Below are 52,611 nucleotides of genomic sequence, written 5' to 3' on the forward strand. Positions count from 1 at the left end.
CCTTCATCTACCAGCAGCAGTGAAGATGAGGATGGTACAGACTGTGTCACTTTGGGTCCAAGTACTGGCAGCCAAAGGATTGAACATTGGTGGTGCACGTTGAGAAATAAATGCACCCAGTTTTGGATGGACCGTTCTGACCACCTGAAAGCAGATGGCAATTTTGCTGACAATGTCATTGATGAATCACTGGTCCAGTTTTGCTTCATGAATACAGTACAGGTACTGTATTCTAAAAGCCTGCTGCTTATCAATACACATGAGCAAACAAGCAGATTATTTTCTAATAAATGTTTCTACTCTTTTTCTGTCATATAGAAGATGAGCTTGATGGAGTTGTAACTGCCTGGAATGACTATCGCACAAGATCATTCCACATTACCTGGGCTCATCCTTCCATGATGTTTGCTATTCCCAGACTTTATGAGACTAGAAATTACTTGCAGACAGCTGATGAAATGAAAATAGAAATATGCCAAGAGGACTGCTGTTTTAAGGACTATCCTTGTGATGAGGATGTGTTTTTTTGGTGCATGGCAGAACACAACCTGGCAATGTCTGACAATGTCTATGAAATCACTGACCTCTATCTCAAACTTCGTGAAAGGTCAAGGTAGTTGTTTTAATTGATATTGTGAACATGTTGAGTGAATATTCTGTATGACTAAAGCAAATGATTTGTATCATAGTACTGTAGAACAGCTAATTTTCATGAACACATGATGTTTAGACCATGACTCTAAGCATGCTAAGCTAAGCTAAAAAATAATAATGGCCTATCAGCTATGGATTTCTGTTTTTTTATTCTGTTTTTAAATTATTATAATCTGAAGTGACATTATCTAATGTCCACCAAATTGTTACTTTGGTAGTATGAACTAACAAATGATGTGAAACCTCCAGAGCAGCCTGAGGGCGATGGTGGCAAGGAAAAATTCCCTTTTAACAGGAGGAAACCTTCAGCAGAACCCAGCTCATATGGAGGGGCCAATCTGCCGAAGGCCAGCTGGGTAGAAACAGAGAAGATAACAATCATACACGCACACACACGCATGCATATTTAATGCCTGGTCTACATCAAATTAGGTCCATTACCCATATGTTAGAATTCAATACCTTGTTCATCTCCGAACTGAAAATCAGGGCAGCTATCATAATGAAGTGACAGCTTCAGCACACAGCCACACATATGGGCCACAAGCCTTCTTGGAAAACCTTGAATCTAATTAAATTCAAGAACAATGTTTTTGCCTAAGAACAGGTCAGAGCCTGTGCAGAACCTGAGTAACATAGATGCTGCATATCCGCATTCCTCAAGTACGTGCTTAGGTACTTCTGAATTTCCTTCTGCTGTATGTCTGGCTGTGTCTGGAAGTGCTGAGTATTGGTGCCCATTGTTCAGTCACATAGCCAGGCTCTTGGACAAGTGTTTTGTGGGTCAGCTCCTGGAGGATTTCATTGGTACTGCTGGCGGTTGGTATCCTTCTGCAGCTATGGTTATCTAAAATGACAATCAGTACTTCTTGGTCAACACTGCTGAAATCTGATCGCGATAATTCAAATACTCTACGCTCAGACTGAGGCATGTATTTGAGGAACTTGTCCACCAGATCACTCTTCACATATCCCAACGCAGCTTGCTCTAATATGACTCCCTTGCCCATTCAAAAGCAATTTCTGGCTACACTCTCCCACTGCTGCTGTCCAAAATCATGTCTTTGGAAAGGCACTTTAAAAGCATTTCTTGTTGTGCATTGCTCATATAATTAATTCCAGAATTCTGACTCTGACAATCCCTCACAATTCCTCCATCATCAAAGCCATTCTCAGGTGTCCCATCTTGTAGTACAAGCTGGATTCTGACATCAGCCTCTTTTAGTACATCATCACAGAAATGCGCCATGAGCTTTCGCAGTACATGTCCTCTATGAATAACCAATATTCTCTTCACTCTCTCAGTGGAAGGCATGGTTTTTGGTGAAACAGACAGTGTATCATCCAAAAACTGTGGCTTGTTTTCAGAAAAGTCTCCTACAAAAACAACATTGCTGCTTTCAAAAACATTCCCTCTGTGGGCTATAGTGAAAACTCCATATTTTAAGTAAGTAACGTAACAATACTAGGACTTTAATAGTTTGAAGGAACCATCATTTAAAGCAATAAAAAGTCTATGAAAAGTACAGTTGTTTGATTTCATTATTCTGTTTTTGCTGTCAAGTACCTTCTCCTGCTCCAAAGTCTCTATTGTTTCCTCAGGAACAATAGCGATTCTTTGTCTCAAGAAGTCACTTAGGTCACCCATCCTGTGAGCATGTATTACAGGAAGCGTGGTTGTAGGCCATTATCATGGTCTTGGCCTACAGATGAGATACTATTCTGTAAGGGAAGTGGCCATTGCAGTTTTACATATATACTATAGATACTATATTGAAACTCTAGTCAATGTCTACATGAATGCTATAGTTTTCAAATATGAGACAAGACATGAGTAATACTGTGTTGGGCAATCTATTGCTGACTTAATCACTTTTTATGATTCATATAAACAAAATCAAAATATATAGGGGTGTCTATCATAGTCAATAGAACTGATATTTTTCTAATGACTGTTAAAGCCCCTTTTTAAAATCACATATTAAATCATTTTAATCTTTCTAACTATTAATACCTCATCTTTTTAATGCTTTACAAATCCATTATGGGATGCTACTGACAATTTTTGAAAGTCATTAAAACATATGGGTAACCTACTGTATATTATTGTTTTGAATGAACGATTTTGAAATTGAAATTTTGAATGAAATGAATGAAATTTTGAAGGAACAATTTTGAAATTGTTTTGAATGCTGGCCAATACTAATACATTTTACTTACTTAAGTACTTAAGTAAAAGTTGCAATACCACAGTGTAAAAATAGGCAACTTTTTTAAAAACAGTCTAAGAAATTTGTTCATTGCTCAAGTTCCAAACATTAACCAATAACTTTAGCAGTGAAATTGAATTTCACTTTGGTATGGTACCTGCAACAGAATCTGGGTGCTATTTTCTTTCCTAACAGCAGGAGGCAGAAACGAATAATAGCGGTTTAAAATCTATCGAGAGAACGTCGAAGAAGACTGTCAGCCTCGCCATGGCGGAAACTGATCAGCAGTCAGGTAAAGCAGAGCTGGATGCAGTTACAGCAGTAGTATGATTTAGCAACTCATATATTGCATTTGCGTACACGACTTCAAATGGCTGTAACATTAGCAGTTGTATTGATCTACTGTACAGGAATTAACCGTTCGTTTGTTAGACAAGCGAAGAGCTTTTCCTCTGACATGGCTGCCCTCATACTGTCCACATTTGTTGTTATTTTTTTGACTGTCTTTGTTTATTACCTAAATAAACAACAAACATTCTCAAAATGTTGCTTTGTTAGCACTCTGAGATACACACAAGTGCTAGCTTTGCTTTCTTTAAAGCATTTTCTGGATCTTAAAGTGAAATTTCAAAATGCACTTGTCAGTGTTGCCCCATTTAACCCATTTATTTTGAAATATAATAAACATAGACTTAATTTAAATGTTTGTTGTTTAAATGATGTCTTGCTTACGCTTTACAAATGCACCCCATCTATGCACGACTCAGAATGGGCACTGAGCATTCACCTTAGTCAAGCCTCTGATTAGTGTTATGTAATGTGATGTAATAAGGGCTGCTTTTACTATTTACAATTGTATTGTATACACAATTGATTGATTGAACAAGGGTTTTGACCGGTTAAATTTAAAGCTGACTGGTTGTGCTAAGTTCTACATGTCTAACAAAGCAACTCCAAGGCTTTTCAAAGCTTTTTAAAACCACCTACTTACAATTATTTGGTAGACCTAATAGAAGATCCCACAAAATGAAAACATAGCGCTATTGCTTGGATTAATATGTGATTGTTACTTAACACTCAGGATCAACTCTTGAAGAGGAAGCACCTGAATATGCAGCAGCTGCCCCCTTCATGATACCCAAGAAGGAAATCAGCATGGTGCCCGACATGGGAAAGTGGAAGAGATCACAAGTAGGTTCCTAGACTGTGGCAGGTTATTGACCAACTTTGCATGAACAAAATTCATAAAACTACACAAAGGGGCAATATAAAACAAATCATATAACCAGTGTAGTATTATGACTGGGTTCAACACATAACTGTGAAATCAGATTTAAAATTTTTAAATTTAAAATCTGATTTAAAAATCCACTGGTTCCTCATGGCATAAAATCATTGGCCTTATGTTTTGTTTTTTTTTTATACCGGAAGACTTGGTCATGGATGGAGGTTGTTCATTGAGGTTGAAGTAAATTACAATTAAATTCCAGGAAAGTTACTGTTCTTGAAGTTCTTGTCTGAAGAGTTTTGTCTATTACAGTTTCTCACAGTGAAAAAAAATGGTATAGTTTGTGGCATTAGACATCACTGATTAATCTACATGCAGAATTTCTTTACATCCTTTTCTCTCATCTTTCTTCATATCAAGTATGTATATTCTAATATTATTTTCTAGGAGTTTGTGTGTCAGATACTTTACAGTTTTCAACCTCTCCTTCTCATAGGCCTATGCTGACTACATAGGGTTCATTCTGACGCTGAATGAAGGTGTAAAAGGCAAGAAGCTCACCTGTGAATACAAAGTTTCTGAGGTAGGTTGACATCTTTAAGGCTCTGCTTTCAATGTTTTTGCACATACTGTGTCAGGATTCATATCATTGGAGGTTAAAGAATTTGCTGATAGCGTGCAGTTTCACAGCTTGACATTAACAGTTTTAGAGCATGTATCATTAGAGCAGCAATAGTCTATGAGGATTGGTGGTTTAAGAACTTTGGTTAGAATGCTGATCAGATATTTTTAATTTAGACATGTTTATTATTTTATGATAAACTGGAGCAATTTTTAAAACGAGATTTCCCGTTTAAATCCACCTGCTGTATTTCCATATTTTACATGACTCAGGTTCAAGGTTTGCTATACTCTGAATGAAAATAAATACAAACAGGAGATCAACAGTCCCAAGCAATTCAGACCTAAATTCATACCAACTCAGGCACATCCCTTTACATCTTCTTTCTTTACATATATCCCAAGGAAATTGCTGCCGCATCTGTCTGTTACAACAATATAAAATGCACAGTGGCATTACCATCTAAAATATAGGAACGTTTAGGAAACTAAGAGCATGAATAGATGGATGAATAGATAGATTTTCTTGATCTGATTTATGTTTGATGCAGAGATAAAAGATGACTATTTTAAATCTATATTGCATGTGTGCAGAAAAAGCACTACAACACTGAAAAGAAGTATATACACCTAAAACCATAAGAAAAAAGCGAAATAACACTGAATAGAATTATGTACGCCTGAAACCATAAGAAAAGAGTAAAATAAAATATGTAAATATGATGAGCAGGGACAGCTGGTGTAAATGGGGTAACAGGGCTAAGCCCTCCCAAGCTAAGCTCGTCATTGGTCAAAAGTGCTGTTGGTGCCAGAGTGGGAGGAGGGAGAAGAAGTTCGACTATGGTGGTATTAGCATGAACAAGGTGTATTACTTGATTTCTTGATTTGACGTTGGAAAAGTTGGAATTTAAGAGACTAGGATCACGTCAGCCCAACGTTGTTTGGATTGAAAGAAATGACTGGCTAATGACAAGTGTAGCCAGTCATGCTCATTGGTATCTCCTGGTGTGATTGCCCTCATTAGTTTCACCTGTGTCTCGTCATCCCTCTGCTTGTGTATATAAAGTCCTGCCTTTCCCTTTGTTCTCTGACGCATCTATTTTTTGTCCTCATGTGCAATTGTTAATGTTTAGGTAGTTTTACGCACAGAAATGGCATGGTTATCAATCATTAAAGACCATGGTTTAAAGTAAGTATATTATAAAGATTATGGGATAATATGTCACCCACCTTTGTAATGTTTTGTCCACCCATCCATCCACCCTGAGCTTGTCTCTACAGTTTATGTATCTATAACTCCCTCAGCTAACTTCCTCCTTTGATCCTGTGATAATTACTATGGTCACTAGATGGCAGGCTCATATTAATTATTGTTACTATGTTACAGACAGTGGAGAAACTAATGGATCTTTTGGGGATTCTGGATCAATGGATCGATGAGACCCCTCCAGTTGACCAGCCATCACGCTTTGGGAATAAGGCCTACAGAACGTGGTATGCAAAACTAGATCAGGTTGGTATGCTCTCTTATTTAGATGCATTCTTGCATATGCAAAATTGATGTGCAACTAGCAGGTCATGTGTTTGTGTAGGAAGCAGAGGCCTTGGTGTCAGCAGTGCTTCCTACTAGCAGATGTGCAGCAGCTCCAGAGATAGCCGTCTATTTGAAAGAATCAGTGGGGAACCCCACCAGGATAGACTACGGAACAGGTAACAGTACTGTTTGTCCTGAGTTTGTTCCACAACCACCCACAGTTTGTTTAAAATGGGAAAAATAGTAAGCCAGAGTAAGTTGGATAAGTAACTTTAATCTGATCACTGGTTTGGAAATGGTAACATGTTAGATTACTTGTTAGTGGAGAAAAGTGGTCAGATTAGAGTTAGAGACTACAAAATAATATATAGTGTATATGAAATAGCTTTCTCCATGTTTTTTCTTCTTTATACACAAGAGTCACATACTATATGTGTCAGCCTGGCCCATAAGCAAGTAATTCCAGATACCAGAAGTATCTGGTTTAAACAGAAAATCCTCTTTTAAGCACATCATTCCAGTACTCGACAGATGATTACTTATTTGTCAGTGTGTTTTTTAATACAACTCAGGTGAAAGATTAAACAAGAGTCACTAGATGAGATACTTCAAGGAATATACTTTTAATAGTGAGCTATACCTTAGCCAGTGAGAGTGAGTGTGTTTTCACCCCTTGGTGAGTGTAAAAACACTCACTGAGCAGTATTATTAAAGTGTCAGGATAAATGTACAGCTAATGTTTGGTTTATACTTATGGGATATATCTGCACAAACTGATGATGGGGATTCTCTCAACTCCTATCCTTTATGTGGTGAGGAATTTCCTAAAAGATATTCTAATCCCACTATTTTCTTAATGACATTAAACAAAGAGGAGGTATGGACAGGTCCTTATCTCAATATGTATTTCTGTCAGATGTCCGCTATGATGCATGTATTTTTGTATATATGTACAAAATAAGTTTAATTTGAAACTTACTGTGATCCAATCTGCACGTTGTCACCACCAACTGTTTTGCTAGCTAAATGAGATGCTGGAGGAGACAACTAAACAGCCCAGCGATGTGGACCACTCTGGACCCTCTGAAGCTCTTAAATGTGTGTGTTTGTCTTCTCAGGACATGAAGCAGCTTTTGCAGCATTCCTCTGTTGTCTCTGTAAGGTTGGTGCTCTCAGGGTAGATGACCAAGTGGCTATCATCTTTAAAGTTTTTAACAGGTAGGTACTACACTATACAGTTAATATGCTGCATGGTTTAGCCGAGTGGTAAGGGTTCACAGTTTTGTCTTCATTTTAATAATTCTAGATTAATACTAAAGACGTCAAAATTGTGAAGGGATATGTACAATAGACAAAAAGGTTTAAACATTTAATCAAAGTTTTTAATTAGCCACCATTATATTTGGTGATAGCTTTGCACATTCTTGGTAACAGCATATCTTGATATCAACTGTTGGAGACAGCTGATGAAGAGAATTGCTTGGGACATAAAACATATAGGGTTGACATCATATCAGTGGAAATCTGTGCTTTGGGCTAATGCTTTTTTTTTTTTTTTTTTTTTTTGTTCCATCCACATTGTTAAGCAGATGTTCTTTTATGTGTGGTACACAACATTCACATGAAGAATCTGTATCTGGAAGTATTTTGCTGAGTTTCTGTTACAACCAGTGCAGATGATGCACTACCTTAAACTGCAAAATACTGTCTCTTGCAGAGCCTGAAGAGTTTTCAATCTGTCTGCCACTGTTAATCTCTAATCACCTTCACTAGATCATCCTGTCAGGCAGATTTCTAATGTTCCATAGTTCATGGTCATATTAACAGAAATACATATCAATGTCCAAATATCCAAAAAAACTGTGAATTCCCTTTTCATGCCAGTTATCAAATATTGTATTGTAAAGTTTCAGCTTCAGTTTGAAGACTAAGAAAGAGAGACAGTCTGCTTTTTGAGATCTGATATCATATCATAAGTGTATGAGAAACTACTTGATTGTCCACTAGAGATACAGTAGTCAGAGCTAAGAACAATGAGGCCGGAAGTGAGATCGTTAACAAATTTAAACAGTCAAACGTTCAAATAAACTACTACGGGAAATGGTGGTTAGTTTTATTAACTACTCCTTGTAGAAGCCTCTTTTACTCCCAGAAGTTTCTACAGGGAGTACTAAAGGGAGTATTAAATTAAACTCATTTGAGAATTGAATGGGTTACGTTTCAAATCACGGATGATAGCAAGGGCTTTAATGGGGAACAGTATACTTTTAGTAGTTTTAATCTTATGTCCTGTTGTTCTTTCAAATTCCCTCACAAAGTTATCAGAGGGACTGACTTTGAGTTGAAAATCTCAGTCTCAGTTGTTTTTTTTTTTTTTTTTAAACATTTAACGTATGTGTGTGCACACGTGTTTTTCTGTTTTTCCAGGTATCTTTCAGTGATGCGAAAGCTGCAGAGGACCTACAGAATGGAGCCAGCTGGAAGCCAAGGTGTGTGGGGACTGGATGACTTCCAGTTTCTGCCCTTCATCTGGGGCAGCGGCCAACTTGTTGGTAAGAGCTTTCCTTTACAAGATTACTGAAAACAGCAAAGAATGACAGTGTTTTTTTTTTTTTTTGTTATCTGTGTCAGGTTGCTGGCACATCATATTGCACGCAATTCAGGTTGGGACATAAAGAAGTTTTGCCACTCATTCGAGTAGCTTCTTCAGTTCTGAGAGACTAGTGGGAAGTTGAGGTTTAAATAGGAAAACTCTGTGGGTGGTTGTGGAACCTGTAAAGGTGTCCAGGACTCTGGTATCTACTTCAGTTTAATGGAGGATTTTACAGGCAAAAACACGGCTTTGCGATGGGGTCACCAGTGTCACTGATCGTGGCCAATCTCAGCATGGAGGAGGCGGAAACCAGAGCCCTAGACATCTTTGCAGGTTCCATCCCCACCCCACTTGTACAGGTATGTGGATGACGCCTGGGTTAAAATCAAAACAGAAGTTGAATCCTTCACACAACGCATCAGTGCAGTAGACAGCAACATCAAGTTCACCCAGGAGGACATCAGCGGGGATAGTTTAGCCTTTTTGGACTCTCTGGTGCATGTTGAAGAAGACCGAAGCCTCAACATTGAAGTATATAGGAAACCCACTCACAGACCAGATTTATTATTTGATTTCCATGACCCCCAGGAAGACAAACTTGGAGTCATCAGAACCCTCCAGCAGCAGGCACAGACTGTACCCATTAGACAGGAGGGCAAGGACAAGGAGGGAAAACACATTAAACAAACCCTCAAAACATGTGGATATCCCAACTGGGCCTTTGTCAAAGGCTCAAAAAGATATCCCAGGAAGGACAGGGAAGAGTAGCACAGCAAAAGGAAGAACATCACCATCCCCTACATAGCTGGTGTATCAGAGAAACTGAGGAGAAAACACCTCGTTCCAGCTTGTTTCAAAACCGGCAACACACTTGGCCAGAAACTGGTCCACCCTAAAGACAAAACACCCAGGCAAAAACAGAATAATGTAGTGTATGCTGTTCAGTGCAGTGAGGAATGTGCAGACTTGTAAACTAAACAACCCATCAACAAATGCATGGCCCAACACAGGAGAGCCAGCTCATCAGGGAATGACTCAGCAGTCCACCTCCACCTGAAGGACAAAGGACACTCCTTTGAAGATAACAACCTCAAAGCCCTGGCCAGAGAGGACAGGTGGTTTGAGAGAGGAGTAAAGGAAGCCGTCTATGTCAAAGTGAAAAAACCTTCTCTAAACAGAGGAGGTGGACTGAGATTGAATTTACCATCTATTTACAATTCAGTTTTGACTTCTGTCCCCAAGAAATTTCAACACCATTCACTGACAACAGCTTCGTTAGAGCACCATTCATAGACTAGTAGTCTAGGCACACAGTCCCCTCTTAACAGTAAGTACTCAGCCATTATGGAAATTAGTGGCGGCAATTTCTGATGAACAGTCTTTAAGAAATTCTACAAGTCCAGTTGCCTTTTTCAATGCCTTTTGGAGTAAAGAGTTGAAAAAACATTAGTTTTACCTGATTTTAATCCTGTGAAAATCAGCCATGTCGATAATGTGTAAAGTTAAAATTATAACCTCAAATTAGCTATCCTACTTCTCCTAAAACAGAGATCCTGTGCGAGCTGGCCTCTCTGAAATTTAGCTGTGTGTTTTCATTTTTTTGTTTGATTCGTGGCTTTTTTTCTGCCTCTTGTCACTTAAGAATTATAAGGGATACACTGTTAATCAAAGTTTGGACAGATGACAGAGTTCAAAGTTGAGATGTTGAAGACTTATTCACCCATTTAGATGGATGAAATCATTAAATAAAGTGATTTTTTTTCATTCTAGTCTCATCACATCAAGTTTTTTTTTTTTTTTTTGAAAAAGATTTTTTGTTATCCATTAGAATTGGCAAGTAACTAAAGGTGTCAAAAAAATCACAAAATCTAAAAGGACTTAGGACACCAGATAATAGTCTTATAACTCTTGTCAAGGAGAGTAGAACAACTATTAAGATTAAGTGTTCTTATGGTTTCTCTGTGCAGTGATAGCACTGATAAATGTGTCCAAACTACGTGAATAATGATGTGTAAAGTGACACTTGATGGCGAACATGTGCACTTACAGACCAATCTTCTCACAGATCACCCTACTCTGGAGCCTCGGCACTTTGTCGATGAGAGAGTGGTAAATGAGCACTATCAAGACTACATGTTTCTGGAGTGCATCAAGTTCATTAATGAGGTGGGAAAATAAAACACACTCAAACACTATATAGCGATCATAGCACATTTTGTACTTGCCCTTGTAACACTCTGCATTATTCCAGGTACCAGTGTTATCTCTGACTGTACTTAATGTGTCATATGTCCAATGTGGACAATGCATTTAAACTTTATGCCCAAGTCACCCAGGCCCAAATTTTTCACTCTGTGAGCTCCTCCAGCTTGTCACCTTTCATGTAAAGAAACTCAATAAAATAGTATTATTAAGTACTGTGGAGCTGCTACCAGCAGTTATTTACATCACTTCATTCACCCTCACTGCTTCTTTCGAGATAAACCATGTCAGAAACGGATATATAAATATGTATATAATTGTGATTATGTCGCTCTGATTCTGGTCATTGCTAAATGTCTCAGCTATGAGCAGAGCATACCAGATGTTCTAGGAAGGTGAGATCATTCAATGCAAACATTTGACTGAAATTTCTGACTCTAGGGAATGAAATTTTATTTGCCTGGAGTCACTGCCTGACTGGATTAACTTTTATCTGATATCAACCAATCTGCACCTTCTGTTGGCCAATCTGAATCCCGATCTGATCTTAAATAAACAATTAATGTCCTTACTTGGGCCACGGTCACACATACAAAAATCTTTTTTTTTTTTTGTTGGTTTTCTTTGGCATCTTTTTGAAAATTTCCCGGCCTATTTGTGGCACTCTTTCTGCTATAGAAGATGAAGAACAGGCTGAGAATGTACATCAAACCTGTACACTATATACAAACTTAGTGTATACACTCACTCAGTACGTTTACATGCAAGTGGAAAAAAAACAAATTATTGCCTTAATTGGACCATAACAGGAGAATTTAAGTGCATGTAAACACATTACTCCAAGTAAATCGGAGTTCTCATTATCGGATTGAGACACCCAAATAATGCGATTGGAATCAGAGTTTCCAATCGGATAATGCGTGTGCGCATGCTCCACCACCACTGCGCTGGAGTGTGACCCCGGAAGAAAAACGTCCAAGTCTGTGGTCCTTTTTAGTTCATCGTAGTGGCGAAGCAACAGTATATGTTTCCCTAGCCACCCAACAAGGGGAAGGGAAAGTATATTTCAACATTTTTGGGAGATGGGAGATGCAGCAAGGCAGAAAGACTTCATTGTCAACCATGTTATCAAAAGAGGAAAAAGAAACAGTGAAAAAATCTCAAGAAGAACTCATTCATTTGAGTATTATCTAACCTTTGGGGGAAGGCAGATAAGGGTATGCGAAGACTTCTTTTTGAAGACCCTTGATGTCTCTGAGAAATTTGCGAGGTCTGCTGGTGGCCATCCGTCTACTGAATTGGGAATTTCCCCTCCAAGCCAGAAAGGGCGGCATGCACCTCAAAACAAAGTGCCCGAGAGTAGCAAAGACAAAATACGAGAGCATATCAAGTCTTTCCCAAAACTTGAATCCCACTACTCCAGGAAAGATACAAACAAGCTCTACTTGGAAGGATATCTGAATATGCCAAGAATGTATGCACTGTATAAAGAGAAATGCCAACAAGAGTGGAAGATAAAACCAGAAAAACAAAGTCTTTATAGAATGGTGTTTGACACTGAGTTCAATCTAGCTTTCCACACTCCAAAGAAAGACGCGTGCAAATACTGTGAATGGTACCAACGTTTAGAAGACAGTGAGAAGGAAAGTCATAAGGATGACTTTGATGCCCACCAGTTAAGAAAAAATCAGGCCAGAGAACATAAAGATAATGACAAAAAGAAAGCAAAGGAACAAGAGTCATACAAAGCTGTCACTTTTGACCTGGAGCAAGTGTTAACCACCCCTTGGAGCAACATTAGTAGCCTGTTCTACTCACGCAAGTTGAGTACCTACAACCTCACTGTATATGAATTGGACAGTAAAGATGTTGAGTGTTACATGTGGCATGAGGGAGAAGGCGGCCGAGGATCATCAGAGATTAGCACTTGTGTTTTTTCATATCTTTCACAACTTAATCCTGAAGTGAAACATGTAGTTCTTTATTCAGATACATGTGGTGGACAGAATAGAAATGCTGCCTTTAGTACAATGTGCCTACATGCAGTCAGCACATTGCCCCTCTCCACTATTGACCACAAGTACATGGAGTCTGGTCACAGCCAGATGGAGTGTGATAGTGTGCATGCTGCAGTCGAAACTGCGAGGAGAAAGGTTCCTATCTACTCCCCTGAAGGCTACTACACCCTTGTGAGAGTGGCAAGAAAGAACAACCCCTACAATGTACATGAACTTGGTCACAAGGACTTCCTGGACTTCAAATCTTTCTCCAATCACACACTCAAAAACAAAACCAAAGATGAGGAGAGACAAGCAGTGCGTTGGCAGAAGATTAAATTTTTCGCTATAAGTTTCGCTATACAAAAGAAGAACCCAGAACAATCTTCTTTAAGTATGATTTCACTAACCCAACCTTCCATGAACTGAAGGTGGCAAAGCAGGCAACCAGGGGCACCAGAAACTTCCACTCCGTGTCCAAGCCAAGTTCAATCTATGAAAGTCCTCCTGGGATCAGTGCATTAAAGAAAAAAGACCTACTCACCCTGTGCAGCAATGGGAGTATTCCTCATACATACGCAGAGTTCTACAATGCTCTGACAGTCGAAAGTGAGTAATTGAAATGGTTGAACAAAAAGTAAAATGAATTAAATGAACAGGAGAACTGTCTGTTGTATACATTATTTGGAAAAAAATGAATGAATAAATAATTTGTAATGAAATAAATAAATAACTCATGAAATGCCAATCAAAAGTGTGTTTAGCAAGTTTCACACAAATTAATTACTTATTCAAGTGTTATTCCACTGTTAATTAATCAATCAATTCCCCTTTTCACCTATTATTTTCTGCATTGTTCAGCAGATACGCCCAATTTGTCCATAAAAGTCTTGAAATGTTTGGTGCTAAAAAGGCGTATCTGAGGTTTTTGCCATATTTTTTTGATTTTAAAATATTTTAGAGCATCTTCATTGTGTTAATATGCCATAAGTTTATTACTAAAATACTCATTCATGTAAGTATGTTTGTGGTTGCATTGTTGTTGTTTAAGGTTAATAAATACAGTTTATTGAAGCGTGACCAAAATTTTGTTTTGTCTCTCCTGTAAAGTTTGTCAAAAGCCACTTACGCCCTTCTGGCTCCAAGCCCTCGTAATGTAGGTAGTATAATTTTTAGCTTGAAACGCTAAAAAGGGAAACGCACAAGACCAATGTACCTGTACTATAATGTACATGTGCAAATGGCAAATAAACTCCATTCTACTTTTACTCCTACATCATAACTACCGGTAGTTGGTAAATTATGCAATGGGGATGCATTGCAGTGTATACTCCTTATATCAGCCTGTGCAATAATCTATTGGTTTCTTGCCATCCAGTAATTGTGCAGTATTTCCTTGACATCTCACTGTCTTGTAGCTAGCTAGTTTAGTGACAGATTGACTCAAGTTTTTGTAAATAAAGTTAAAACAGTAACTGAAAGGAATAGAATAGGATGGAATTCCAATGTGGCTGCTTCCACTTCCGTTTTTTCTGCTCCTCCTCCTTCTCCAGCCTTGCCTCTCCCTACTCCTCATTCTCTGTGTGCTGTGGTGTCCACACTTCAGCTCAGATGGCTTACTCTTGTTTCTTTTTTGGCTGTATTTTTTTAGTATGATTTTACTTTGCTTTGGTAGTTTTGATGTGAAAGTTCTTAGTGCCGAAACAGCAAATCTGTTAAGTGGTTAGTTGACCCTAAGCAGTTGAAGTTAATTCTAAATTGTTATTCAAACCATAATAGATTTTTGTTTGTATGTTTTTAACTGTCTTCCATAAAGCTACTTGATTGGGATATTTAGGCTCATTTGTCAACTAATTAACTGTTAACTGAGTAACTTCACCTACTTTCTGCTGTAAATCACTCCTTCCTCTGGGAATATGGGTAATCTCCACCCCTAGCCCCTCTATTTTCCATGGGGCTGGGGGTTTCCTCCCTATTTTCACCCTTCCCCCATATGTTCTAATGGGAGGCTCTGGAAAGTGTCTACAGCCATGGGGATATGGAAAAAGGAATCTTGGGAGACAAATCAAAACTCTTTATAGTCAATTTTCATGCATGCATTTGTTTAGTCAGCCAGTAGTGCCAGTAGTATTTGTAGTAGTATTAGACTTAGACTAAAGCTAGACTTAGACTTAGACTTTTTTTCGTGAAAGGATTGAATGACCCAGGTCAACAACCCGGCAATTGACCCGGGATTTTATTGACTTGGCTGACATGGCTTCAATGTGAACAGGAATGCCGTGTCAACCTGGGTTTTTCGCTCTGATGTTGTTGTATCTGCCTGTTATATTCTGATCGAAGGCCTGACAGACTGTATCACTGTAGAAGCTTCAGCTCAAAAAACAAGTTTTAGTCTACTTCCATAAATATTGATCTCTGAAGGGCAGAGATAATTGTTCATTTTTTTTTTCCAAACAAATCAATGTGTTGTTACCTGACTGTTAATTGAAGCGCATAGGTGAAGGCCGACTGTGCGACTGAGTTTATACACAGTTTGTATTAGGGATGCACCAATCCAATATTTGTACCGGTATCGATACCGATATCGAAGAAAATTCTAGATCGGGTATAGGTGACAATGAGCCAATCCATATCGGTAATGGATGTTTAATTCCCATTTGCACTAAACTATATTAAGAGCTGATTCCTATTTATTTTGAAAGTCTACCAACCAAGCTAGAGAAGCTATTGCGTTTTCTTCTTATTATTATTATTTATTGCTTCTCATTTTGAATCCCTAATTGCACTGACTGAACCAGCTACATTTGTTATATTTTTATGGTTAAGATTGTTTTACTGGTGCACAATTATTAAATAAGTAATTGATTAAAAAAAAGGAAAGAAATGTTTAAGTCAAGTCTGATGTTGTCCTGCACAAAAGAATGATCCCAGTCTTTTCCACACAATGAAACTTACCGTTTGTTACCATAATCCCGCGCTGTTTTCCTGTATCGGATCGGTATCGGCCGATACTAAACCTCAGATATCAGTATCGGTATCAGTGGTGGAAAACGAGTTACAAAAAACATCACCCACTGTACAGTTGTCATGAATAGTGAAAAGTATTGAGACCAGAATTGTTTTTTGTACCAGACTGTAAACATGTTTAATAATGCTGTACATGTGGGCTTTTTAACATGGGGGTCTATGGGGATTTGCTAGATTTTGGAGTCAGCTTCAAGTGGCCACACGATGAACTGCAGTTTTTGGCACTTCCGCATGGGCTTCATTGCTCAGACCCGGAGGTTGCCAGTTGGTGTGAGCATGTGATCAGTGCCAGCTTTTGAAAAAATATTCTTTCTTTAAAATCACATATCAAACACTATATAATGTTCTATTTCTTGAGAGAACTTTACAGTAAGGGTAATGTGAGTGAGTGACTGAGAGAAAGAGGGGTATGTTTGTGGGTTGAGTGTAATGTGATGAGTGAGTGGAGGGGACAGTTCTTATTTTTACAAGAACTTTCCTTGTCTGCCTTCAGATATGAATAATGCATCAAATGCGGTCAACAGATGCTAGACGTATGCTAGTTTGAAAAATCACCATAGATGGGCTCCAGAAACGCTTGTTCCGTGTGGACGAAACAACCATATGACAAAAAAACTTTGGCGTATAGTCCTAAACCTAACTCTCAAATAATCAAGTCTGACTAAACACTGTGTTCATGATATTTCCTCCTCACACCCCAGAATAATCAGCAAGTTGCAAAAAAAGTTTAAATCTCTGTTTGGAACATTGTCACTAAAAATGTCTTGGTTTTCTTTGTTTTTTTTACACTAAGCATCAGTTACACCAAGTATGTGTCACTTCTCCCTCCCTCACCTCATCTTTGTTACACTGTCTCTGTTCTTCAGATGAAGACTGGTCCATTTGCTGAACACTCCAACCAACTCTGGAACATCAGTGCTGTTCCTTCCTGGTCCAAAGTCAACCAGGGCCTGATCAGAATGTACAAGGCTGAGGTATGAATGCATATTTCCTTCTTATTCACTTTGATAAGTCTTAAGTAAGGTATCTACCTGAGAAACGATTTGACCGAGAACCAAAAACTGTGCAAATTGTGCAAGTCTTAAATAGAAAATGACACAACCCAAAAACTGTAAAGTAGGACTGCTAGTAGATTAAAACATGTAATTGCGATTAATCACTTGATTTCTTTAGATAACATGCATTAACACAAATAATCACACAATTTGTTTTAAATGTTTCTTAAAGGGATTTTCAAATTTGAATTGCTCTTATTAATGGGTTGTGTGTGTGTGGGGGGGGGGGGGGGGGGGGGGGGTTCAACCCTAAATACAAAAATTCTTAGTGCTGTCAGTAATTTTTCAGGGATTTTTTTGTTCAATTCAACCATTCGCCTGATGTCACTAATTTAAAAACTTAAAAACCTGGGTTTTGGAAACTTTTTTATTATGTGGATTAAGAAGTTGTGAAGTCAAGATCTGTTTTTCCTTCCAGCACACAAAGGTCCTTATTCATGAGGCTCTTACATGCTCACAGTTAGATGTCCATTGTAGATCAGATATTGATATTTAAGAAATCAGGTTAGAGACTGGGTCTTTGGATGATAGAGAGTTGTGGCAGGAGAGGGTTAAGAGAGGAATGGAGAGTGGAACTGAGAGTGGGTGGGATGGGGCAGGGAGGGGTTCCCTCACTGTTCTTCCTGCCTTCATGCCCGCATCCGGTGTTTTCCAAAGCAGGCTGTGAGTCTTCCCACAAAACTGAGGGGCCAAGCTGTCTGCTTCTCCCTCCTCCACTGTTCCCTTCCTCCACTTCCCCATGTTTCGACCTTTCTCCAAGCTTGGAGCAACCATCAGCAGACATGCATTTTTCTCTCCCTTTTCTGGGCCCCACACGGGGTCTTAAGCAGAGATTTGTAGTAGACATGGAAAAAGTTGAATCCACCATTTTCTATCTGAGAAGAACAAATTCTTGGACATTGCTGTTGGTTCTGAACATAACTGAATTTGTTAATTAGGCCATCAATACAAATACAAGAGGTTAAAAGATCTAGAACCAATGTGACCATACTTTTATGTGCATGTATATAAACCACATTGAAGTTTTTGTTTTCACTTTGGAGACTACTCATGCAGTTAGGACATTGTTTTATTTTTGCATTTTACTTTAACATACTGAAGTTAATATGATACAATGGAAAGTCGAGTCATAAATACAATTTTCAACGTTTGTTGTCTTTCGGGTTGTCCTGCTCATGGTTCATATTTGGCTCACAAAATGTTTTGGAGATGGATGATATATGCTTCTGGTCACGATCTAAGTCTTCTCCTTACTTTGTTATTGTCATTATTCTGCTACAAGTAGATATTAGCTTCCAAAGAATGTTCGGATTGCTGTGATTGGTAATAGAAACCATGTTGAAAGGACTGACTTTGATACATTTTGGCTGATAAATTTGCAGTATTGACAATGCTTGTCTTTGGAAATGTAGGAAGCTATTATACACTATTATAAAATATATTACCTTATTAGTAGTTTGGTTATTAATTCTGCTGTGTGCATGCAATGCTCTGAAAATGCCCACAACAGGAACAGTGCTCCCATGTCATGATTGTGGCTGGCTGTTGTTAATGGTTGGCCCGCCAGTTGTTCTTCAACCAACTTTTTTGCTAAAGCCTTCTCAGTTATTAACCATTTTCAACTTAAGTTCTTGATAAAACTTTCTTCTTTCTTGCAGTGTTTGGAAAAGTTTCCTGTGATCCAGCACTTCAAATTTGGTAGTCTCCTGTCCATCCAGCCAGCTATGCCTTGATGCTCTCAAAGAAATGGTTCTTACATAGTAGAAATGACCAAAAGCAACAAGTCTCCCTTGCTCTGATATCGTCTTGTCAAACTCCAACAGTAGCCAAAGTGTAGTCTGACACATGCAACCCCACATTTGCTCATTCATCTTTGTATATCTGTCATGTTATTCACACAGTGGATAGAGTTTGAATAAAGATCTTATTTGAGAGGTGGAAGTATTTTCTTTTTTAGAAGTATGCTCAGTGATTAATAGATTTATCTATCTCTAAATTCGGATCTTTAGGAGAAGCAAGTTCACTCACAAAGAAATACACAAGACTTTGCATTTCTGTAAACTGGAAAACCACATGTATTTTTTTGGTTTCTGGTGCTAGTGATTTGCAGATTTTTCCATTGCATAATTTGCATCCCAACAGTAAACTTTGTTTTTGTTGTGCCACTCTAGTTAAGACTGTCTCTGCAGTGGTTATTCTGTGTTTCCACTGGCATGTTTGAAATATCTTGACATGTGCTTTTTCATTTAATAATAAAAATATTTTTGTGACCTGAAAAGCCTGATTTAATAAATTTCTTTTATTTCTAATTGATTTACGTGATGACCATAATGCAGCTGATCTTATTCCTCCCCAGTTTAAGATGAGATGTACTCACATAAAAGGCCTACCTGTCAAGTCATTATGGACAGCTGTGTGAACTTAAGTATCTGACTTAACAGAGTGACACACAAGGGAACACACTAATCATACATAACCTTATGCTCACTGACAGGAGAAGTAAATAAAACAATGATTATCTTGTTATCTTAATACCTTGCAGTAGGTGGGATATATTAGGCACCGACTGAACATTTTGTTCTCAAAGAAAGTGAAAGGGCAAGCGAAAGATTCAAGCAACTTTGACTGAGTCCAATTTGAAAAGTATGGTTGAACAGAGCAGAAAATGGTTCAAAAAGGGATTGCGGCACCTAACAAGTTCATGGCATTGACTTGTACTACAAGTTCTCCAAAGCTAAACCAAATCGGCATCTGCTGGAAGTCTGACCTATGGAGGCCCCAACTTGTAACTTGCAGGACTTACTGTAAAGGTTCAGCTGCTAAAAATTTGGTGCCAGATACCACTGCACACATTAAAAGGTCTGGAGGTGGTCATAACAACTTTAGATAAGCAAAGTCTTAAATGCCACCAGCCACCATAGAATACAAAGCAAGGCTAACTAAAGTCCCAATTCAAAACCCTTAAAGCTGGACTGGGTTCAGCGTAATGAGATGGCACAGTAACCAGTGTAACAACATAAATACTTATATATAACATACAATATTACATTACATAATATTGTGTTGTTTATATCTATTGTGGTAATCTGTGTGAACTCCATAAAACTTGTTTTAAATATTTAATTTATTTGTGAATAACTTCAGTTTATGAGGGGTACTCTTAAGGGACTTATTTACTATAACCAGCACCTCTAGAACTGCCATACAAGGCTGCTGTCATTCAGTGCATTTACATGCAGAGCTTAATCAAGCCATGCTCGAAATTCGCATTGTCTGTGTGTCTTAATCGGATAAGGAGAACTCCGATTTTAGTTGGAATAACGTGTTTACATGCGCAAGTTGTCCAGTTATAGTCCGATTAAGGCAATAATTTATTTTGTTTTTTTCACGTGCATGGAAACGCACTGACTGAAAGAAAGGCAGTCTGTAATTAATAGTAGTGGTGATCATGTTTCAATAAAATCTGTGACGCTTCTCAGTCATCCAGGTCATGTTATATCCAAAACCCTTAAAGAAAGGCACCAGGACTTATAGAGTTTTTTGAAGATGTTTCATCACTCATCCAAGTATCCTTTTTACTCCTAAAGGATCGGTGGGGAGTTGAGGTTTAAATAGGAACATCTGTGAGCGTAGCCCATCATAAACTTGCTTGCCTGGTGTCTGTTAATGACTACATACTTATCTTTTGTTGAGAGGGGACAGCTGGTCCTTGTCCTCTTTTTCTAATGAATGATGCTCATTATCATTCAGAGGCTCCAGTCTCAACAGTGGTCAAACTTCTTTGGGACGGATGGGACTGTGTTGTAGTATGATGATAGATTATATTTCAGTCTCCTCTGTTCAGAGAAGGATTTTCTAATTTTCCATAGATGACCTTCCTTTACTCCTCTTTCAAAGCATCTGGCTTCTCAGTTAAAAATTTGGACATTGTTGTCTTGAAAGGCACGTCCTTTGTCCTTCAGGTGGAGGTGGACTGCTGAGTCGTTTCCTGATGAGCTTGCTCTCCTGTGTTGGACCATGCGTTCTCTGATGGGTTGTTTTGTTTTCCCAATGTACAAGTCTGAACATTCCTCATTGCACTGAACAGCATATACTATATTGCTCTGTTTCTGTCTGGGTGTTTTGTCTTGGGGTGGACCAGTTTTTGCCTAAGTGTATTACTGGGTTTGAAATAAACAGGAATGTGGTGTTTCATGAATTTTCTCCAGAGTTTTTCTGATACCCCAGCCACGTAGGGGGTGACACTATGTTTCTCTTCTTGTTGTTCCCCTCCTCTTCGCTCTTTTTGGGATATCCATTTGAGGTTTTTACTAAGCCCTTTGGGATGTTCACATGTAATTGTTAACTAGTTTGCTTAGTGTGTTTGTTTCTCCATCTCCATCTCTTTACCGAATACAGTTTGTGCCGTATGGTGGTGGAAATCACATTAAAAGCTGCAATGTGAGTGCTTTGTTTGTTTGTTTGTTTGTTTGTTTGTTTGTTGGATATGCTTCACTAAAGCTACATGAGAACCAATCAGAGTCTGTAGTACATAGAGACACTATTTGTCCAGCACAGGGTTATACTGGAAACGACCATGGGCATAACCTGCAAGGATGGACTACTGTAATCAGGCAATTGTACAGGCAAACAAAACACCCCAACTGAAAGCCACTAAGTTACTGTGTATTTCTTTGTGTTTCTTTCACCCTGTATTTCTTAATCCATTTGCATGTTATTTCAGGTCCCATTTTAAATGTTGTCTGTTTTCTTATGTTAATGTGGGTGGTTAATAGTGTCTTGTCTTATGTTGCAACTTTTCAGCTGTTTGGCATCTCTTTGAATTTGTGCATCTCTGTGGCCATTTAGCATTCACCTTATTCACCATTTCACAGTGCTTTACACCAATGCCCCTTTTTGCAGTTGTTTTGGATCTCTGAGGTTTTGGTCAGGAACAACTGTAAATAAATAAAATAAATAAAATAATAAATAAAAAAACGAATAAAGTATGTACTCAATGAAACCAAATTTAAGTGTTTTAATGAGATTCTTTGCAATATAACACAAAGTCCACATAAGTTCACTGACCCATTTTTGTTATTTTAGATGTTTATTGAAATACACTGGCATATAGTTAGATATAGTAAATAATATGACTTTAATATGGAGAGTTGTCATTCAATTGAATTTGAATTGAATTTGAATTGAATTGAACTGAACTGTGCCATCCTGTGAAAAAACATACCTTAGAGCTACCTTGACTTTTAAATGTTTATACAAAGACTAATCACTCAGAATTAAGACTCAACAGTGAGAACACTGTAGTTATTTGTTAATAAATTGTATTTATTATTGTAATTAATATTAATAAATGGTATCCATGAAGTTGCTTAATGCTTTAGAATAGTAGATATTTGTTATATTGATGCTACTTAAAGAATGCACTGTTTAGTACTACAGGTCTAGGTCTATGTTTAGGTCTATTACAGACGTATGAACATAAACTGTATATTCATTACTATCAGTCAAACACAACAGTACAAATTAACAGTTTAAGCAGTTTATTTTTTATTAAGATTATAAATTTGAGACTTTTTCCCCCGGTGATATACAATTTTTAAGCACAAAAATACAAAAATAACAACAAATTAAGAATGGCTGAATGATCTCTTTAGTTTGATACACACAGTGTCCAAAAACCAAACACATGGATTCTCAGGTTATGGCTGAATTGTCAGCTGGCCTTTTTAAAACAAAAGGACTGCATGTTTTTTCAGCACGGCCACCACAAAACTGAGTTGAAATTATAAATCGCAAGGAAAGATTTGGAGGAATAACCATGATTGAGAGAGGATTTGAAACTGACAGAAATTAGCCCAGGTACACTGGTTTCCAACATAAAAAAAAAATTAAATAAATAAATAACATAAATAAAAATTTTAAAAAGTGTTGCTAGTTAAGGATCCATGTAAAGCCTGAAAAACAAAAAAAACCCTTTCACACTACACAAAAAACCCGGGACCACATTTGACCTGGCAGTTGGTCCGAGATGTCATCGTCCTGATTCAGTTCGGCTTTGATGTGAAGAGGAATACAGCGTCGACCCGCCAATTTATTGAAAGCACACCAAAGGCGGGTTGCTTTTGCCGTGCTTTCACTGGTTGACCCTGGTCTGAGAATCTATTCAATGTGAAAGGGTTATAAAAGTGTTTCACATGACTTTTAATCATCAATAAACTGCTCAGTGTATGCATGGCTTTCTTCTAACATTCAGTCACTTCCACTGTAGGCTGCTTTTGGTTTATAACAATGTGTGCAGTGTACATTGGGTTTAAGGCAACATAAGTCAGTCTATTCCATAAGATTTCATGTGTGCTCCCATTCTGAAATCAGAAAAGTCTGCACATTATACATATGTCATCAACCCTTTATTCTCTGCCTCAAAACTGTGGTTATTAATGGGGAGACAATCAAAAACTACTCAAACAATCAAATACCACCATTTGTACTGGGCATGTCCTACTCATGTAGGCCACATGAATGATTTTCAAGACACAAGTGTGCTTTAGGGTATTATTTTACATTATATAAATCTGGACACGTTTTTCTCCAAATGACATAAAACAGGCCCACTGCTTAACTACTGAGACATGATAATATTGTAGATGGTGTTGTTAACCATGCTGTATTGTAAAATGGGATTGTTGTTGGTGGCTATTATGGGTGTGTGATTTGTTACACAAAAACAAAAAACAATTGTTCTTATCCCAAAAAATATTTCCAAATAGCACCTTCTTTACAGGTGATGAGTTCATCAAACGCTTACCATGCTACATCTGACCCAAATAAAAGGCTCTATTAGTAACAGAAGGATGGGAAACAGTAAGTTCCCAGTCTGTTTGCAACAAAACCATTTATTTATATTTACTAAAACGTTAGAAGGACAAGACCTTGTTTTAAGGTCGTGTGTTTCTTGATAAGTTTGTGGGTATTGTAATTCATGGAGTGTGCATTGAAAGTGCCAGTAAGCATCCATAAATGACATATTTTTCAACCAATATGCTGTAGAGCTTTAAACCAAAGGACAGTGCCTTGTTAACAGAACAAGACAGCACCAAATAGTGATTGGCTTCGTTTTGAATAACCCCTATCCCTCCCATTCAAAATGCCTCAATGGCCCGAGTCCATGCGCTTAGACTGGCGAGGGCTTGTTTTCTACAGATCTTCTCCAAGTCCGCTTGTCTGTTCAGCAGTCCTGAAAACCCCGAGCCAAAGATGGAGATCAGGTTGAATATATTGGAAGTGTCCATGTAGTCCGTGTTAGGGAAGGGCCAGTCCTCGTGTTTCGCCCGTTTCAGAGACGCTGTAACATTGGGTGCTTCATCTGCATCGGATGCACAACAACCAAACTCAACTTTGAGTTTCTTTGCCGGAGACTTTGCGCCACAGCGGAGCTGGCGCGCATCACAGCCGCAGTTTTGATGCAAATAGCCATTCTCCACCGTGGTCACCACATGTGTATCCAAATCCAGCACTGTGGTTGTGCTACAATGCGTATTGCTGTTTCCAGGGAACTGACTACAATGTGGCACAAGGGAATCATCCATGCAGCAGCTTCGACAGAAAGTGTTCTCCAATTGTTTGCTGCCCTCCTCGAAAGGACTGCAGCCAGGGGAGGCGCTCGTTGCCCGACAATGCGCCGTTGGCCCCGCCGCGCCACGGTAGCAAGAGGAGACGCACACGCTTGTTTGTTCACCACAGCAAGCAACTCGCGCTTGTTCCTCGTCTCCCCTGTCCTCTGCGTTAAAATCCGACGTGTCTAGCTCCTGGATCTCGTTACAGACCCTCATCACCTCCTCGTAGTGCTGCATCCTGTAAATCTCTGCATATTTCTCCTTGATGTAGACCTGTCTGGCGTTCCTCAGCACATAGGACACGAGCAGATTTTTGTGCAGCTTGATCCCCCCTCTTTGCGTCCTGGAATTGTGGATTTTGATTAAGGAAATTGAGATCAGACTTTGCGTGTCCACGGCGCATTCCATGGTGCTGATCATTACTACGTACCACCTCTCTACCTCCAGTTCCTCTTCGGAGCTCGTTTTGCTCGAGGAAAAATGTTTGAATCTGTGGGGAAACACTGGACACAGTGACCCGCCCTCTTCTGAAACCCAGCAATCATTCACTGAATCGAGAACATATCCTATGTATCTTATCTGTAAGGACAAAGAGCCGCCCTCTTCAGGGCGAGTTAATCAGCTGCCTGGGATATATTGAGTGAAACTCATACGTTCTTGAGTGTTGTTCTCGACCAATCAACTTCAGGCGGTTCCACTCTACTATTCAAACTCCACACGGGCTGTTTAACACGAATGTCTTTATTTATTTACAATGAAACAATATTGTTTCTCAATAAAATTAACCAGACTACTTGGAATACTGCTTATGACTGACTGACTGAAATGAGAAAATAGGTATTTAAAAATAGTATTAAAATTTTTATTACATATTATGGAGAACCAATCTTTTACTTTTTTGTGAATATGTCTAATTTTTTTTTTAAAGGGGGTGAACTTTTTAGATTTTAATCGCACTTTTTGTAGTCAAATATTGTAAACATTATGTTACTGCCACGCATTTGCATTTGTTGTTAAATGTTAATTTATTGAAAAACGTTTATTTTCTTACCTTAATGTAAATTGTAATTTTTTGTAAATTATGTCTAATTCTTTAGTAAAAATTAAATCATGAATTTGTGATTATATATTTCATAATATTGTAATAATTATGAATATACACTTTCATAATGACTTCGGGGACATCTTTGTAGATGTCTTTTCAACAACCTGAAAATTACTCCTTTTTACTTTTACTTTTCAACCAAATTTAGACTGTACAGGGACGTCTTTTTCAAGACGTCTTTTCAACGACATGAAAATGACGGCTTTTCGCCTCTCAAGCAAATTTAGATGTTGTTCGGACGCACATGAGTTACATCTTTTCAATGTCTTTTCAACTAGTTTTTGCAGGGTGGGGGTAGTAGTGATTGGAAGCGTATTTATGTGATGCATGAATGTGACAGCGGTGACATCATTGTGGCTAGCAAGACTGCGATGACAGTGATGGAGAAGTTTTTGAAAAGGAAAAATGCTAACTCTGAACTGGCCCTGGAAGAAATTTGGACCCAGATGAAGCCACAGCGAGAGTTACCATTCATTTGGATTTACTTTCACCGGGGATGCTTCGTTGTGCTTGGTGTGTGGAGAAAAGCTATCAAACAGTGCTATACCAAGCAAGCTAAAACGCCATCTGCAAACAAAACACTTTTCGCTTCAAAACAAGAATGCAGACTATTTTGTTCGCCTGCGCGAACACACGGAGAAACAGGCAACTTTTATGAGAAAAACCACAACGGTAAATGAGAGAGCCCTTAAAGCTAGCTAGCAACTCTTCATATTTCTCAGTGTGGAACAGTTACATCTTTACCAAATATTATTGCTTCTGTCAGAATAAGCACTATATATCTGTACTCCTGCTAACAGAATGCTTCTGGACAGAATTAGAGTTTACAAAACACTTTTTAAGTTTTCTACTACCTTTTTAGTTTTAAGACAACATTGTTGTGGCATTTCATGTTCAAGCTGTATTTTTGAAGTGGACATGTTAAGTGCACTTTTTAATTGTAATATACAGAGCCCCTCTGGTGACATTGGATAAAAAAAAATAAATAATGCGTGGCCACAGGATAGTTAATGCATGGGCACGAGATAATTATTGCAGTCATTTCCATGTAGAGACTGTTGATTGATAGCCTAACATGGACAAGTTTTATCTGATTTTATTTTATTTTAATATAGGAATGAATTACAATGTCATACTTCAGTGACTTGCAGTTAGGCATGGAGTCATTCTTAGCAAGAGACACTTAATTCGGCTGCTCAAAATGCATGGACTGAAACGCAGGGAATATGCTGATGTTGGGGAAGTCATAGATTTCATCATTCAGCAGCTGGAAGGACCTGGGAGACTACATGGCTACAGGTGGATGTACAGCAAGTGCTTAGAGAATGGCATTTGTGTTCGTTTGATTCTTGCAGCTCTGGACCCTGACGCCTCAGTCATCTGTCGTTCCAGGAGACTAAACCACAGGCTGTATTTTGCTCAAGGACCTAACTATATCTGGCATGTAGATTGTCACGATAAGTTAAAGCCATATGGAATATGCATCAGTGGTTGCATAGATGGCTTTTCGCGCAAAATAATTTGGTTGATAGCTGCATACACAAGCAGCGACCCACGCGTCATAGGGGGCTACTTTATACAGGCCGTGGAGGAGTTTGGTGGCTTTCCCCAGATCATCCGGACAGATGTTACCTCCTCCGAAGTGATGTCGACAGTAGAGCAGGTGAACAATCTTATATTATTACTTATATTATATTGAATCTTATATTCATTTCTCAACAAGCATGTCTATTTTCTTCTTTTTTGTGCAGGTACATATTCTCTTTTTAGGAAGAGCTTGATGAGATCAAGGCAGTCTGGAACAGCCACCGCATCCGGCCAACAAGGAATCACAATGTACCCAGTGTGATGTACACTGTGCCACAGCTCTGATGTTCTGAGGACTTCATTGTTCCACATAATAATCTTGATGTCTGCAAAGAGGCATGCAAATTCTTCTCAGTTGTTCCATGTGACGAAGATATGTTTGACCTGTGTAATATAATCATGTCAGAATTGGACCTTACTTTTCCCGAGAACAGATTGCAAGCTCAAGAGTTTTACTTGACAGTTCGGGAGGCTCTTCGCTCCCTCATCTTTAACTGAGCAGCCTAGCAAACTGCATAAGTGACAACTGAAATGATTTAAAATACCCCCCCAGACACATTTTAAGACTTCAAACACTGTGTTTTTAATAATAATTTGTCTGGCAAGGATTTCCTCCTAAAAATGTGGTCTGATTCTAATGTTTTTTAATGCTTTGGATAACATTGACACAAAGCAGGATAGGTTCGCTGTGAAAGGATCAACAGTAGACAGCAAGTCTATAGTTCACCTTGTTTAAAAGTCTTGAAATTGCATGAATAAGACACTTTATACACTTTCATGCTTATAACCTGTTTTACTTTAGCTGATTCAAAGGCTTTCCATTCTGTTGCTCTTTTTGCTTTTCAATTAGTGTAAAAGCTGTGTAAAATCAGTTTCTTATTAATCAATGGTACAATGTCAATCTTGGCATATGTTGGCATATGTTTATTCAGAAATAAATTAAATCTAAATTTAATTGTCAGTATCACAGACATTGAATGAGTGTAAAATAAAATATATTTTCTTTTTCCAACTCTTGATTGCTCTCATGTTTGTTTTCTGGGATTTGAGCTGCCTCTAATGATGTGAGCAAAACTCTTTTTAAAGTATACCAGCAAATATAATGTTAGTGTGCAATGAATGGTTTAAACAAAATACTTTTTAGTGTTTTTTATTTCAACAGACAAAGACAGATTGTATTCTGGACCAGTAAAAGATTAATTAAATGTGAACACTGTAATACTGAAAATACATGTCCTTCCTCAATTGAAATTAGTTTTGAGAAAGTGAGCTTGTGTGGTTCTCTCCAAAATGGCGCTACTGAAGCTGAATTATCTTGTGGCCACGCATTATTTTCTGGAGGCGATGTATTATTTTCTCGAGGCCACGAGACAGTAATGCGTGGCCACGAGATAGTATTCTGTGGCCACGCATTATTTTTTTTATCCTATGTCACCAGGGGGGCTTCGTAGAAAGAAGAAAAATAATCGATGATGAAATACTTTTTTTACTTTACACAATCCCAGTGTTGGACAAAATCAGAATATGGAAATTACACAAATGCCCATAACTCTAATAACTGATGACACAGTCTAATTATGAAGATAGCAAAGAAATTAATTAGATAATATCAGGATCTGAATAAAAGAAATTAGATATTGTTCATGACATGTGGAGCACTACCACAGTTACAAACCGACTCAGTCTCATTGTGCAGGAATCCAGCCTTGAAGTGGCCCCTACCAGTTAATTATAGGTCGAAACACTTGCCATGTTCCCTAGGTACAGCACCAAACCTGTAGAGGCCAGTGCAGCACTAGTTTTTGCCCTGTGTAATAAGCGCTTTACTCTGTCAAAATTCTCCTTCTGAAATGGGATGGGTATTTCCAGGCTTCAGAACGCAACAAGATATTTATTTTCACACAGATTGATGCAGAAGTCACAAGATGTTATCTGGATTAGACCAAGAAATAGCTGTTTGGTAAGTTTAAACAAGTCGTGTTTTGATTAAATATATGCAGCTGCAGCTGAGTTTCAATCAGTCTCTAGTGCTGGCTGATGATATACATTGTTTTGCTCAGCTATTTCTCTTAGATTGCAAGAAACTTATCTCTCCAGACACAATGTTCCTGTCACCCTTTAATTAATTTAAACCAAAGAAATAACAGTTGGCCAAATAACTATGACAGAGACTTAGAACAGATAGCTCAAAATTTATCAGTATTTTAATACTATTTTAATCTCTGTGAAGTCATAAATAAAATTTGTTGTTCAACAGTAATTGGCTCCCTTGAAAATGCACTGCATAGCCAAAAAAATATTGCCACAAAAAAAAACTCTAATACACAGGTAACATATGGCCTGCAGCCCAAAAGCAGCCAGTGAGAGGCTGTAATCTGGCCCACAGCATGAATTTGCAGTGAAAAAATTACATAGAAGACTGCAGACTTTCAATGAAATCACTATTCCTAATTTGTCCACTGTTTTAGAAAGAGTAGTGGACAGAACACAACACTGAGACCCAGGACTAAACAGCAGACAGAAATGTGCCCAAATTGCACTTATTTTTCTCACAAAATATTTGCGGATGGTTTATTAAATGCTAAATTTGCCCTAAAACAAATGGAAAAATATCTGGAGTTGTCATTATTACTAGGTTATGATGTCACAGACCCACTTGAGATCAAATTGGACTGTAAGTGGCCCCAGAACTAAAATGAGTTTGACACTCCTGCTCTAATATTTCATTGGACTGCCTTTAGATTTGATTACAACACACACGCTGTGGCACTATTTCTTTAAGCTTCTGCACTTTCTCAAGATTTAATTCCATCCAGTGTTGCATTCATTTTTCACCAAGATCTTGTATTGATGATGCACAAAGCCTTTTCTGGCACATCCCAAAGATTCTCAGTGGGCTTAAGGTCTGGACTCTGTGGTGGCCAATCCATGAGTGAAAATAGTCTATCATGCTCCTTGAATCACTCTTTCACTATTTGAGCCCCATGAATCCTAGCATTCTCCTCTTGGAATATGCCTCTGCCATCAGGCAAGAAAATGGAATAATGATGGAATAACCTGGTCATTCAGTATATAGGTCGTCAGCTGACTGCATCAACCCCAGATCATAGCACAGTCCCCAAAGGCTTGTACAGTAGACACTAGGAATGATGGGAGCATAATTTCTGCCTCTCTTCTTCATCTGCCTCCCTGATGCGGCCATCTCTCTGGAACAGGGTCTGGACTCATCAGACCACATGACCTTCTTCCATTGGTCTGGAGTCCAGTCTCCTGGTTAGCCTGATTAGTACTCAATCCCTTGAGTTCCATTCGCATTGTATGTCTGCTCTTACTTTCACTAGTAAACAAAGCCCAGAATTCTGGTGTTTTCCTTCCACTTGATTTCACTAAATGTTTAAGCAATCGCAAATCACGACCAATCAGTATTTTTTTCCAACCACATTTCTTCCTTGGAGACGATGGTTCCCCATAATGGTCTTTAATGACCACTAGATGTGTGTTTTGGTATGGTTGTTTAAGAAATAGAAAGGAAAGTCTATCTTATAACTTAAATCAAAGCTTATGAATTAGGGAAGTTTTCTATATACAGTGGTGGAAAAACATTTTCAGACACCCTTAAAATTTTACATAGTGTCAAATATTATCATGAAATATTTGTGGAAAAATCTTTTTTGTGTTTCCAAAGGTGTGGCTGCATTAGACAGACACAAACAAATTCAAATTATATTTATTTTGTTAATTGTTTAAAAGAAAATTTGACAAAACTAAATTCTTGACAGTTTCAATATGTCAGTTCTCAACATTGTTGGTCTCAAAGTCAACAAATAACAGAGAATGTGTTCAAAGCTGAACAAAAAATAAATAAACCATCACATCATCAAATTAATATTTAGTACTCCTGCCATTAGCAACAGTAGAGCTCTAATCCTGGCTGGCATGTTCCCCATGAGCCCTTAACACTGTGGAGGGGTAAACTTGTCCCATTCTTCTTGAATTACTACTTTTAATGCTTCTAAATATTTGGTTTGTGATTTGAAACAGACCTTTTGATAATCCACCACAGATTTTCAGTGGAGCTCATGTCCATTATCTTGTTGAAACATCCAGCATGTGGGTTTCAAGAATGGTGCAATATTTGGCAGAGTTCAATGCGACACTATAGACAGTGAGATGGCCAAGCAGAAACTCATGTATCCCCAAACCATGATACTGCCTCCACCATTTTTGATAGTAGATAATATACATGCTGGAGATAATGCTTCATGTGGCCTTCTGGTACCCTCATATTAGCAGGAGGAAGATGAAGCTGGAAACTGGACTCATCTGACCACACAGTCTTCTCCCAATTCCATTAGGTTCCTTGTCTTAGCCATTTTTGTCTCTGGAGAACTTTCAAATGCGTGGTGCATAACCTTTTACAACATTCTGTGTCTGTTTTCCAAAAATATGGGATTTTGCTCCCTGGGTAAGCAATAATAGTAATGTAGTAATAGTAATAATCAATATGGTGAGCATAGCCAGTCACAGCAGCCCCTCTATTTACTACACTTTGCACAGCAATATCAAAACTGTATGTAGTTTCAAGTGTAATCATTTACATCTTACTTCACCCAGCTGTGACATTAAGATGCAACACATTTGAACACTTCAGTGTAGTCATTAAATACAAGAATATAGATCCTATTGTGAGAATGGAGCCCTTAACCTTATTTCCACATAGTTCTAATAATACATACAATATGATTCATTTGTACCAGAATCTCTAATATGTTTGCAAAGGTCCTCCTTCAGTTGTTTTGTTGTTGTTGTTATTTTTTCTCTAAAATCTGCCCCATAGTATGCAAAAAAAAACTCAATTTTACAGTCAGGTTTGAAGAGACTGCAGTATGCCAGGAAGTTGAAAAAAACATCTAAAGCCTCTTTCACATCCGCTCGGCTTCGATGTGAACGGGAATGCCGCGTCAACCCGGGGTTTTCGCTCCGACATTGATGTGTCGGCCTGTTTACGCTGTGATGTTGTCACTCATTTGAAACTACCGGGCTGGCTGTGAAAAGGCATGTGCAGTCGATCCGTGCACTCATGGATCGATCAACCAATCGGAGAACGTTCAGCCAGTGTGGACAGCCCCCCTCATTTGAATAACATATACATAAATATATAAATACATAAATAAATTGATAAATAAATAGTATTTCTGGCATATATTTAGGTATTTATTTATTTAATTATTTCTGTCAAGTATTTATTTATTTATTTATTTATTTATTTATTTATTGTTTTGTCAGAATAGGTCCTCCATAGAATCATATCTACCTACTGCCCCACCCCTCTTTTTACTGTCTCTGCTTTCATTCCACGTTCCTCCTTCCCTCCCCCATTCCCTCCCCCATCCCTCTGTCTTCCTCCAGGAGAATAGGGGTCACTGCTCAAATGATTACGCAGACCCCGTCGCCATGGCAATGCTCCCATGTAACAGGCAAAAGGCATGCGTTGAGCAAATTCAGATTACAAAGCTGGCATTGGGAAAGCAAACACTGCCTGTATGTGTTTGACTCTTTTTCTATTCTAGAAAAATAGTTAGGAATAGTTAGCCAGAGTCTTTCTTTAGCATTTGTCATCAAACAACATTTAAGGTTATGATTTTAAGAATGAATTCAGTCTGTTTTTGTGCCACAAGCAGTACTTATATCTACAGCTTACCCTGGTTTCTAATAGCACTGCAACAGTTTTCTGAGTTTTGCAATCCCATAGAATCAATTCAGTCATGGTCATTGGTCATTGGTCGTTCAAATAGAGCTGTGTTTTTTGTGGAACTTTAAGACTATGATAATGTACTGTACAGATTGTTTCTGTCTCATTATGCTGAAGGAACATGATATGGATATACTTCACATGCACTGTTTATAGACATTGATTTTCTTGGCTGTGCTTACACAGTGAGCCACTGCACAATTTACCAGAGTTACTGTATATTTTTACATTTAGTGTACAGATGACATATCATAGTACACTTTTATTTCTATATATTTGTGTTTTTCTTCAGATCCTATAAATAAGGTTTTTCTCTTAGTGTACTACTTTGTTTTACTTTTTAATTGATGATCAGTTGGGGTTTATTATTGGAATAATACAGCTCTGATGCTGTTGTCCTTTACTACTCCATTCAAACACCAACAAAGAGTTGTGAACTTGTATTTCATGTGATTCCTTTAAGCTCTGACATACAGCTCACAAACTCCCTGCACCACAGAAATGAGCCTGCAGTTTTTTTCCCAGTTGTTACATGTTGGTATATAGTCAGCAACACCTCAACCCTAGCTCACACACCTGACTGAATGTATAGCGACTGCGCAAATGAAGCAAAGTGAAAATGGACAAAAAAGGACGGGTGTGTTCTAAAGATGCTGTCACTCGACAGTTTAATTGAGCTATGCTCTAAATTTGACTTTCTGAATGCAGTCCTTGCCCCAGTTTACATGCAACAAAGAAAATTGAATAACTGATGGCTGGTGTTATTACTTTAATAACAATAATAATAAAGTCAAAGTATACAAAGAACAGCATACAAGATGAACAATAACAACATAAAACATAAGAGACAAATAAAATCATACAAACAAACAAAAAAACAAACAAACAAAAAAAAACAAGCCAGGAATGCATTGTATAAAACTTTTACATTAAAGTAGTTAATATAGAGAGAGCAGAGTAAATTGTCATTGTGTGGTTTGGAAATAATATAAGTTGTATTATTAGATTTAATCACCAATAAGATATAGTGTGACCTTGAGAGTCGCAGTCTGAATGTAAGACATCCCCAGTGAAAACATTTTTAACTAAACGCTCTGAACCACAAGATAACCACATCTCATTACCCCACTGTAACCTCCAGAAATTAATATCAGCAGATATAGAATCAGACTCTACCTTGGTACATAGGCCAACAAACATACAAAGCATTGCCTCAGTTTTGGAGCGGTTTCAACACAGCAGACTTAAATAGATTAACTTAAATAATTACCTAGCAAGGTTTGTCCAAATTGTTCTTAGGGACCAAGAGGATCTGTTAGTAAAAGCATGACTCCTGCATCAACCTCATATAATGTTTACACCCTGTGGTGTTTAACTATGTAGACAAATGCAGACAAAAAAAAAATAAAAAAATCGCAACCCCTGACAAAGTAGACTTTTTTCTCCTCCTTTCTAGCCTTCTCAATAAGTGGCCATAACATGTGTTTCAAGTGTAGACATTTTAACTTTCAAGCCCTTGATGTCAGCACAAGCAAAACTGATGTCTGTTTTAAGACCTTGTACTGATCAGATCAGATATCACACTAATTAAGTTGTTCACGATTCATTCACGAGTGCACATCATCTTCTTTGGAGTTGGAGATTTACTTGTAGTGACAGTGAGAAGAGGAAATTCCTCCATATCATCTTTGCTCTGGCAAGCGGTCAGCATTAGCATTAACCTGTAACGCGAATCCCCCGAATAATGATTAACTTAACGTGATTTCATTCACAATTTAGTTAAACCCATAACTGTATCCAAGCTGAAACTGATGATGCATTATATATTAGCTTATATGAAGTGTGTACTACAAACAGAACATTGTTGATGATTGTTTCACCCCAATTCTTTCTTTTAATTACGTTCAACCAAAGTTGTCTACTACTGGCAACTGCAGTCACGCCATCTGCGCTTCGGCGAGGCACGGTCGCGCTATCTACACTTGAAAATCGAGTGCCCGTCTACATCGCATCGGACGGTAAAGCGTTTGAGCGGTTTTATGGTGCATTCAAGTGCATCCCGCAAACTCGGAAGTCTATATTTTTCTTCTTATTTTCACTTGTTGAAATACATATATCAGTCATTACTTTGTTGTTATTTTACTACATTCTATTTAATGATTAAAACTAAGTGACAGAACATAATTATTGAAGCATATTCAGAATCCAACTCATTTCTGCATAGTCAGATTTGAAAACTTAATTAAGAAAATAATCAAATTGTTTTCCGCATACTCTACAGCTACCACTGTGGTGATTTTCAATTTATTTCACTGCATCACTTTCTGAAAATGTGATGTTGAATTCTTATCCAATGAATGATGTATATGGGCAGATTAAAAAAATAATTAAAAAAACAAAACAAATTGTTTTCTGCAAACTCCACCAGATTCTGGTTCTACACATCCCCAGCTACCACTGTGGTGATTTTCAACTTAATTCACTGCATCATTTTCAAATAATTGGATGATGAAATCATACCCAATGAATGATGTATATGAGCGGAGAAAAAAAATAATTAAAAAAACTAAACAAATTGTTTTCTGCAAACTCCACCAGATTCGTGTTCTACACGTCCCCAGCTACCACTGTAGTGATTTTCAACATAATTCACTGCATCATTTTCAAATAAACTCGTGTTGAAATTGGCTACATGAATGATGTATATGGGCAGATTAAAAAAATGAAAAAAATTAAAACAAATCAAATTGTTTTCTGCAGACTCCACCAGATTCTTGTTCTACACATCCCCAGCTACCACTGTGGTGATTTTCAACATAATTCACTGCATCATTTTCTGAAAATGTGATGTTGAATTCATACCTAATGAATGATGTATATGGGCAGATTTAAAAAAAAATTATAAATAAATAAATAAATCAAATTGTTGAAAATTTGTTGGTAGCTGGGGACATGTAGAACAAGAATCTGGTGGAGTTTGCAGAAAACTATTAGTTTATTTTTTTTAATAAGTTTTTTAATCTGCCCATATACATCATTCATGGGACACGATTTCAACACGAGTTTATTTGAAAATGATGCAGTGAAATAAGTTGAAAATCACTACAGTGGTAGCTGGGGGCATGTAGAACAAGAATCTGGTGGAGTTTGCAGAAAACAATTAGATTTTGTTTTTTTAATTATTTTTTTTAATCTGCCCATATGCATCATTCATTGAGCCAAATTCAACACAAGTTTATTTGAAAATGATGCAGTGAATTAAGTTGAAAATCACCACAGTGGTAGCTGGGGGCATGTAGAACACGAATCTGGTGGAGTTTGCAGAAAACAATTTGTTTTGTTTTTTTAATAATTTTTTTTAATCTGCCCATGTGCATCATTCATTGAGCCAAATTCAACACGAGTTTATCTGAAAATGATGCAGTGAAATATGTTGAAAATCTCTACAGTGGTAGCTGGGGACATGTAGAAGAAGAATCTGGTGGAGTTTGCAGAAAACAATTTGATTAGTTTTTTTAATTATTTTTTTAATCTGCTCATATACATCATTCATGGAGCATACTTTCAACACAAGTTTACTTGAAAATGATGCAGTGAATTAAGTTGAAAATCACCACAGTGGTAGCTGGGGATGTGTAGAACCAGAATCTGGTGGAGTTCGCAGAAAACAATTTGTTTTGTTTTTTTAATTATTTTTTTAATCTGCCCATATACATCATTCATTGGATAAGAATTCAACATCACATTTTCAGAAAGTGATGCAGTGAAATAAATTGAAAATCACCACAGTGGTAGCTGTAGAGTATGCGGAAAACAATTTGATTATTTTCTTAATTAAGTTTTCAAATCTGACTATGCAGAAATGAGTTGAATTCTGAATATGCTTCAATAATTATGTTCTGTCACTTAGTTTTAATCATTAAATAGAATGTAGTAAAATAACAACAAAGTAATGACTGATATATGTATTTCAACAAATGAAAATAAGAAGAAAAATATAGACTTCCGAGTTTACGGGATGCACTTGAATGCACCATAAAGCCGCTCAAACGCTTTACCGTCCGATGCGATGTAGACGGGCACTCGATTTTCAAGTGTAGATAGCGCGACCGTGCCTCGCCGAAGCGCAGATAGCGTGACTGCAGTTACTGGCAGTGGCTGCTATGTGGTAAAACTTCAAGTTAGTGTTTTTGCTTTTCCGGTTTTGGCCCCTTAAAATACAGCAAAATGACATTTTCGTGGTTGAAAGTTGTAGCGTTTGCAACTAGCTTCCCTCTGTTTTGCCTCCAGCTAATGCAGAGACGTCGCAGATAATCGCTCGGCAATGACATTATGTGTCTACCCGACTAACGTTAGTCATTTTGCCCGCTTTCCAGCTGATGAATGCTAGCAACACGCAATAAACACTGATTACGCAGGGGTTTGTATTTACCGCTAGTGGTTTGTTTTCACCCAAAGGGGCTAATGGTCTATTTTCTACTCTCTTCTATACAGTAAGTGAACACGACACGGCTTCTAATGGACAGAGGAGGCATCTATGCCTGTGTCCAAAATCATTCACTCACTCCATAACCCCTACTCACTATGTAGGGCTTTACTATATAGTGCACTAATTTGCTCAATCCCTACAGCTTTTGGACACTACACATATTACCGTTTGATGTGCAGTTAGTGACGTCACGGGTGCCGCGTCATTACCAAGTGGCAACCTCCGGTTCTGCGCAATGAAGCACATGCAGAAGTGCAAAAAATGAAGAGGACCTGGCTGCAGACCTCCACGGGGTCGCTTCCAGAGCAGGCTGCACTCTCAGGCCACCTCCACTTTCAAGACAGGAAATTAAATTATGTAAGGCAACGTGATAAATTACTGTAGTTTAGATTAGCAACAGTATATAACATAGTTAAAACAGCTTAACCTAAATCAGTTGTAGTAAAATACAACATATGTAGCAGTAATAAAGTAACAGGCATTAGAAAAATGCTGATAAGGGCAAAGTTACTGCACAATGAATAATTTTACTTTTGTAAAGTTGGCTGATAACTTACAACTGAAGAACTTTACCTAAGTGTCTTGTTTTACCCACTTTAACTTCAGTTTTTTGAATGCTTGACATGTGCTTGTAGTGGAGTCTATTCACAGAGCAGTTCTTCTTCTTAAGTAAAAGAGATTAGTCTTGCACAACTGATTATATTTTATCTAAAATATGTTATCTAAAATAATACGTAATTAAGATATGAAGTTTTCATATTATACAATTTGCTGTAGATAGAAATGTATACTTAAGTAAGTTGTTTTGACACTTAAATACTGTGTAGAGATTTTCTAGAATTTGCCAGCTGTATTAAGTTGGGCTGAATTTTATTTACTGTGATTCAAACACATCATGTCAGTGTGAGTTTAAAAGAACTGGCCCTGATGTTATCTTGCTTGTTTATGGTATTGAAAATGATCAGTTAACTTATGCATGTATATTTTAAGTAGGAAGAGCAGCAGACTAATGTTTGTTTCAGACTGGATGTCAGTCCTCCAGATGGGGAGACAACAGTCAAAGAGGAAGTCTTGTTTCCCAGTCTCTATCTGTCAGATACTATTGGTGCAGCATTGGGATGACACTTCTTTTGTCTGTATTTTCCATAGGACATGAATGAATCCAAGATGGTTCATGACTGCAGATGTGCAGCAGGGTAGGTAGACAAGTATCCACCTGTCTACCTGCACTAAATGCCACAGTGAGGTGGCCTGAGAGTGCAGCCTACACCAGAAGCAACCCTACAGTGGAGGTCTGCAACCAGGTCGTCTTGCTACTACTTAATGCACTTAATTAGCCTCACACGGACTGGAGAGTCAGTCTGTTGTGAGCTTCTGTGCAGTGCAGGTGTGGTGGCTGCTGCTAGTACCCTGACGAGATTGCTGGGAGAACTGTATGGTTCAGAGCGGCAAATGTTTGCCAGAACCCTATCAACCCCAGTATGACGTTGTTATGGTGCACCCACCCACTTTAGCCCAGCAGCTTGTGGGAGTGCAAGTTTTGGCTTTTACCCCACCCCAGAGGAAAAAACTGTCAGTAAACAATATATTTATTGACATTTTCTTACATAACAAAACCAAATTACAAATGGACTATACACATACACATAACAAACATCCACTTCTCAGCCACAAAACATTTGTACATAATTCATACAATTGCGGGTATATGAACTCATTCATTCTGGTTTAAGGTTTACGTAACTGACTACTTATTCTTCTTCATTGTCATCTGCCAGATCAATACGATTAACAAACACTTTAAACGGTTACCATATCTTTTACAACATATCCTGCCTTCCTTTTTGTATATATGTCACTCTCTCCAAAGGAAATGTTTTGAGCATTTGCCTCTCCCAGTACATAACATTTGGTCTGCTGGTCTTTTTCCAAAACATTGCAATGGCTCTTTTAGCGTGTAACAGACACATATCTATTAGTATTCGTTCACTTTTGTTGTATTTGTGATCTTTTGGGTAAAGTCCTAAGATAAAAAGTGCAGGATCCATTGAAATGCTTTTTGAAATAATTTTTTCTATTGCCTTTTTAACCTCCTCCCAAAAAGATTTTATCTTACTGCACTGCCACACACAATGAAATAATGTCCCCTTCACCTCAGTGCATTTAATATACCTCTTTATTTAATAAAAAAAAAATAAAATAAAAAACCGCCTCTCAAGGACACTTTACAGAGAAGAACATACAAAATAGAACAATGGATAAAACATCAATGGAACATAACAAAACAGCCTTCAAACATCCAAATATAAGAAACATACAATAAACAACATTCAAAACATCAATGGACAATGTTGATGACAATGACAACAGAGGGCACAGTGAGGTGGAGTGAGGAGGAGGATTTGAGAAAGCGTGCTGGAGTGGTGATGTGGAGGAGGTCAGATAAGGTAGGGAGGGGCAAGGTTGTGAATAGGTTTGAAAATGTAAAGGATTTTGAATTGAATTTTTTTGTGCAACCTGTGGCCAATGAAGTTGCTGTAGGATGGGGGTAATATGGCAGGAAGAAGGGGTTTTAGTGATGACTTGCGGAGGGACTTGTGAGGGAGACTGTAGAGTGGACAGTTGCAGCAATCCAGACGGTGACAAGGGTGTTGACAAGGATGGAGGCAGTGTTTGGGGTGATGGGAGAGATGGAGTTGGTTGATCCTTCCTAATGGAAGCTGGCAGATAGAGTGGTGTTACTGATGTGACACCCAGTTATACCCCCCTCATCTCCATCTCTTCCTCTCCCTCCCCACTTAAATCTTCTCCTTCCAGTTCTTGACTTTGCGTCCACTGACATGCAGTCAGAGCTCTAAAACTGCACTACACCCAGACCAAGATACAGATTGCTCAATAGTGATTTTAGCGTTTGCATTGTTAGAATGCTAATATGTTGCTACTACAGACAGGTAGGAAAACAGTGCAAGCTAAAGAAATGGGATGCTGGGGTAAAACAGTTTCTGCTTTCCGTTGCAGTGAATGATAGCTCAAGAAGCATGAGTTACTGACTGAGTTACTCACTGAGTTACTGTAGAGATAAATCTTCTCCCCACTGATAAGGCATATTTTTAGCCTAATAGCATAACTAAGTAATTTTTTTTGACTTATGTGCTGGCTACAAATTGTGTTTTTTCTTGTTGTCCGTTCTCTGTTGTCTGTTGCTTTTAGGCTAACAATATGTGGCTGCATGTATGGCAGTGCAGTAAGGTTTTAAAGTGTTTGGAAATCATTTTAGTAAATCATATAGATCCTCGTACGTCCTATATCACCATTACTGAATTGACCATTATAGATGCCAACACCAAAAAATGACACTTTGTCAGATTTCCAGATGATACAATCTCTATACTCTTAGTCTAAGGACTGAGATCATTTTCCACTGATGACCCCAAAAGGCTTGATCTGCTTTACCCATTACTCTCCCTGTTGGATCTCTCTAAATGCAATTCTTAATTAACTCTGTCTCACTTATTGTATCTGATGATATATAAATAAAATTGAACTGAATTAATATTCTTGTCCATTGGATGACATATGTTAACAATTTTACAATGCAAAAGTAGTATAGAAATTAAGACATACTCAATCTGTACTTTACTTCCCGAACTGAGACAAAAGCTCCCGTTCATACCAGTGGTTCTATATACTGCACTGCCCTCCTGTGGGTAATTTAATAAAATCTCTGACATACAACTGCATCTCTGTAATGTACATTACATTTGTTCCTTTCAAAAAGTAACAACATTAAAAAATAAAATCCAGTTTAAAACAGCATATGAAACCAAGTACACAGTCTTGTATTTGTTTAACACCATTGGTACTCAATTGGCTTCATTGTCTTGCTCAGGGACACTTCAGCATGTGGACCAAGCACTGGGGATCAGATTCTTAAACCTCTGGTTCATGAACCACACTTAAATGATGAAAAAGGCATATGTAGCATCAAAAAGACAAAAGGCAGTCCTTTACCAGGGCCAACAGCATTAAGGCAAAAGTGCAGGTGCTTGAAGTAATTAGTCACCATTGAATATACAAGCAAACTAAAGATTTTTTCTGTACAGTTTGTTTTGCTCTATCTCTTCACTGTACATGCACATTAACTTTAATGAGAATGAATATACACTATATTGCCAGGTATATGCTCGCCCTTCCAAATAACAGAATTCAGGTGTTCCAATCACATCCGTGGCCACATGTGTAAAACATCTAGCACCTAGGCATGCAGACTGCTTCTACAAACATTTGTGAAAGAATGGATCACTCTCTGGAGCTCAGTGAATTCCAACTCCTGTTCCAACTTTGTGGCAACAGTTTGAGGATGGCCACTTCCTGTTCTACCAATGCACAAAGCAAGGTCCATAAAAACATGGATGAGCGAGTCTAGTGTGGAAGAACTTGACAGGCCTACACAGAGTCCTGACATCAACTCAGTAAGTAATTCATCAAGGATGAATTAAATCAGGGGTGTCCTTTTTCCTGAGGGATGCATAGAAAAAAATCTACAAAGGACTGGACCACTCATTAGACGTGAAGTGTACTGTCCTACTTCTAATGGCAAAACCAGTCAAATGCAGGTAAATTACGTTTGATAATTAAACATGTTTGAAGAAAAAAACTCCACCACAGCTCTCCATTAGTAGATTTTCATTTTATTTTTTACAAAAAGGTTGACAGGTCATTCTCTCAGCGACAGCCTCAGATTGTTTCTTAGGGTGCTGATTCCTCTTTGGTGTCCTGTATGAAGGGAGAGAAATAGGGGATGTGGATGTGGTTGACTGAATTTATTAAGTAATTGGGCCCATTAAGGCATGAAAACTGTGTATATTTTTAACTCACCTGTAATGGGCAAAATGTTGCGCTGGGAGCAGTATTGCTGCACTTTGGTCTGAATGACAGCTGGAAGGCCTGGAGTAAGTTTAGATGTTGAGTTGCGAAGGGCATCATGGAGATGGATGATGTCCATTCTGGTTCTTAATCTAAAGCCCTATTCACACGGAATTACCTAAGGACGTCCTGTGATTTAAATATTACTCCTTACATCTGTGTTTCATGTGGTTCATGCACACGGGATAAACAAACTGTGTGTTTTACTCACATTCACGTTCTGTTGCTGTGGCTCTGCTACTTTCTGTCTCAGTCCGCTGCATGTCAGAGACAGTATAATTACTTTTCAAATTATAATGGATGACAAAAAAATATATTCTTGATACTATTTGTACCAAGGAAGAAATTACCAACAACCTGTTGGTATTTAAATCAGTTCCACCTTTGCTGATGAACACATTAATGATTGATTTAATGGTTTCATCCCTGGTCTAAATGGGTGAATAGTTCAGCGACATCTCAACTTAGACTCTAACATCTGTCCAAACTTTGAATTATAGCACATCTTTCATAATACTTAAGTGACAAGAGACAGAAAAAAAGAAAGAAAGAAAGAAAAAACTCGCCCCTAAATCACAGAGATGTCGATTCATACTGGATTATTTTAATCAGAGGACCTCTGTTTTACGAGAATTATGGTAGGTAATTTGTAGTGTAATTTTTAGTTTACAAAGCATGGACGGGGCAGACTGAGGCAAAAAAAGTAGCCCGGGAATTTAGCAGCTAACTGGTTCACTCAGGGGCCAGGGCGGTGAATGCTGGAAGTGGATGATGGAGGTGGATGCTGGAGGTGGATGATGGTGGAGGATGATGGTGGTGGATGCTGGAGGCAGATGATGGAGATGGATGATGGCGGCAGATGATGGAGGTGGATGATGGTGGCAGACGCTGGAGGTGGATGATGGTGGCAGACGCTGGGAACAGAGGGGGCTCATAGCCGAGAGAACAGAGAAATGGAGACATACCAGAGGAGGTGTTGGGGAGTGTGTTGTGGGCATACTCCACCCAGGGCAGCCTAGCACTCCACGTAGATGGTTTGGCGGCAGAGATGCAGCAGAGGGCAGCCTCCATTTCCTGATTGGCCCGTTCTGTCTGGCCATTGGTCTGCGTTTGGTATCCAGAAGACAGACTGGCAGTCGCCCCAATGGACTGGCAGAAAGCCTTCCAAACCTAAGAGGTAACTTGCGGACCCCTGTCGGACACAATATCAGTGGGCAGACAATGGAGACAGAACACGCGTTGCACAAACAAATCAACAGTTTCCTGTGCCGAGGGGAGTTTGGGCAGGGCAACAAAATGTGCAGCCTTCCAGAAACGATTTATGACAGTCAGAATACTGGTATTACCTCTAGACGGAGGAAGGCCGGTCACAAAGTCCAGGGCGATGTGACACCACGACGACTGGGAATTGGAAGAGGGCAGAGCAGACCAGAACTGGGCTTGGTGTTGGCCTTATTGCGAGCACAGACAGAACAGGCTGCTACAAACAATCGAGTAACCTCACCCATTGTCGGGATTGAGAGGATAGCACCTACCCCAGTGTCAGATGCGTCCACTTCCACAATAATCTGCAGAGACCGCTCAGGATAGGTAAGGATGGGAGAGGAGATGAACAGATGCTTGAGTTCAGAGAAGGCTGCCTTGGCCTCAGGTGTCCAGTGGAACGGAACAGAGCAGTGCAGTAAGGGGAGATGCAATACCGCTGTAGTTTTTCACAAACCAGCAATAGAAGTTAGCAAATCCATTGAATTGTTGCAGTTTTTTGCGATTGGAGGGGGTCGGCCAGTGTGCGACAGCGGAGACTTTGGCTGGATACATTCTGAGCTCTATCTGTGAGATAATGAAGCCAAGAAAGGAGGTGGTGGCATGCAACTCACATTTCTCGGCCTTGACGAACAGCTTGTTCTCCAGGAGACACTGCAGCACAGTGCGGACATGCTTCTGATGTTCCTGGAGAGAACGAGAGTAAATCACATGTCATCAAATGTCATCTAAACTCACGAATACGACCCGGCCGAGCATGTCGCGGAGCACATCATTCACCAGGGCCTGGAAGACTGCAGGGGCATTACACAAACCGAAGGGCATGACCAAATAAAGTGACCTAACTGTTCACTTAACCCAGTTTGCAGCGCAAGAAAATCAAATAACTGTTCTCCTCTTCCACACTAGGGGCGATACGTGTCTTTTCAGCGGGTTAATACCACGTTAATACGGCCCGATTTCCGGCTGGCCTGTTACATGATATAATAAACAAGAGTCGTTCGTGCGGCAGACTGGCATTTCAAACAACAACCAGACGGATAATAGTAAATTTTTTAATCTTATACGTAATTTTCGAACTACTTCCGATGCAAGTAAGATCCACGCTATCCCTCAGACGGCGCCAAACACACTCCTAAACCGTGTGGAAATCCTTCCCTGAAGAGTTGAAGCTGTCATAGCTGCAAATGGAGAGCCGATGTCATATTAAACTCTATGGATTAAGAACGGCATGTCACTTAAGTTTATATGCGTGTTAACACAGGTAAGCAGATACTTTGGGCAATATAGTGCATATTGAGTACTATACTTTGTACGATGGCCACACACCGTCCATTATTTGCATTCTTTGTAATTGATCTTCCTGAGCTCACTTCGATAATTACAGCATCTACAGTTGATGGTTTCATCAACTTGACTTCTAGACCCCATCCCAACTAAATTGCTCAAGGAGGTTTGTCCATTAATACCTCCATATTAAATCAGATAAACTTATCTTAACTTTATTAACAAGATGTCCAAATAGCTCTTTAAAAAGCCTCCAATTCATTCAAAACGCCGCAGCAAGAGCACTGACAGGAGTTAGCAAGCATTGGTTCCCTTTAAAATCTAGAATTGAATTTAAAATCCTCCTCCTTACAAACAAGGCCCTGAAAGGCCTAGCTCCATCATATATGAAAGACCTCATAGTACCATATTGTCCCAACAGATCACTAAGATCTCAAAGTGCAGGTCTACTTGTGGTTCCTAGAGTTTCTAAAAGTAGAATGGGAGGTAGAGCCTTCAGTTATCAGGCTCCTCTCCTATGGAACCAGCTCCCAGTTTAGGTTTGGGAGGCAGACACTGTCTATTTTTAGGTCAGACCTAAGACTTTCCTTTTTCACCAAGCTTATAGTTAGGACTGGCTTAACCATCCCTTAGTTATGCTGCTATAGGCCTACATTGCTGGGAGACGATGCATTTAGGATATGTCCTCTACTCTCTCTTCTCTGGCACCAAGCTCCTGTCCTCTAATCTCTTATAATTTCTATTACTAACTGCTGTGTCTCCCTCCCCTCCCCCTCCATCTTCTTGTGAGGGTCTCTGGTCTGGAGTGCTGTATATCTGACCTGCAGAGTTCCTATCTACATTCTCATCAACCTGCCCAGTCTTCATGGCCTGGAGTGCTGTGTATCAGACCTGTGAAGCTCCAAACTACATATTTTGTGGTCTCATTAAGCTGACTCCAGTTGTCCACTCCTACCTAGATGAACAATTCTCCAACGTGCGCATGAATCCTCTTATACTTTCAAACTGTTACATAAGATCAATCATCAGCATATGTTGTATTACTAGATTCTACGTGTTTCCTTCAGCTCGATGTATGTATCTATGGCCGAAGTTTTTTTATCTTGTTTCTCCCGTTCTTCTTCTCTCTCTATCTTATCTGTTTCTACCCGGCTGGACTTCAGCAGATGGGTCCTTCCATACGAGCTGGGTTCTGCTCAAGGTTTCTTCCTGTTAAAAAAGAGTTTTTCCTTGCCAGGCTTGCTCTGGAAGTTTCAGGTCAGTTTTTGTAAAGCATCTCGAGACAGTTGTATTGTTATTGATGCTATATAAATAAAATAGAATTGAAATTGAATATTCTTTCTATTGCCTAAAAAAAACTTTTTACTCCTTTCAGTCAATGTATATATTACTATTCTGTTACTGTGAGATGTTCAATAGCTTGTTAAAAAAAAACACTGCCTTCTGATAAAGGGAGGACTTAATGTAAACAATGTGAATGTATTTCACCAGTTATAAAATGAGATTGATGATTAATGTTTCAATGGGATTTGCCTTAATTCTATTAGTGAAAGAGTCCGAACAACACATCCCTCCAAAACATTTTTTTCCCCAATATTATGCACAATAAAATTTTAAATGGGGTTTAAATGGGATTGCAAATGGGTTTGCACAATGGGGTAGTGCCACAAAAAGAGTAACAGTTTCACTATTTACAGAACAAAACATGTAGGTCGAATCAATCTGTCTTCTGAAGTTTCTATTGGTTATCTAAAACGAAATTTCTCTAAATTTGTTGTATCTTGGTCGGTTGGGTAAGAGCCAGACCTTTCTGAGTGCTCGCCATACTTTCAGGAAGTAAAGGCTACTGTCGTCACTTCTGCCAGGAACCAAATAAGGAAATGACGTGAGGCCTGCCTTGTGCAGCGAAGGTCTAAAATAGAAAATAGAAACACGGACGCCAGGACAGGGTAGAGTGGGGTGGGGAGCCTTGCGCTGACACACAAGAGGTTAGTGTTGTTATAAAGAATTGCTTTTATTAAGTTTTGAAATCATGATGGTGATATCGCAATCTGAGAGCGGTAGCTGCGCTTTCGGTGGCGAACTAGCCCGTTAGCTAAAAGTAAATTTACTGCAAGTTACCACGTGTAGGGCCTCAACAACTTCACTTAGACTGTAATAAAAGTGCGACATTGTCATGCAAACTATATTGTTGGTCATTTGGCAAGTGTGCTGACAGTGTAATATTTGATTAAGCTTATTGTGAGTTAACGGAATAAAATATATGTGCTGTTGTCGTGAGTCATACAAGTTACTTATAATAAATAACAATAGTTTTTATGGTTTTGCTGAGTATCGGATGAGGTAAGAGCCAGACCTTTTTACAGTCAATATAGTCCACAGCGGCCAAAACCGCATGGGAATTTTTAGCATTTCATATTAAATTGTGTAATAAAACTGTTCTAAAAGCCTGTGATAATACACATTTGTGAATTTGTGTAACTTCATATCAGTGACACGTTGAGTTCAAATGCTGGGATTTTGCATTGAGAGTAATTCAGTGCAGTGTTTCCTACAGTCATTCCAATCAAGATCTAACAACAGCAGTAAATGAGTAATGTACATTTGAATTAGCATACTCCTAATAAATATATTCCTGTCATTCATGGTTGCTAGTGCTCTCTGTTGTGTTTACTGGAACCTGAGGGAATGTATGCCCTTTGTCGTGGTCACAAGATGGGCGCTGAAAGCTGAACTATGGCTAAATGCATCTAGAGTTGGCTGCTGCTTCTTTCCATTACACTTAAAACGGTGCATGTAGCAGAAAGTCAAGTTAATGAATGAGCATTTACAACAGCAGGACCTAAGTATAGTCAAATGTCTGAGAAGTTGCCAGTCCACTTTAGATGCAAAGATGTAACAGCACAAGGAGTTAAAAGGTACGATCTGTAATTTTTATCTGCTAAAGGTGCTTTTTACCTCTAATCAAAGAACAGAAACAGTTACAATCTAATCAATAAAAAAAAAAAAAAAAAAAAAAACAGAAAAAGAAATGCTATAACTCAAATAAGTTTGTTTATTTTAGATATGGGCAGCACAGTGGCTCCCTGGTTAGTACTGATGCCTCCCGGCGAGAAGGTCCTCATGCTCATTAGGCTGATTGGTGACTCTAAATTGACCCTAGGTGTGAGTGTGAATGGTTGTTTGTCTCTGTGTTAGCCCTGTGATAGACTGGTGACCTGTCCAGGGTGTACCCCGCCTCTTGCCCGATGACAGCTGGGATAGACTCCAGCAACCCCCGCGACCCTAGTGAGGGTAAGGGTCAGGTGTGGTGGAGGAGGGAAACATCGAAAACATGCAGGGCACTGGGTCCCGAGGACCTGAATTGAGAAACACTGATAATCTTTAACATTTCTGTCTGTTGTGTAGTCCTGGGTTATTTTCATTGAAAGACTGCTGTCTTCTATGTAATGTTTTGCACTCCACAATACATGTTATGGGCCAGATTAAACGCTCTGGCAGGTGTTTCACACGTGTGCCGTTAGACTGTAGAAAAGAGGACACCATGACAGTTCTCCAAAGTGAAGCAAAAGGAAGTGGAGCTCCCCCGGTGACTGCCTGCAGTTTTGGTCACAAGCCCCACTTCCGAGGTAATGGATGGGAGTACACGTCAAATACTTTTTTTTTTTTTTTTTTTTTTGCAAAGGTGCTTTTTGTCAGGTTGTCAGTATAATGCTATATATTGAATATATGTTCAATTGTCGATTTTTTTCATTTAGGTATGTTATGCTATAAAAACAGGATGTGATGACATGATGATGAGAACTGCTATTGACAGCCGCTCTGTGAAGTGGCCCCATACAAATATGAAAGTAGGAACGTCAACATAACCGTCTGTTTGAAACCTGCTGAATGAGTATTTGTGTTGTGACCTGTGCTAGCCCTTTTTTTTATTTTGGGTGTGACAGGATGGGTGACATAGCAGAAGATGAGGCGACTTTCTACTCCAATGCTGAGGACTACTGGAAGGAGGTGTCCCCCACCGTGGATGGGATGTTGGGTGGCTATGGTAGCATCTCCAGCATCGATATCAATGGATCCAAAGCTTTCCTGGAGAAATTACTTGGTGTAAGAAAGTCATTAAAGATGTTATTACAGCATTGAATGAAAAACCTGAAATGCGAGTATTGACTATTTGAGTAGAACATTCCACTTTTACTAAGGTGGTTATAAATGTAATTTGTTAAAGTATTTGTAACTGTGTCACTGGAACAAAACACGTGAAAAAACTGTTCCCACCCATGTGATGTAACAGATTTCGAGGACAGGAATTCTGTATTCTCAGGTAGCATATAAGGGAAACACAATACTGCTCCAAAATTTCATCTTAAGTAATCAGTGCAAGTTGAGCAGTAGTATAATGTCACACTAGGATGGATTTCCAAAATCCTTAGTCTATAATTTGTCTTTCCTCAACTGTTGCAGAGCATAAATTTGTCCTTTCTTCTAATATTAAATGGTTTGAAGGCTTTTCCAAGTTGACCTAAGTACAGTTCTGGAGGAGACTCTGGATTGAGTTAGCTTAGTTTCTTTCAACATTGAACTTTGTGTTGTTCCTCTGAAGGAAGGGGAGGGGAAGACGGACGCAGGCTGTGCTCTGGACTGTGGAGCAGGTATCGGGAGGATTACTAAGCGATTGCTGCTGCCACTGTTCAAAACCGTTGACCTGGTAGATGTGACACAGGAGTTTCTGGATAAAGCCAAGTTGTACCTGGGAGAAGAGGGGAAGAGAGTGGGTAACTACTTCTGCTGTGGCCTGCAGGACTTTGTACCAAAGCATGGACATTATGATGTCATCTGGATTCAGTGGGTCATTGGTGAGTCTCACTTTGTGGCTACCATTTGTCAGTAAAAATTATCGAGAGTCATTGTGTTTACTGTCATGCCTGTGTGAATGATTTATACTCAGACAATACATTGAGCTACTTCACATAAGGCCTATGGTTTTCATACTTGTAGTCAATGTAGTCAGAGGCTGCTGTGTTCTGCGCTGAGCATCTTTCCTGCTTTTTTCCGCCCTCAGGTCACCTGACAGATGACCACTTGGTAGAGTTCTTGCAACGCTGCCAAAAAGCCCTGCGGCCCAATGGCCTCATTGTTATCAAGGACAATGTGTCTTATGAGGGTGTGGTGCCAGATGAGGTAGACAGCAGTGTGTGTAGAGATCTCAAAATAGTTCGTGGCCTGGTGGGTAGAGCAGGCCTCCGAATCATCCATGAGGAGCAACAAACAAATTTTCCAAAGGAGATCTATCAAGTCCACACACTGGCTCTCAGATAGAAGACTGTGGGAGGGGGAAACTTTTACATTTGTGAAACAGCTTGTTGCTGTCTTTTGTCTTTTCCAGGTTTGTTATTCTGCCATTGTGTCATCACCGTTTATAATTGTTCTGCTAAATGTTTATTTATTTCCCATTAGTCATTAAAACCGATGACTCACCTTTATATTGGTTGTCTTCTGGATTTCACTGCATCTTTGTTCCCAGTATTAGCTGACCAACAATTCAATTCAATTATATAGCGCTAATAACAATACAAATTATCTCAAGACACTTTACAAAAACTGGCCTGAAACCTCCAGAGCAGCCTGGGGGAAACAGTGGCAGGAAAAACTCCCTTTTAACAGGAAGAAACCTTGAGCAGAACCCAGCTCATATGGAGGGACCCATCTGCTGAAGGCTAGCCAGGTAGAAACAGAGAAGATAGAGAGAAAAGGAGAACAGGAGAAACTTCTGTCACACATACATACACTGCCGGTCAAAAGAACACCACACTTTTCCAGTTTTACTAAAAATTATTCATTTTTTTGTGTCATTGCACTCTGTAATAAAAGCATAGGACAAATAAGCAATTTGAGTTGAAAAATAAATCAATTTATAGACTAAACTGTATTCTGAACTTTTGACTCAAAGTAGCCACCTTTGGCAGATATAACAGCTGAACCACTCGTGGCATTCTTTCTACAATAGAAATTAAATATTTGGACTTGTGTTTTCGATCATTGTCTTGCTGTAGGATGAACCTCTGACCAACCAGGCACATACCAGAGGGTATTGCATGGCACTGCAGAATGCTGTGGTAGCCGTTTTGGTTCAGGGTGCCGCTCACTCTGTACAAGTCACCGAACCTGGATCCAACAAAACAGCCCCAGACCATCACACTTCCTCCTCCATGTGTGACAGTTGATGCCACACACTGTGGAACCATCCTCTCGCCTACTCGACGGCGTACAAAGATCCTGCGTAATGAACTGAAGATTTGAAATTTTGATTGATCCGTCCATAATACTTTCTTCCAGTCTTCAGTAGTCCAATGGCGGTGTTTCGTAGCCCAGGAGAGCCTCTGTTATGATGGTCTGTCTCTCTTCCATTGTTAAATGCCCTTTTCTCGACATTTTTGTAGCAACACACTACTTTCTGCAGTACAGTACTGTTCACCTGATGCTCATGAAGGTCTGGTGCCACAGTGTGTTCCAACACTGCTTTCATGCAGACAGAGAGGGTTGTAAGTAATCAAGAAAAGTTGGAACACCTGTAGGAATTAGTAGCACCAGCTTTCAAGGCTGATTCAACCTTCATTGCTGTAGAACAGCTTTAAATTTGTTAACCCACCTCATGTTCCCTGAAAAAGGCCTTTTTGTAAAATTCTGAAATGTACATTATTTTTCAGTTTTGGGTAACCAAACCTTTTTTTTTTTAACCTCTGGCTGTTCAATACTTACCTTTGTAAAATTTCAAACTATTCATTGGGGTTGCATGACTTGAATTGCAATAAATAACTGGAAAAATTAGGGTGTTGTAAAACTTTTGACTGGTAGTATATACCAAGCTGAAAGAAACACATAGAACCTTTTAATATAACACATAGCTGATGATCTTATGTGACAGTTTGAGAGTATAAGAGGATTCATGGGCAGGTTGGTGAATTGTTCATCCAGGTAGGAGTGGACAACTGCAAGCCATGAAGACTGGGGCAGATGTAGTTCATGGAGCTCCACAGGTCTGATATACAGCACTCCAGACCATGAAGACTGGGCTGGTTCTTTCCAGGCTATGTGAGCTTCTTCAGAATTAGTGGAATGCTTTCGAACTGCTTGCGTTGAACTACGCAACTGTGAATTATACCATGGAGCTACCCTCCTTTGTTTTACCACCTTCTTTTTAAGAGGAGCAACTAGATTTAGATTTGTACTAAGCGATGCTGTCGTGCTGTCAACAAAATAATCTATTTGAGATGGAGTTAGATTGTGGTTGCTGACATCCACATCACTAACATAAGGCACTGAGGTAAATACTGAAGGAATTAATTCCTTATATCTAGTTACAGCATCATCAGATAAGTGTCTACCATAACGAAATGTCTTTCCAATTTCTGTGTAATTACTTATAGTAAATTCAAATGTTACAAGAAAATGTTTGGACGATAGAGGA

The 52,611-nt window shown here is 38.8% G+C and overlaps 3 protein-coding genes across 7 annotated transcripts; 2 read left to right on the plus strand and 1 right to left on the minus strand.

The window, feature by feature from the left end:
- Nucleotides 1–3,078: 3,078 nt before the first annotated feature.
- ptpa (protein phosphatase 2 phosphatase activator) lies at nt 3,079–19,399 on the plus strand. Its single transcript, XM_047570518.1, has 10 exons — nt 3,079–3,156; nt 3,946–4,055; nt 4,589–4,675; nt 6,101–6,226; nt 6,306–6,423; nt 7,366–7,465; nt 8,675–8,799; nt 10,906–11,006; nt 16,933–17,040; nt 18,780–19,399. The coding sequence occupies exons 1-10, from the start codon at nt 3,132–3,134 to the stop codon at nt 18,852–18,854; spliced, it is 975 nt and encodes a 324-aa protein (XP_047426474.1). The 5' UTR covers nt 3,079–3,131; the 3' UTR covers nt 18,855–19,399.
- Nucleotides 19,400–22,651: 3,252 nt separating this feature from the next.
- On the minus strand, nt 22,652–25,619 carry ier5l (immediate early response 5-like). Its single transcript, XM_047569105.1, has one exon. The coding sequence runs from the start codon at nt 25,152–25,154 to the stop codon at nt 24,261–24,263; it is 894 nt and encodes a 297-aa protein (XP_047425061.1). The 5' UTR covers nt 25,155–25,619; the 3' UTR covers nt 22,652–24,260.
- Nucleotides 25,620–46,981: 21,362 nt separating this feature from the next.
- Nucleotides 46,982–50,626, plus strand: ntmt1 (N-terminal Xaa-Pro-Lys N-methyltransferase 1). 5 transcript variants are annotated; one of them, XM_047570630.1, is made up of 5 exons: nt 47,114–47,131; nt 48,902–48,994; nt 49,091–49,250; nt 49,747–49,999; nt 50,206–50,626. In XM_047570630.1, the coding sequence occupies exons 3-5, from the start codon at nt 49,092–49,094 to the stop codon at nt 50,460–50,462; spliced, it is 669 nt and encodes a 222-aa protein (XP_047426586.1). In that variant the 5' UTR covers nt 47,114–47,131; nt 48,902–48,994; nt 49,091; the 3' UTR covers nt 50,463–50,626. The 5 variants fall into 5 exon arrangements, with proteins under 5 accessions (XP_047426583.1, XP_047426587.1, XP_047426586.1 ...); XM_047570628.1 differs by lacking the exon at nt 47,114–47,131 and adding an exon at nt 48,445–48,772; XM_047570627.1 differs by lacking the exon at nt 48,902–48,994 and having other exon boundaries at nt 46,982–47,131.
- Nucleotides 50,627–52,611: the final 1,985 nt, after the last annotated feature.

Source organism: Mugil cephalus, chromosome 19 (genome assembly GCF_022458985.1).
Source record: "Mugil cephalus isolate CIBA_MC_2020 chromosome 19, CIBA_Mcephalus_1.1, whole genome shotgun sequence".
Taxonomy (NCBI): domain Eukaryota; kingdom Metazoa; phylum Chordata; class Actinopteri; order Mugiliformes; family Mugilidae; genus Mugil; species Mugil cephalus.

Bases quoted from the DNA above. Each gene is read 5' to 3' on its own strand.
- ntmt1 (XM_047570627.1), top strand. From the start codon at position 49,092: ATGGGTGACATAGCAGAAGATGAGGCGACTTTCTACTCCAATGCTGAG. The intron at 49,251-49,746 runs GTAAGAAAGTCA...GTTCCTCTGAAG, and splicing joins TCCTGGAGAAATTACTTGGT to GAAGGGGAGGGGAAGACGGA. The intron at 50,000-50,205 runs GTGAGTCTCACT...TTCCGCCCTCAG, and splicing joins CTGGATTCAGTGGGTCATTG to GTCACCTGACAGATGACCAC.
- ptpa (XM_047570518.1), top strand. From the start codon at position 3,132: ATGGCGGAAACTGATCAGCAGTCAG. The intron at 6,424-7,365 runs GTAACAGTACTG...TTGTCTTCTCAG, and splicing joins CAGGATAGACTACGGAACAG to GACATGAAGCAGCTTTTGCA. The intron at 8,800-10,905 runs GTAAGAGCTTTC...ATCTTCTCACAG, and splicing joins GGGCAGCGGCCAACTTGTTG to ATCACCCTACTCTGGAGCCT.
- ier5l (XM_047569105.1), bottom strand. From the start codon at position 25,154: ATGATCAGCACCATGGAATGCGCCGTGGACACGCAAAGTCTGATCTCA.